This window comes from Bradysia coprophila (assembly GCF_014529535.1).
Source record: "Bradysia coprophila strain Holo2 chromosome IV unlocalized genomic scaffold, BU_Bcop_v1 contig_84, whole genome shotgun sequence".
Classification (NCBI taxonomy): domain Eukaryota; kingdom Metazoa; phylum Arthropoda; class Insecta; order Diptera; family Sciaridae; genus Bradysia; species Bradysia coprophila.
Window position 1 is genome coordinate 99,658 of NW_023503376.1, and position 72,089 is coordinate 171,746.

General features: G+C 35.8%; 3 protein-coding genes across 8 annotated transcripts; 2 read left to right on the plus strand and 1 right to left on the minus strand.

Moving 5' to 3' along the window:
• Positions 1 to 11,340: 11,340 nt before the first annotated feature.
• LOC119072812 (battenin) lies at positions 11,341 to 21,703 on the plus strand. 3 transcript variants are annotated; one of them, XM_037178107.1, is made up of 6 exons: positions 11,341 to 11,422; positions 16,606 to 16,818; positions 20,037 to 20,176; positions 20,482 to 20,640; positions 20,706 to 21,117; positions 21,184 to 21,703. In XM_037178107.1, the coding sequence occupies exons 2-6, from the start codon at positions 16,621 to 16,623 to the stop codon at positions 21,601 to 21,603; spliced, it is 1,329 nt and encodes a 442-aa protein (XP_037034002.1). In that variant the 5' UTR covers positions 11,341 to 11,422; positions 16,606 to 16,620; the 3' UTR covers positions 21,604 to 21,703. The 3 variants fall into 3 exon arrangements, with proteins under 3 accessions (XP_037034002.1, XP_037034001.1, XP_037034003.1); XM_037178106.1 differs by lacking the exon at positions 11,341 to 11,422 and adding an exon at positions 11,526 to 11,723; XM_037178108.1 differs by lacking the exon at positions 11,341 to 11,422 and having other exon boundaries at positions 16,690 to 16,822.
• Positions 21,704 to 32,734: 11,031 nt separating this feature from the next.
• On the plus strand, positions 32,735 to 55,227 carry LOC119072876 (fibulin-1). Of its 3 annotated transcripts, XM_037178182.1 has the most exons (18): positions 32,735 to 33,514; positions 42,178 to 42,490; positions 42,578 to 42,669; positions 42,727 to 42,895; positions 42,962 to 43,080; positions 43,193 to 43,279; positions 43,345 to 43,494; positions 43,563 to 43,662; positions 43,734 to 43,807; positions 48,259 to 48,387; positions 48,462 to 48,602; positions 48,669 to 48,998; positions 53,447 to 53,584; positions 53,730 to 53,890; positions 53,954 to 54,308; positions 54,398 to 54,527; positions 54,597 to 54,827; positions 54,887 to 55,227. In XM_037178182.1, exons 1-18 carry the CDS (start codon positions 33,397 to 33,399, stop codon positions 55,047 to 55,049), a joined length of 3,000 nt encoding a protein of 999 aa, XP_037034077.1. In that variant the 5' UTR covers positions 32,735 to 33,396; the 3' UTR covers positions 55,050 to 55,227. The 3 variants fall into 3 exon arrangements, with proteins under 3 accessions (XP_037034077.1, XP_037034078.1, XP_037034079.1); XM_037178183.1 differs by lacking the exon at positions 43,734 to 43,807 and having other exon boundaries at positions 43,563 to 43,673; XM_037178184.1 differs by lacking the exon at positions 53,447 to 53,584.
• Positions 55,228 to 70,812: 15,585 nt separating this feature from the next.
• Positions 70,813 to 71,859, minus strand: LOC119072849. Of its 2 annotated transcripts, none has more exons than XM_037178161.1 (3): positions 71,672 to 71,859; positions 71,371 to 71,605; positions 70,813 to 71,304 (listed from the first exon to the last, which is right to left on the minus strand). In XM_037178161.1, exons 1-3 carry the CDS (start codon positions 71,678 to 71,680, stop codon positions 70,973 to 70,975), a joined length of 576 nt encoding a protein of 191 aa, XP_037034056.1. In that variant the 5' UTR covers positions 71,681 to 71,859; the 3' UTR covers positions 70,813 to 70,972. The 2 variants fall into 2 exon arrangements, with proteins under 2 accessions (XP_037034056.1, XP_037034055.1); XM_037178160.1 differs by having other exon boundaries at positions 70,813 to 71,307; positions 71,672 to 71,857.
• Between the last annotated feature and the right edge of the window lie 230 nt (positions 71,860 to 72,089).

A 72,089-nucleotide genomic window follows, 5' to 3' on the forward strand; every position in this document is an offset into this window, starting at 1 on the left:
ACACATTTTTATGTGAAAAACGAAATTCCGACAGCGAATAATAATCATATAGCCCAAACAATGAGCTTTAATGGCTGCAATCATCACCGCCAAACGCGGATAACTGAATGATAAAAAAAATAATCGAGAAATGAAATAGAATCTCTCTGCGTTAAATCCGTTGAATTTAAATTGAAGTTAAAATGTAAATGTAAAATGATGAAAAATAAAAGATGCACGTTCTCTCGTTGGTGTATTTCGGGGAAAAAAAAACGGCGAATAAAAGCTCGAAAAACGGATGATGAAACATCCGCCGTTGTGGCTTAACTTTATACAATCCTCATTTATGCAGGCACACAAATAAATATATAAAATTTTTATACTTTTTTCTCTGTCGCAATTTTCGTTTAAGGTTTATTTTTCTATATTGTTTTTTTGTATTTAAAAATGAACCGATGTGATGGATGAATGTGTATACGAAGACAAAACGTTGAAAAAATTCCGGAATACAAAAGTGAATTAACATTTTTACGTTGACATTTATGTGGATTTGTGCAGTAGCAATTTATGCCACGGAAGACTGACTTTGATGGGTGATTAGGGAAAATAGGATTCATAAAATAGTAAACGAAAATCACGGAATTTACTTTCCAATTTTGTCGGATCAAGATTAAGACTTAAAAAGCGCTTCATTCCACTTCTGATAAATATACACACTGGCGCCTGTCAGCAACGCGTTCATATACTTTCATTTGGATTGAATAATTCTTCTTTGACGTCAAATTGAGGTCTATGCATTTAAACGAGCCGTCAGAGCAGTCGGAGCGTTTGCTGCGACTGAGTCCCGTACGAACCCGTACATCTATTGCGCACGTGACCCTAGTTCGTCCGTCGCCCTACTCTTAACGTAAGTCTACTGCGCCCGTAAACGTCGGTAAAGTAAAATTCTTATGAAATTTGTACGTCTTAAAAATTGCGCATAGCGCAATTACGAAGCCCCGTACGATGTTCCTTCCAAACGTAACACAAATTTCAAATTGACCTACAATTTCCTCAGTCCTATATTAACCTATATTTACCTATAAATAAACAATTTACTGATAAATAGTATATAGCTCAAAATAACTATCTATACCGTTATATAGCTCAATATAGCTCAATATAGAGGAAATGCAGCGTGTATACTGGGTACCTTTGGTAAAAAATTGTCGGATGATTTCATTTTATAATAACTGTACACAAGTTTCCATAAATAAATCAAAACATCATTAAAAAAAAAAAAAAAAAAAAAAGCTCAATATAGCTCAATATAGCTATATATATTTATATATAGATATCCATATTTGGGATCCTTGAAACACCACACACACACATAACCAATCACTTCCCACTGATCAATAACTTTGTAAGAAATATTTTCACCGATTTATATTGTTTTTACAAAAATCCAAAATGGCGGCCGACGGCCATTTTGTTAGGAGACCTGAAATTGTACTGACGATTCACATTTATTAATACCTTTCAAACAAAAAAAAAATGAAATTCGGTCAAATTTTACTCGAGATATTAACAAAAAACATAGCTAACGCCGACCCGTACGAAACACCTATTCGTATCAAAAGCCTTACTGTGGAATTCTTCATTTCTCTTACTTCATTTTCTTCTCTGCTGAAAAACTATTCTCCCTTTAAAATCACTTACATTATCCACTCTTTGCCTTGTTATCATATACAATTGAATTGCCGGAGGCAATATAGACAGCCCCGTACGAAGTCAAATTTCATAAATTCCTATTTAAACAGCTATATACCGCTATATTTACCTATATTTCACTGTAAATGCCTGTATATAGCTCAATATAGCTGTATATAGGTATATATAGATGTCCATATATGTCCATATATGGAATCCCTGAAACCCCTCACACTTAACACATTATTTCCATGTGAACAGAAACTCTCTAAGCATCATTTTTTCCACTTTATATCACTTTTAATAAAATCCAATATGGCCACCGGCAGCCATTTTGTTAGGAGACCGGAAATTTTACCGACGCTTTACATTCGTTAATACCTTTAAAACAAAAAAAAATTCATGAAATTCGGTCAAAATTTACTCGAGATATTGTCAAAATACACCACGTTCACTGTACGGCCGAGTAGCCAGATAAGAGCTCACTCCAAGAGACCTAGCTCACGCTCCGGAGAATATAATTTCAAAAACTTTTTTCCCTGATTGATACGGTCAATACCTATCTAATAAAGCTAAAACAGACGAAATATGTTGAAATATGGCCGACCTACAAGCAAAAACTGCTTGCCGCCCTGTGCCTGTTCCACACCAAGGGGTCTAACTCACGAGTCGGTCATCCGATTTCCATAAACTTTTTTTTTGTCGATCGGTATTGTAAATACCTTTTATTTGACGTATCAGTTACAAGTGTAACATTTGAATGTCCGGAGATATCTTCGAAAAACCGTAAAGCACTTATTGGGCCACAGCTCGGGAAGGGTCGATCCAAAATCATTCATCTTCGAACTTAGCCTGTCTTTTGACATCACCAAACGGGAAAAAAAAGAATTTTCAAAATCGGATGCGTTATACTCAAGTTATCGTGCAGACGGACAGACGGACATTTTTTTTTCACTGATTTGGCATCTCTAGACAACCACAATAGGTTTCCCCTTACTCAGGAAGTCCAATTCGACGTGTTACGGACGTATGCGTAAACGCATAAGACCCCAGTACTTCGTACGGGTCTAATAACAAAATGTTTTCGCCATCGGATAGCCAGACAGATTGTACAAATTCAATGACTAAACAACTGCCATCGCCAACGACGAGGAAAATAGAGTATAAGCTCTGGCTAGATTTCTATTGAACAATAAAAAATGTTTAGAAGAATCAATGGGGCAAAGCATTTTCGGTTAATAGGCAATGCATTAACCGAAAGAAGTACTAGATACATCGATCTTAAACTAAACAGTGAGTCTGAATGTGAATTTAAACGATTTTTTTTGTAGAGATTTTTCTGACAGTCAGGCTTGTATGAAAATCCAACATAAAGACGAAAAAATGGTTGGATTTTCCAAACACTACACCTAGTTTCGGGTGAATATAAATTGTATATTTTTATATTGCCACAAGTCAAATTGAATTTGTTAGATTACAACACATGCCTAAACTCAATTACCAATCATGGCAGTTCCAACAACATTAATACGCCGAACGTCACGGATGCAACAGATGCAAAATAACAAATCTTATATTCATCCTACAAATTTTGGCATTGTAAAAAAATCTTGAAAATTTTTTCATATAAAATAGTACTCTATTTGACAGCTGTCACTCGAAGCTCTTTTGCTTGAAGTGCGTTGATTCCTTAAAGTTTGTAATCCGCTGAGCGTTTGCTTTACCGTCAGTGTTTATATAGTTTGGATTTTCGTACATACAGTCAGAAATATCTTTATTACAAAAATTCAGCTGTATACAACAGTTTCCGTCAAGTTCGCTTTATTTTCCGATTTTTTTTTTTAATTTTTGAGAGGAAAATTGTCGAGAAATGAGAAAGACGGCGCACTGTTTGAAGTTCAGTACATCGAATATTCCAGGAAGTTGTGGGAAGCCTGAGTGAGCATACTGAGATAAATTGAACTATTCAAAGTTTGCGACTAGACGCAACGATTGAATACTTGAATACTTGCTCAAACATTAGCTTGTCAACATTATTTCTGTTAAGTTTTGCCGCACTTCGTTATCCATATTCGGTTTCACGTTGCAGAAACATCAATTTCAGCATAATAATGAGAGCATACATAGTTGCAAATTGATATACTCGTTGGGTGTACAGTGTACACATGCACATGTTGTCAAAGAATAATGAATTACTTAAGTTAATATTCTCCTTATACACAGCTAAATGGATGCTTAATTCTATTGATTACCTTAATGGAGCTGAGCTTTTGCAAAATTTAATTTTCGTACAATGTTTTAAATCGAAGTACTGTAAATAGGTATTGGTATTACGTATAGTAGCGTAACATGAACATCGTCGAAAATGCTCTTTTATGTAAAGTTTGTTGTGCAAAGATTATTTTGTTTTTACAATGGTGTTCGTCGTCTTTTTTTTGCGAATGAAATTTTATATGTGGAAGAGGCGTAATATCCTTAAAAGTAACTTTTAACAAAGTATTGTTTCGTACACATGAACATTACGAGCGTAATTTCCTTTTTACAGCTTACTTCAGAACCGATTATGTTTTCGTATAAAATAACAGGCACAATGTTCAATAACAACTTTAATCGGAAAATGGGAAGCACTCGAAGTCGAAAGCTTACGAGAGAACATATTCATTTTATATCTGGCATGTTCTTTTGTAACATTTTCGTGCATGGTATTTTTTCAATACAAAATAAAGATATTTTAAACATTGGAAATGATTTAAAAACTATTTCTAATTGATAAATAAAGATGAATCTTCATATTGAGACAAAAAAAAATGTAAAGTATTATGAAAAAACTGCCAAGTACAACGAAATCAAGCGTCGTTCCGAACGTTTCTAAAATGAGAAAAATTGTATGCAGGCATCGACGGCAAAGGTGTTTTCTTATGGTATCATAATAAAATGTGAACCATTACTTAATTTAAAAATTAAAAGAAGGGCAAAACTTCATTTTCATCACGTATTAAGTTAAATTTGATTGTGAAATAATTAAAAAATAATTAAAAATATCACCGTTCCGAACGTTTCATTAGTAAAAAATTTTAAAATGTCATACCGATAGTCAACAAGCTTTCGCACAAAACGCTCCTAAAGTGCATTAAATTGGTATACAAATATCGCTTTGTGCGCTATGTTACATTAAAAACAAAGGATTTATGACACCAAATACCGGTATCAACCAAAAATCCGCTACAAATTTCTGTAAAATACCGGTAACAAACAAAAATGTGGTGCGGATACATTTTAGTAAGTTCTCACTGAGCGTGGAAACTGCCATCTATAAGAACGATGACAGTATGTAATCTAGAAAGTCGCGAGAGAATGCAAATATAATTTGGGACTGTTCGAAATAATAGACACACATGGTCTGTCGTGCAGAAGGAGTGCAGGCAGATTACCGAGGCATGTTGTTTTCAACAAAACTGTTTCTAATGTGCTTTCGAAAGTCGATTTTCCGGCGCTATTGGAACCACCAGGTTTAAGTAGATCAGATGGCAAACGAGTTGATGGCGTCATAATCGTTCCATGGCGGCGTGGCAAATCTTTAATTTGGGATGCTACAATATGTGACACTGTTGACCTGTCATACGTGGCCCAATCAGCAAGAGTAGTTGGCTTAGTAAGCAGGAAAACCAATAAAAGTTGACTGAAAACAACAAAAATTTTACCAACAAAATCTGCGTAGCATGTGGCAGATAAATTTTCTTGTAGGTCTGTTACTGAACATCTGCCACTTTGCGACGCAGATTTTTTTGGTAAAATTTTTGTTGTTTCCAGTCAAATTTTTTTTTGGTAAAAATTATTTGGCAGATGATGAGAAAAACTAAGCCAGCTTGTTTGAACTAAGATTGGGTGTAAAATTTAATTTTTGCGTAACGAAGCTGAAAGCGTCAACTCTAGCGATATCATTCATTTTAGAAATTGTACTTCAAAGACTGCGTCACACTCTTCTCGAAGAGATTTTTGTTGGGATATCAATCGTTTTAGAAGTTTAGTCAACACTGCTTTTTGAAAATTTTCGAAAATTTGACGAAATCCGTAAATTTGACGAAATTCGAAAATTTGACGAAATTCAATAATTTGACGAAATTCAAAAATTTGACGAAATTCAAAAATTTGACGAAATTAAAAAATTTGACGAGAATCGAAAATTTGTCGAGATTTGGAAAGACTACAGTTTGTTCATGTCATTTTTACACAGTTTTAGATATGTCAGAGTTGTAAATGTACCCAGTCAATTAAGGTCTTCCCAAATTATGAATTTTTGACGCCAAATTTAAAATTTCTATCGCGAATTCAAATATTGCGCAATTCGGTAAGAACTTAATTGACTGGGTACATTAAAAACTCTGACATATCGACAATCTTTAGAAACTGTGTAAAAATGAAATGAACAAACTGTAGATTCGGAAATTTGACGAAATTCTAAAATTTGATGAAAATCGAAAATTTGACGAAACTCCAAAATACCCTGAAAGTGACCAAATTTGGATTTTGATTGTTTGGCGAATGTCATTTTTCATTTATTTTTACTGAAAATGACGACTTGGAAAACGCAATATCTCCGGTTCCCGAGCACATTGGTAAGCGCGTGCTCATTTTCTTTGTATTTCCAATGAGAATATTTTAAAAATAATTTGGTTGCGATATTGGGCATTTTGGCGAAAGTAGAAATCTCGCCTATACATAGTTGCCGCGTCTCAAAAAAATTTTCTTCGTTCTTTTTTTGGAAGTTAGACTGCGTCAAGTCCTCCGCTATCGCTCCGGACATGATTTCTGAATTCCTTTCGTCATTTGAAATGACTCATTTCACTCCACTAATTTTATTTTGATCCAAAATTTTGATTTTATACTGTATGCGGTTGTCTTTTAACGATAATCTTTTAAACGCTAACATTGTTCTAGCCCTACTAGCGCTAATACCGTTCTATCCCTTCTAGGGCTAGCACCGTTCTATCCCTTCTAGGGCTAGCACTGTTAAAGCTCTTCTAGGCTAGAAAAAGAGTCAGAGAACAAACGTTTTTCGTATCGCTTAGTGTAAAAATTTGGCACAGTTTCGAATCATGCCACGATTATCCTGGCCTTACAAGGCACTCAAAGTGGCGTGGGCACTTGTTCATACACATGACTCATTATTAGGATCGTCTTTCAAAGATCGTCTTTGGAATCCATAGAGCAATATTTGGAGTACCGGTGCTTCGGTTAGAAAAAATTACCTTTCCGACGTTGAGGGTGGCCCATAGCGAGAAAATAAAACATCGAAATCCCCATTCAATCATCAATTGTCTCATGTTTTTCCAAATAAAGTTCCTACTTCTCACACACAAACAATTAACTTAACCGACCTATAATGCCACATCATTCAAAAAAATTACTAGTTAACCCCAAATCGTTCGCTCGACCATAACCTTTGTTTCGTGATGAAGACACCATGCTGAACAGTGTTTCGTATGCAACATCATGCTTCCATCGAAAAAGAAAAATGGTACACTCACCCAGCAACCCAGCAACGTATCAAGTATACAATTTATATTCTTTGTAACACTCTTACAGTCTTGCTAATAAATAAGTTTATTGAAAGTGGAAAGCATATAACACCGAACACGGACACATCGTGAGAAACAATGTCATGCATTGAAATCCAATCCTTTCTCGTTTTCGAACTGATTTATTTATTTTGCCAGAATTATAGCTAATTTCCGAAGAGCACAATACGAGCGCTATCACATCCGAGAATCCGATATCATAAAAACTGACTTATTTTCAAACAAAAGCATAAAAAGTGCCATACGAAGTACAAATAATGAATAATTCATCAAATCTTGCATTATAACACACTCGAACCCCGTTTCCATCAGCAGCAAATAGTACGGTTACAAGGAAGATGATCCCTGCAAACGTGATTCGTAAAACAAAAGCGTTGTGCCACATAAATAAATTTATAAAAATGTGAGAATGCTATACACCAATTTCATTTTCATTTTGTGTATCAGATTGTATACAATTGAAAAATATAGAGGAATATGGAGAGGAAATTCACATTATGGGAGACACACACAAGCTACTTCAATATGTCTAATTCATGCAGGTTGAAGGCTGATGTGGGAATAAAAGTTAAATGGAAGAAGACGGGGAAAGGAATGTCGATGACGGTAATGAAGATAAAGGATATTTTCAATGCCATAATGTGTCATGACCAATTAATAACGTCTTTTTCTTGCGTCCCTACTTGCCGATTGAACAAATGATGGAGTAGATGCTTGTATGCTTACCGACCTCGGCTTCGTCTCGCATAGGTAAACATTCCACAAGAAGTACCATCTTCTTTTCCATTATATGTTCCATTGGTAATCGATATTTTAATTTTTAGTTGGACAGATCATTATCGATGTGGATGATTTCATTGACATATTCATACAGTGTTCTAGTTGTTAATGGATATGTAGAGATAAGTGTCTTTGTGACGATGCTACTTTGCTACTTGCGCTTTGTGACAAAGAGAGCAGAGACTATTAGAGGCGAAGAAAAAAAAACGGTCACATTAGCAATCTAATTTTCTTCTGAGCAATGGACCCTTTGCAAATTTGTAGCCTACATTTAGGCGGAAAAATATTAGTTTTTTGATGATTTCTCTGAATCAAAATCCTATTTTGAAAAATTAAAACCATTTAAGCTCAGAAAAATGTGTTACTTTCAACGGAAAAATAGGTTTGTCGTTTGTCAGTCATAACTTAACCCACTTGAAGAGACCTGTGTAGATTACTTAAATCCACACAGTTTGCAAAAATTTCTCCAAGTGGAAATCTAGGCTACAAATTTATAAAAGGTCCATTACTCTTAAGAGGCGTGGATGTTACCTGAAATTACAGTCTAAATTTAGGCGTTTCGTATTATATTTTCTCTAATATCTTCACAAAATTACCTTTTTGAGAGAGGTATGACATCAGTAATCACCACAAATGTGTTATGGTTCAAACAGTTTCAATTAAAGATAATTCGTCAAATTGCTTTTAGATATTAACCTGTCACAAACGGAAAGCATTTGACCACTATTATTATCGGGTCCATTACTTCCATCGATCAAAGTATTTTTAATCAGTTGATTTCAAATCTTGTACTTCAATTTGTTTGAGCTCGTCAGAGCTCGTCATTATTTTTGTCGTCGTTATCGATAACAGATGAATATCGCAGGAGCGAGTTTAAGGCCCGTCATTGGGAAATGACAGGACAGTTTCCCGAAAATGTATGGAAAATTTTATCACAAAAATTCACCGAAAAGATTCAAAGAAACTCACCCATGATGCTTTCCATTGTATTCGTGCACCGTCTCTTCATGTCCCCAAGGCATATTTAAACACTAAAACACTTTTTACTCGATGCAAAAACAAAATTTTGTTTTTTGTTTTGTCGCGACAAAAACACAGAAAATATTTCGACACAACTGTGACACTCCGCTATTATAAGGACTAGAATGAATGTTTGCTGTGTTCACTTCGGCGGTAAAATATTTTCATTCAAAAAAGTGTCCGACACTTCAACGATGGTAGACTTGTATTAAAATTGTAACCTCTCCCACTTCTTTAGTAAGCTAACAAGACTTCGCTGAGTCTAATTATGCCACCTCTTTGAACAAAAATATCGGCTGAGGTCGAATAATTCTCCGCTGAGCTTTAAAAAACCTCCGCTGAGCTCTAATAATTCTCCGCTAGGCTTCAGTAAGAGTCCGTCAGACCTTAGCACGTTGTAGTAAGGCAATGAAGCTAAGCGAACACTCAATAAGCAATGCTTATTGAGTGTTCGCTTAGCTTCATTGCTTATTAAGCATCAGCGGATACCTAATAATTGTTGCTATGATTTAATAAGACTCCACTTAGCTTTGGCAGATCTCCACTGAGTGTCCGATTCGCTCCATTAAGCCTTCCTGAAACTTCCTTAGGCCTAACGGACACTTCCTGAAGCCTAGCGGAGAATTATTAGAGCTCAGCGGACAATTATCCGACCTCATCCGATATTTTTGTTCAAAGAGGTGGCATAATTAGACTTCGCAAAGTCTTCTTAGCTTACTACAGAGGAACGAACATTTATTTACGCTCAGTGCAGTCTTACGAGAGGCTAAATTTTTAATAAATGCTCTCCCATCGTTGAGAGAATGTCCGCTGAGCTCTCGTAAAGCTTTATAAAATGGTCGATGAGCACTATTAAATGTATACGCTACCCTTTGTCAACCGTTTGATGATTGTTTTTAAATGTCCGACACTTTTTTGAATGAAAATATTTTACCGCCGAAGTGAACACAGCAAACATTAATTCTAGTACTTATAGTAGCGGAGTGTCACAGTTGTGTCGAAATATTTTCTGTGTTTTTGTCGCGACAAAACAAAAAAAAACTTTTTGTTTTTGCATCGAGTAAAAAGGGTTTTAGTGTTCAAATATGCCTTGGGGACATAAAGAGACGGTGCACGAATACAATGGAAAGCATCATGGGTGAGTTTCTTTGAATTTTTTCGGTGAATTTTTCTGATAAAATTTTACATACATTTTCGGGAAACTGTCCTGTCATTTCCCAATGACGGGCCTTAGCTGAGGATTTCTCTTTTGTTACTATATTCACTAAAGCATCTCAATCAACAAGCAACAATTGAATGCAAATATTGAATTTATCAAATTTTATGATGATGAATTGATGGAAATAAATGAATTTTTTAAGGAAAGAATATTCCATCTCTTGTGTATGTTCTGCAACTCAATCGCTGTGACGGCAAAGGTAAACGAACAAGTGAATAGGCATGTTCGATAATTCATTCGATTGATAAAATATCGATTATTTCCCTGGAATCGATTATCGATATTTTCAGAAAATCAATATCAATCGAATGTTTTATCGATAATCGATAAATATCGACTGAAAATCGATAAATATCGCCGTAACGTACATAACGACTGATAATCGGCAAATATAGACTGATAATTCGATTTTCAGTGGATATTTGTTGATTATCAGTCGATATTTATCGATTATCGATAAAACATTCGATTGATATAGTATCGATTATTTGAAAATTTTATCATCGATTGATGATATTTTTCAGTGAACATGTCTACAAGTGAATCATTTTATGCAACTCAGCATCATAGATCGCTGTATGAATCTCGGTGCAAATTACTTTCCTAGGCTCACGATGTGTGACACATGGCCTGCGACCTGCTGGTAACAAAAAGTAACATCACTGCACAACTGGGAACAAAAAATGACGTCACTGGAAACGAAAAGTGAAAGGAATCGCGAGAGAAAATGTTGTTGTTTTGACTCTCTATCTGGTGAAAAATTTGTGGGGTTTTTCGGTCGGTCTGAATGAAAATTATTATTCATTGTGCAATCCAATCCATATCACAGGAAGTATAACTTCGATGCAATCTTCTGCAATAAATACAAACTTGTAAGTGCACGTCTTTGCATCTTTTTCACGAAATGAATTAAATGCGCCGAATGCACACAACTTTAAATCAAAGACACTTGTCGCGTACTTACAACGATTCGCCCGATAAAAATACTAATCACATATTTGCAAAGAAATGTGCAATTGCATACTGCATTACTGCATACTAACAGAGGCATTGCAATGTTGTTTTGTTTGTAAACTGACTCAGTGTTTAGTTTCATTGAATTCGCTCAGTTAATAGTTCAAAACACACAGCGATTGAAGACATATAGTTCGAGGTATGATAATAATCAGAGTCGAGAGACCGAAATTCATAACGACAAATTCGGAAATATTTACAACAACGCATTGTCAATGAGTTGTTTTTATTTCTTGTTTACAAAAAAACCAGTTCGGTTCAGCCAATAGAGAGCTCTGTGAAACAACAACAAGAATTTTTTTTGTTAGTTAAATAGTAACATTAACACATTAATCATTGGGTTAGGTTTCAGTGTTTTAAGTTTTTTCGATTGGGAGAGGTCGATATGTGTGGAATTCAGTGATTTGATTTGAGTTTGAAATTTTTAGTTTTCGTTTTCGGTACGTATACACATGGTACATGTCATAAAGTGGTGAATAACACTTCAAGCACCACCTGTAATCCGTGTTGAAGTATTGACACAATGAATTGTTGTTAATAATTCGGAAAACCGAAAAACTTTAATTTGCATTCATTTTGTGTATAATTTCAATGAACAACTTTGTATACATTTAATGAACTTGACCGATAAATGCGAGCGACAAACACGTTCCAACACTATAGCCATACTGTCTTTGTGATGCACAATAAAAATTCATTCATTATTTCGCTCACGTCGTTGACGTGTGATTGTCATCATAACAATGATTATTTCACCGAAAATATGAAGTAGCAATAGTGGGAAACGGTGCTGTTACCTGGCATAAAATCGTAGCTGAACGATTATTTTAGTATTGATTTACTGTGACAATGATTTTACTCTCCGATCGATTTTCTATTGTGGATTCACAGTATTTTCAGTTGTTAATCAATCTGGTTAATCATTTAAAATGTATTGATGAGAACCTTACTTTCGAGTGCATATTGTTCCACGCATATAAACTTAAACTGAATCATTCAAGTACCAAGTTCTTAGTTCAAATTTTAAAACAAAATTAGCTGTTTCTGCTTGCGTATGATATAACAAAGTATAACTAGAACAATAACGGAATAAATTTAAAAAAATGTCGAAAGTCTAATCGGTTCTTATTGGAATGAAAGGTGAATATTTACGATTTCATTACAGTGAACGATATCTCAAATGTCTCGCTGTCAAATTTTTCTGAGAATTTTATTGTGTCACTGCAAATTCACAATGACATTCTCTGAAAAAAATGACAGTGAGACATTTGAGATGTCGTTCACTGTAGATTTATGCATGGTTTCCACTCAACAAAAAGTATTCAGTGAGAGAGCCGCGAGAGAGAGAGAGAGAGAACTGTCAAGTAAAAAAAGCAAAAATTGAAAAAAATCATTTTTGTCTCAATAGTACATGTGATTACCTTTCTAATTACATTACACACGACCCTGTACGGCTCGTGTAACTGAAGAAATTTTTGTAAGAAAAGTGCAAGTTTTCGGTTTTTGATCACCAGCCAGACAAACTTCGAAGAATTTTTTTTAAAATTGTTGATTTTGACTTCTAGGGTCTAATACCTTTCTAGGCACATATAAAAAATTCCAATAGAAAATGCATCCGATTTCGGCTTTAAGCTGTTTTTCAAAATAATCCCTCTGCTGGCTCAAAAAAGCCCTTAAAAAGTAACGCAAAAATAAACTTGAAACAACAAATTAAACTCATTTCCAGAATAAATTCATGTCAAAATGAAGCTTTTCCATGTTTGGATTTTTAATATTTGTTGGCAACAAAATCCTGTGAAATTGTTTGACAATAGAATATTAAACTAGAAAAATTATAAATAGCATTTTCCAGTAGAAAATAATAATCTTAACATCGCATGTCAAAACGGTCAACTCAACATTCATTATTGGGTAGGTCAACTCTCCATTATTTACCTTACCAACAATCAAGCTGGAATATTTCATAGTGTAAGGTAACTAATGGAGAGTTGACCTACCCAAAATGAATGTTCAGTTGACCTTGTAAATTTGTATGAAGAAAAAATCAACAGGCAACTCACGATATTTTGTTGTTCAAAAATGAAATAAATTTTAAAATTTGTCTTTTTCGTGTGACGTCGATATTGCTTTAAAAAAGAGCGCGGCACGGCAACTCTATTACAAAAAAAAAGTCAGTGTCACATTTGTCAAAATAAGGTGGTATTTTGACTGCGTCAAAACGAAGTTGCTAGAGAGGGTATTGTCTTTATACATCGAATTTCATTCAAAAATGATTTCAAGTAAAAATCAGCTGACAAATGAATGGATATCACCTTGCAAAAATATTTCGTCTTTAAGGCCCGTCATTGGGAAATGACAGGACAGTTTCCCGAAAATGTATGGAAAATTTTATCACAAAAATTCACCGAAAAAATTCAAAGAAACTCACCTCTTATGCTTTCCATTGTATTCGGGCATAGTCTCTTTAGGTCGCCAAGGCATATTTGAACACTAAAACACATTTTACTCGATGCAAAAACAAAAAGTTTTTTTTTTGTTTTGTCGCGACAAAAACACAGAAAATATTTCGACACAACTGTGACACTCCGCTACTATAAGTACTAGAATCAATGTTTGCTGTGTTCACTTCGGCAGTAAAATATTTTCATTCAAAAAAGTGTCGGATATTTAAAAACAATCATCAAACGGTTGACAAAGGGTAGCGTATACATTTAGTAATGCTCATCGACCATTTTTTAAAGCTTTACGAGAGCTCAGCGGACATTCTTTCAACGATGCGTAAATAAATGTTCGTTCCTCTTTAGTAAGCTAAGAAGACTTCGCGAAGTCTAATTATGCCACCTCTTTGAATAAAAATATCGGATGAGTTCTAATAATTCTCCGCTGAGCTTTAACAAACCTCCGCTGAGCTCTTATAATTCTCCGCTAGGCTTCAGGAAGTGTCCGTTAGGCCTAAGCAAGTTACAGGAAGGCTTAATGGAGCTAATCGGACACTCAACGGAGATCTGCCAAAGCTAAGTGGAGTCTTATTAAATCATAGCAACAATTATTAGATATCCGCTGATGCTTATTGAGTGTTCGCTTAGCTTCATTGCCTTACTACAACGTGCTAAGGTCTGACGGACTCTTACTGAAAGCCTAGCGGAGAATTATTAGAACTCATTAGAGGTTTGTCAAAGCTCAGCGGAGAATTATTAGAGCTCAGTGGAGGTTTGTTAAAGCTCAGCGGAGAATTATTCGACCTCAGCCGATATTTTTGTTCAAAGAGGTGGCATAATTAGACTCAGCGAAGTCTTGTTAGCTTACTAAAGAAGTGGGAGAGGTTACAATTTTAATAAATGTCTACCATCGTTGAAGGGTCGGACACTTTTTTGAATGAAAATATTTTACCGCCGAAGTGAACACAGTAAACATTCATTCTAGTCCTTATAATAGCGGAGTGTCACAGTTGTGTCGAAATATTTTCTGTGTCTTTGTCGCGACAAAACAAAAAACAAAATTTTGTTTTTGCATCGAGTAAAAAGTGTTTTAGTGTTTAAATATGCCTTGGGGACCTAAAGAGACAGTGCACGAATACAATGGAAAGCATCATGGGTGAGTTTCTTTGAATCTTTTCGGTGAATTTTTGTGATATTTTCCATACATTTTCGGGAAACTGTCCTGTCATTTCCCAATGACGGGCCATCATGTCTTTGATTCAAAGACTTTGAATTCATGGCATTCTTCAGCGCAATGAATTCATTGATAAATACACTACATTTACATTGAGAAGAAAAACTATAACTCCGCAAAAAAAAAAATCTAAAAAGATTCAACATTCATAGATTACATTAGGTCACCTCATGTTACGTCTGCTCAGAACAAAAAAAAAATCTAATAAAAATATGACTCTAGAAAAACGTTATCAAAACACGATTTACAACAACATATCTTCATCAACACTTTAAAAATAACTAAACTACAAAAAATTCAACGGAAGAACATTTAAAAATCTATTAACTTTAAGTTTGAAACAAACAGAACTTACTCTGCATAAAGCTTTGACGTCCGTTAACTTATTAGAAAGTACGGTGGAAATAATGTCATTGAACATACTCTTAAGCGCAATGAATTCAAATCCAATTCATTGTCGTTCAAAGCAACAAGGAATTTTTCTAATGAAATTCTGGATCGGCTAATACCAAAATCTTTTCCGTCAACAAAGACACGGTATTTTTCTTGCAAGCTAATGAAAGGCTCGACTTAAAATTCATGTACCAAATGTAACGAACACGATGTCTACCAAAAGCGAATCGAATTTAATTATTTCTAATTAATTTTAACGATATGTGTGTTGTTGTAAATCGTATTGCGATAACGAATTTCTATTCATGATTTTATAAGAATTTTGTTCTGAGCAGACGTAACATGCGCTGACCCTATGCTATCTTTTTTACAGACAGAGTTATGTTTTTCTTCTCAATGTAAATTTCGTGTGTACAATACCAACTGTCAGATATGTCGTATGTCGAATGAATTCAAGGCTGTATACTTTGGGGAGGTCACGCAGACCGCCATTTTATTAGATACGCGGAAACACACCACTTCTGATGACTTTACATATACAAAAAATTCACCACATCATCAAGATGACGAGAATCATCAGAGTAGGTGAATTTTTGTATGAAATCGGCCATTTTATCATCAACTGTGGTGTGTAACCCGCGTATCTGTATCTGCGTGACCTCCCCAAGTATACAGCCTTGGAATGAATTGAATCATTTTCAATATGCGATACTCGTCAACGTAACCCCACTACAGTTTTCGTTAAGTTGACATTAAACTCAATCAATTGACATTAACTGTGTGCAAATCGCTGCTCGTTCACTTGACATATCTGACAGCTGAGATCGTGTGTGACGTTTACAAGGTCATGAAAATGATGTATGGAGGGTTGAGTTGTCAAAATTCAATAATTAAACTTAACGAAGACTTACTGTTGGGGATCTTGCTTGCAGTTAACGTTAATCGATTGAGGTTAAATAACGAAAACTTAAGTGGGGTTGACGATTACCGTACAATGAAAATGATGCATTTTCAACGGATTTATGTTGTTACTGCCCTGATAATGTCTTTGAATTAAAACGAAATATTTTGGCAAACTCTAAAATTTCTTTTTATTTGAGCCACTCTGACGACTCTTATATTAGTTAACATGCCGTTACGTAACTGAAGCTTGAAGAATTACATCCTTTTGACGAAGCAATAAAACTGTTTATAGATGGTGTAGATATTAAACTGTAACCACATCCATCATTAAAGTTAATTCTCAATTTATTCCAGTTGTAACCGTTTCATATGGCTACTCAACAGAGACAATCTCAGAATGGACATGACGCTCCGAAAACAAACAGCAACCACGGTAACAACGAATCGAAAGACCAAGGATTATGGCGTGATTTAGTCGCATACTGGATATTAGGCCTATGTAACAATTATGGATATGTTGTAATGTTAAGTGCTGCTTACGATATTATTGCAAGATTTGGAACGAATGTAGGTAATGGTTGTGATTACATTTGAATGCGACGGAAGTACTGTGTGATATGAGCCGAGCTCACCAGCGTGTTTTTAAGGAACTAGTTCACACTAATTATTTTATTGAAACGATACGCCAATTTTGAACCGATCTGTACCAGAAACTGAAGTTATACCATTACCAGGGTTGACAGAACGTTTTGAAGACTATTAATGAGAAAATATCTTACGGCCAGTTTAAGGTGCTTTACGGCAATGAAAGTGTAAAACAGGTATGGTCTATTGTCCGCCCGGAGGACATAAAAATTTGATTTTCGTACTTAAACGCACTCATTTTCATATTATTTTGGCATAAAATGTGAGTGCGTTTAAGACGAATTCGCCGATCGACCATACCTGTTCTAGACTTTCATTGCTTTACGGTTAGCCATGTAAAACGCCTTAACTTGGCCTAACAAACTATTAAATTGTCTAAATATTTTTAGAATTTTTGTGGAATTTTGAGATACTTTTTCTAGAAAATCGGCCATAGTTTCAGGAGTCGTTTGTTCTTTCCCTGATTATGCTTCTATGATCAATGATCATGAAAATTACAAAAACGTATTGAGAAGTTGAGACAGTCAAGGGATCTAGCCATTCCTAATAGGTGGGACCTAGTGCAGTAAAATAACATGAATAATTACACCAGGTACAACTAAAAGCAAACATCTGCACACAAGCATAGACTCTTATCAGCTACGCAGTGTTAGGTTTTCAAAATAAATACAGATTAGAGTGCAATCGTTCATTATGATCTAAAATGCATTTTTTCTGGATTTTTGTTTCTTAGAAATTCCAGTAGCACCATGAAATTGTACTTTCATAAATCTATAAATTAGTCAAAAACCGAAGAGTAAAATGTGACGCAAGTCTCCGTTAATACTTGCAAATTAACTGATATAGTTGTAGGTGGCGCATTCTGCGTCTGCACTTACAGAAAACAATTTTAGAAAGGAAATTTTACCAAAAAAATAATAATTGGAAAACTAATTTGGGAGGTGCGGGAAAACATCTGGATGTTTCCGTTCAAAAATTGTGTGCGATATGTCAAATGAAAGGTATTGACGAAACAAAAAATTGAATTTTTAAGAAAATTAGGTTTGTACATGCAACAGTAGCTATTCGCGAGAAAGCAAGCAAAACTACATTTTTTTCTACTTTTCCTGTTTTCCCGCATCTCTTTGGTCATTTGCTAAGATTCTCTAAAATCGGCAAGATTTTACAAAATTTGCTAAAAAAAATTCCCAAATTTTCCTTTCCTCAACATCCACCATTTTGTGATGTAAATTATTTGACAGCAGAACCTTCTCCAAAACCCAAAAAAAATCTGAAGGAGCGTTTAGCAGAAAATTCTCTAAGTACCTACACAGAAGCTCATACTTAAGTAGGATTATTCGTTTAAAGTACTTAAAAGGTACATTGGGAAATGACAGGACAGTTTCCCGAAAATGTATGGAAAATTTTATCACAAAAATTCACCGAAAAAATTCAAAGAAACTCACCTCTTATGCTTTCCATTGTATTCGGGCATAGTCTCTTTAGGTCGCCAAGGCAAATTTGAACACTAAAACACTTTTTACTCGATGCAAAAACAAAAAGTTTTTTTTTGGTTTTGTCGCGACAAAAACACAGAAAATATTTCGACACAACTGTGACACTCCTCTTTGACTAGAATGAATGTTTGCTGTGTTGACATCGGCGGTAAAATATTTTCATTCAAAAAAGTGTCGGACATTTTTTAAAAACCATCAAACAGTTGACAAAGGGTAGCGTATACATTCAATAATGCTCATCGACCATTTTTTTGCGCTGAGCGTAAATAAATGTTCGTTCCTCTTCAGTAAGCTAAGAAGACTTCGCTAAGTCTAATTATGCCACCTCTTTGAATAAAAATATTGGCTGAGTCCTAATAATTCTTCGCTGAGCTTTAACAAACCTCCGCTGAGCTCTAATAATTCTCCGCTAGGCTTCAGGAAGTGTCCGTTAGGCCTAAGGAAGTTGCAGGAAGGCTTAGTGGAGCGAATCGGACACTCAGCGGAGATCTGTCAAAGCTAAGTGGAGTCTTATTAAATCATAGCAACAATTATTAGGTATCCGCTGATGCTTATTGAGTGTTCGCTTAGCTTCATCGCCTTACTACAACGTGCTAAGGCCTGACGGACTCTTACTGAAGCCTAGCGGAGAATTATTAGAGCTCATTAGAGGTTTGCCAAAGCTCAGCGGAGAATTATTAGAGCTCAGCGGAGGTTTGTTAAAACTCAGCGGAGAATTATTAGAGCTCAGCGGAGGTTTGTTAAAGCTCAGCGGAGGTTTGTTAAAGCTCAGCGGAGGTTTGTTAAAGCTCAGCGGAGGTTTGTTAAAGCTCAGCGGAGGTTTGTTAAAGCTCAGCAGACAATTATTCGACCTCAGCCGATATTTTCATTCAAAGAGTTGGTATAATTAGACTCAGCGAACTCTTGTTAACTTACTAAAGAAGTGGGAGAGGTTACAGTTTTAATACAAGTCTACCATCGTTGAAGTGTCGGACACTTTTTTGAATGAAAATATTTTACCGCTGAAGTGAACACAGCAAACATTCATTCTAGTACTTATAATAGCGGAGTGTCACAGTTGTGTCGAAATATTTTCTGTGTTTTTGTCGCGACAAAACAAAAAAAAAACTTTTTGTTTTTGCATCGAGTAAAAAGTGTTCAAATATGTCTTGGCGACCTAAAGAGAATATGCACGAATACAATGGAAAGCATCATGGGTGAGTTTCTTTGAATTTTTTCGGTGAATTTTTGTGATAACATTTTCCATACATTTTCGGGAAACTGTCCTGTCATTTCCCAATGACGGGCCTTACACGAACAATTTGCATGTAAATTCTCAAAGATTTATATCTCGGCCAAATGATCACTGATTTTTACGTGCGATGCGATAGCTCGTTGAGCTCGTACGGACGCCCAGATTTTTTTGAATAGTTTTAAATAGTCATTCAATTGGAATTGTAACTTTAATTGGGGTAGGGTAATCTCGCACACCACACAAATTCATGGTGTGCGAGATTCACCTCTAAGTGGTGAATCTCGCACAGTCGTGACTTTTCGTTACATGTCGTAAAAGGACGCATACTATGATCGCGTGTGCGAGATTCCCCGACACCCTTTAATTGGATAATTTCAAAACGTGAAGTTGAGCAAATTCATGCATTTTAGGCCAAAACAGTTCAACTGGAACCGTCACCTGAAACGGGCCGAATGTGCAATATTATTTCAACCGGTGCAATACTACTGGCTGATGTTTTACCGTCTTTGACCATCAAAATCATTGTTCCATTTTTGCCGTTTTACATCAAGTGAGTGTGAGAAATGGGATCTCTTCCCCGTACCCCAAACGAATCCATTTCATCTTCATCTTTGAATCGTTTTCCATTTGACTTCTTTTGTTGCACCAGTAACGAGTTTTGTTTGCAATGCATTTTAAAGTATTTTCGTTACACTCGTTTTTTAATTACATCGATAACGAAGACATTTGATACTGATGCCAGACGAGCGAAGAAAAAAAAAGAGAGCTTTAGTTGCACACAATTCATTTTCTCTTTGATGATTTTTCTGGTTCAATGATCACACAAAATCGTTTAATTTTCACGAACCGTTACAGTGTTCGCGTATTCCTTGCAATCGCACTACAGGCGGCCGGTTTTCTTCTAGTTGCATATGCCGATGCAAAATGGATGGCCATTTTGGGCATTGTACTAACATCACTAAGTTCTGGACTGGGTGAGGCCTCATTACTTGCATACACGTCCAGATTCAATAAGTAGATAAATGCGGATTCACTCAAATATCAATTTTACTCAAACATTTTGCCTGCATTTCCCATAGGAATGTTGTCTCGACATGGTCGTCGGGTACTGGTGGTTCTGGCGTTATTGGTGCATTATCCTACGCAGGACTCATATCGTTGGGTGTTAGCCCGGTGGATACAATGTTAATAATGTTATCGGTGCCGGCAATGGAAGCGATTGCGTTTTGGTTGATATTACGAAAACCGACTGGAGCCGCCACAAATTATGGAATCGAAAATACTGAATTCGACGGTCAATCGACCGATACGATAGCAATAGATAATGTCAGGGGAAGCGACGTCGAAACGAATACCAAATTGAATGGCATCGACGCCGACGTCGCATCGTTTGGCATAAAGGAAAAAGTAATGTACCTGCCGTCGTTGATGAAATACATGATACCGATAACAATGGTCTACTTCTTGGAGTATTTCATCAATCAAGGACTGGTAAGATGAACCAGCTGCCACCCCGCCGTCTCTGATTTTCATTTGGGAATAAAATTTCACTTCCAGTTTGAATTGGTATACTTCCCGAACATATGGCTGGACAAAAAATCACAATACCGTTGGCTGCAAGTAGATTACCAACTGGGCGTTTTTGTGTCACGGTCATCCGTCAACTTTGTCACGTTGGAGAAAATCTGGCTGATGTCTGTGTTCCAGTTTTTCAACGTGATCATCATTCTGCTCGAAGTCATTTACTTTTACATGCCATCCATTTGGATTATATTTGCGGTTGTGTTTTGGGAGGGTTTATTGGGAGGCGGTGCGTACGTGAACACGTTCTATCGGATGTCGAAGGAAGTGCCACTGTCGAAACGGAAATTTGCATTGGGCGTTGTTCCGATTGGTGACGCAATCGGTATCGCGCTGGCCGGTGTAGCAGCCATACCAGCACATAATGCTTTGTGTTTTTTGCCAGTCCGAAGGTGAAAGACTGCGTGAAGGTCGTGATAGGTTTTTGTTTACTTTATAATTGCATTTACTGACAGCGAATGTTAAATAAATAGTTTGTACCGTTACACGGCGAGTATACTTGACTCTTCAACATGGCTGTTTTCCCAAATTCTAAATGGAAAATTTTGCGACTTAGGACCAAGACTTTTTGCATAGAAACGACTTCGCCATTTCATTTGGTGAATATTTCCGCACACAAAATGAATTTTCAAGCCAGAAAGTACAGTCGACGTCGGTGAAATTTAGACATGAATTTGCTTCAACTGCTCCACTCTAACTAGCAATTTTGTTAGTATGAGTTGACCACCTGAAAACAGCTGAAGAAAATTCACGTCTAAATTCACCTACGTCGACTGTATTCAGGGCAAAGCTGAGTCTCTAGAACAATTTTTGATGTGAAAATTTTTAAACTGCAACAATACCTTGAAAGCTACGACTACGAAAATTAAGTACGAAAAGTACGACTACGACCGTAGCTGTATTCGGACGTATTAGGACATATTCTTGCCTATTTTAAAAAATTTCTTAACAGTACTTTCCTCAACATCTGCCACTTGTGACGCAAAAATTTTTTGGTAAAATTTTGTTTCTAGAATTTCTTTGGTCAAATTTTTGCTGTTACAGTTTTTGCGTACAAGCGCAGAATGCGTCACATCCAGCGATATCAGTTGTTTTGGAAGTATGCACAGGGACTTGCGTCACCTTTACTCTTTTGAGTGTTTTTGACTGATATCAGTTCTTTTGGAAGAATTAGAAGATTAAAAAAATTTGAAAAATTTAAAAAATTTAAAAAATTTAAAAAATTTAAAAAAATTTAAAAATTTAAAAAAATTTGGAAAATTTGAAAAATTTGAAAAGTTTAAAAAAAATGGAAAATTTGAAAAATTTTGAAAAATTTTGAAAAAATTTAAAAAATTTGAAAAATTTTGAAAAATTTTAAAAATTTTAAAAATTTTAAAAAATTTAAAAACTTGCAAACTTTTGAAAAATAATTGGAAAATTTGAAAAATTTGAAAAATTTAAAAATAATTGGAAAATTTGAAAAGTTTGAAAAAATTTGAAAAACTTTGAAAAATTTTAAAAAAATTTAAAAAATTTGAAAAAGTTTGAAAAATTTTGAAAATTTTAAAAAATTTAAAAAATTTTAAAAAATTTAAAAAATTTTGAAAAATTTAAAAAATTTTGAAAAATTTAAAAAAAATTTAAAAATTTACAGTGAACGACATCTCAAATGTCTCACTGTCAAATTTTTCTGAGAATTTTATTGTGTCATTGCAAATTTACAATGACATTCTCTGAAAAAAATGACAGTGAGACATTTGAGATGTCGTTCACTGTAAAAAGTTTTGAAAAATTTTAAAAATTTTGAAAATTTTTAAAAATTTTCTATGCAAAAAGTCTTGGTCCTAAGTCGCAAAATTTTTTTTAAATTTTTTTCTAGTAAGGGGACATTCACAAATTACGCACGCTCTTAAGGGAGGAGGGGGGTTTGACAAAAGCGTACGCTTCATACATTTTTGAAATTTTCTCCATACATTTTCGCGTGCAAGGGGGGGGGGGGTCTAAAATTTCGAATTTGGTGCGTGCGTAATTTGTGAATGGCCCCTAATAGGACTTGCGTCACGGGCGCTATGCTAACGCGCGCCCATGATTTTCCAACTCCTTGAATGTAAACGTCAACATTCCCGCCGTAAGTGTGCCTAACATATGAATTATATGAATTTCAAGTGAATGAGTCGATGAAGAGATGAATCGAAATAGCTATTTTCCTGACTAGTTAGTAAATGGGGTTGTTTTGCGCAGTAGATGTAAGATGAACACATCGTATGAGCAAAGCCCTTATTTACTAACGTGTTAGCAACAAGATTTGAAGTACAGCATTGGGATCCTCATTTTACAAACGTCACTTTGAGTGAGTTGTGGTGCCCACGAGACACTTCTCATTTATTTTGCTATAAAAGTATTAGTGCCCAGTATCTGTCAAATTTCGAGTAGTGGTGCCCAAGTCTCGCTTAACCTTGGAATCGACGCCTCTGAAATGACGCAACGTTAGAAAAACTTTCGGATTTTCCATTTTGAATTTCGACCACACTGACACGGTGTGAATTGCGTGCCTTTTAGAATACAGAGATAGAAATATGGACCTGGATGGTTACCTCGTCGGGATTAACAGTATGAGACCGAAGCTTTTTTGAAACTAAAATTCAATTCCCTCGGGAATTACTTTTATTTAACCCAAAATCATTAGGTCCTAAAGGGACTACAATTTGATCTTTCGAGACCTTAGTTCAAAGTCCAAAGACTTTTTCGAAGTGGTAATTTTACTGCCATTATTAATAGGGAGAGTGAGCTATTGCGTTCATAATCTCGTCGTTGTTTACTTCGAACCGTTGTTACGGACAAAACAACCCTCGATGGATTAAATGTGACATCTAATTGCCGATCGCATTTTGAAAATCGTGAGCTGCCCAGGTTGGAAATCTAGAAAAATCGGTTCTACGATAAAAGAACAACTTAGATCGTCCGTATGGCAAGGAAAAAATCCGCGATACCTTCAAATTCGAGGAGAATTGGGTACGATTTAATTTCTGGTGAAATGGCCAGTCAATCCACATAATTCAAATTTGTGGAACCTCTAACGGTAAAAAATGCAGGTAAAGGTTTTACTGACGTTAAGCCATGTTTGTCACTATTTTCTCATTTTAGTCCACCAATCCATTAATCATTAATCCACAGAAGATCCAAATTTTCTAAACCCCCAAGTCGGGATTACAATGTAATCCCAGAAAAATTACTTAGTGGAAGTAATCCCTCTTGGGATTAAAATTCTAACTCCCGATTTTTATCTTTGCATCCATGAAAATATTCCTTGACTCATCGAACTTGCCATGAAATCGACATCAGCGTTACATTATTGTATAAGCCATTGATATCACGATGGTTTATTACAATATCGAATGTGTCAGAAGGTGATGATCGTGATGTATTCAAATGAACCCTATTCGAAGTGATAAAAGAGGAAGTGCCGCAGCTGTTAATTTCTTTATCCCATTTGTTATCGATTTTCTTGATAGCTTTAAGATTATGGACCTACAAACCAATGTTGAATGAAAGTTGCAAGTCACCGAAACACTAAACTCTGTATTTCCAACAGTCACCCCAGAAAAAAAGAAAACCGAAAACCAACTGCTTTTAGGCCATTAAATTGTAATTAACTGCAAAATCAATGTTAAATTCCGACTTTTGTAATTTACAGTGTTATAATATTAAACTTCAATTAATTCCTTGTGTAGTACCCGAGAAAGAGTATCCATCTTTCATTAAACCTTTTTCTTTTATCCATTTAACACCCGTTACTTAAAAAGACCGACCAAACTTCAAGACGAGAAATGTCCCTTTCTTGAAAAGGAAGAAGAAACGAAACATGGGGCTTTCGGTTCTGATAAAGTGATAATGTGTAACAACATAATACCCACCACACAGCCAATGCTATAGAAAATAATAAATTTTCGAACAGTCATGCTTATATAGCCGAACGTTTAAACATCAGCTGTGGCGATATTGTTTATTTTAGATAGAGACAAGAACGAGAAAGAAAGAAAAAAATCCTCGCAACGTTCTCCGGAGAATGAATATTATGTCAATGCTCTATTTATTTTAGATAAAACTTTTAAGAGTGCCATCGTCTTGCTTGGATTGAAGAAAATGACATTTTTGTTCGTCTACAATAAGTACATGCAAACACACTTTTTCGATACGGGTGAGACACATATGTTCCAATTTATTTTTTGTGGAGAAGAAAAGACTTCGATTTACAGTTTCGAATTTGTCAATCATACGAAAATAATCGAGACAAAAACAAGAACTGAATTTCGAATCGCTCTGGTTTTAAAGATTGCAATATTCGGATGAAAGTTACGTAATAACCATCAGGGCCAAGTCTTTACGTGTCACAGTAATGTAAATGACGCATTGCTCATATCATGGCCCTACGTTAGTGAAGGGCCGTGACGCAAGTCCGTTCACACTGAAAAATTTGACAAAAATTTTTTTCCACAGGACTGAGGAACATTTATACACGAACTTTTGGACTTTTCCCCCTTCGTTTTCATACATTTTGAAATTGATGAATTTTACCAACCTTTGTTACTTTGTCACTCTGTTACTCTGTCACAAAGAAACTTTTGAATTTACCGGTGAATTTGGCTGAAATTTTTAGGGTATGTTAAGGACGTAATTCTAAGAAACTAATTTGAAGGAATTTTTATAAAAGCTTATAATTTCGGAGCTATAAGCGTTTTAAGTTCAAGCTTTGTCAGCCATAACTCGGAAAATACGGCAGATAGAAACCTCGTGTAAAAGACAAAGTTATAGAGTTTTAGATTCTAGTCGACACGTGTTTCATGGTTTTCCTAAAAAGTCGTCTATTTGGGAGCTACGAGCGTTTTAAGTTCAAGCTTTGTCAGCCATAACTCGGAAAATACGGCAGATAGAAACCTCGTGTAAAAGACAAAGTTATAGAGTTTTAGATTCTAGTCGATACGTGTTTCATTGTTTGCCTAAAAAGTCGCTTATTTGGGAGCTATGAGCGTTTTAAGCGCGTCAATTTTTCGATTTTAGTCAAATTTTCGATTTTTATCAAAGTTTTTATTTTCGTCAAATTTTCAAATTCCGTCAAAATTTTCGAATTTCGTCAAATTTTTTTATTTTCGTCAAATTTTCGATTTTTGTCAAATGAAAGCTGGAAGATTCAGATCAAAGAGAAAGTTATACAGTTTTCTAAGAAGAATATTTTCGTTCAAACTGCACAATATGACTGGTCTATTATCTGCGACCAAATTCTAAAAAATCACAACTTACAAAAGAGCTGATATCGCCCAAAACCACTTACAGTGGAGGTGTGACGCAAGTCCTGTTTTCCACTTACAAAAGAAGTGATATCGGTGTCGGTGACGCTTACAGATTCGACACGCAAAAAGGTATGCGTCACAAATGGCAGCTGATGAAAAAAGTACGCGAAAGTTTTATCAACAAAAATCTTACCAGAAAAACTTTAGGAAGAAAATTACAATAAAAAAGTTTGCGTCAAAAAGTGGCAGATGTTGAGGAAGGAAAATTTTTAAAATTGTGAAATATATTCCTTTAAAAAATGGAATTCAAACGGAAGAAAGCCGAATCATCTGCCACTTTTTGACGCAAACATTTTTATTGTAATTTTCTTCCTAAAATTTTTCTGGTAAGATTTTTGTTGATAAAACTTACGCGTACTTTCCTCATCAGCTGCCATTTGTGACGCATACCTTTTTGCGTGTCGAATCTGTAAGCGTCACCGACACCGATATCAGTTCTTTTGCAAGTGGATAACAGGACTTGCGTCACACCTCCACTGTAAGTGGTTTTGGGCGATGAAATATGCACAGAATTACGTAAAGAACATCCTAGTTCTGCGAGCTCAAGTTGTGAAGTGAGTTAGAATCGGAGGCGGGATACGTCAAATATTTATGTTGTATTCATGTAGAAGCTCTCAAACCACTGCTCTTTCAATTCGTTTTACAGTCTAATAAAAGAGGATTTCATTAGGTTTTCTGATTTAAGAGTTGTTTGATTTTTTTAATAAATGAAGGACTAGATTTCTGTTTCTTTATTACATGACTTATCGGCAAGCGACTCAGAAATCTAGATTTTTTTCTGCCTAAAGTCACCAGCAACAATAAAAATAAGCGATGAGTTCTGTCTAGTGATTTCTGTGAATGAAGTCTTTTATCAAGCAAATTAAGGTGTACTGCTCTCTTATTCCCTTGACTGATGAGTTCACTATATTATGTAACGAGATGTTATGAAAAACATTAAATGTTTGTAACAACTTTTCGTTGCGAGCAAGATAACTAAGGTAACTTTTTTGAACTTTAACCGATTTTGGAAACAATTTAATCGATGCGGAGGAAGTTCGAAGATGAGCTATGTGGTAGTATGGCTTAAGTTATCCCAGAAAAACAGGATTTTAAACTTTTGATAACAATTATCTGAAAGTTAGGGCTTTGTGTCTGAAAATACCAAACAAAGTCTATGGAAAATCTAGTACACTATTTCTAATTGATTGCATAAAAAGTTGTGAAAAAAACTTGTCGGAATTTTTCGTTGTCGACAAGATAATTTGAGTAATTTCAAAACAGAAGAAAGACTATCAAGTCGATAGTTGGAATACGGAAAATACTATATATGACGTTATTGGTCGATAATAAACAAATGTGTCAGTACAAAAAAAAGGTAAACAAACCACATATAAGTCAATCCCAACGAGTGTGAACGAGTCAAGACATTTCATTAGATTACTAGACAACTCCGACGATTGTGAAGTTTGCGGTCAGAGCAAGTCGAGGATGGTCTAAATGAATTACAACTCAATGTGTCACATCTTTTGTAAAGTGTTTAAATACCGAATCTTGTACTTCTTTAGTTATATGTTTTGATATAAAAGAAAACACTAGCCAGAGGTCATCGATTATTTTCGTTGAAGTTTAACGAAGAAAAAGAAGAAGATCAACTTGAAATCATTACTTAAAACAATCAAAATTATATCGGGAAAACTATCAGTTAAGGGACCTGACCTAGTAGAAAGGTTCTAACAAACACAGCATAGCAATAAATTACAAAATTTAGTCTACATCAACCGAGTGAAGCGAATCGAAATAGCGGAATCATATGATAAACATATTGAAGTGATAGATTTTGTATCAAACATTGGCAGATGCTTTACGGCCATACACATTTAAAAGTACGAAAAAATAAGAAATTCTGATAATGACGGTACTTTTAAATGTGCATGCAGCTCTAATGAGCTCTAATCAATTGCCGTATCAAATTTAATGATTTTTTTGTCAATACGCTTGACGCATCTAAAAGGTCGGTCCACGTTTGTTTTGTCAAGTTTGGGTGACCTCAATAGACTATGCCAATCATATTTAACCAATGATGCCATTTTAAAGGTCATCAATAGTGGTGACTTTATCACTATTTTATTTTACCGGAATCATGCACACATTCAAATAAAAACATTTCCGCCAAAAAATCATTTTTTAAATTAACGGACAAAAAAATTTCAGTTTTGTGGTGTCACTTACGACTATCTTCACAACAGACATGTCAAGAATTTTGTTTACCTGAATGGCAACATATTTTTGTAGGTTTTCTTCACATTTTACCGACTGAATCAGCACGAAATGTATTGCAGGCAATTTCTTGGCACATAAAATTAAGGAATTGAACACTGAATGGCACAATTCACACCAAATTTCTTTTAAAAATGAGATTTTCACAACACCCACAATGTTTGACCAAATTAATTTGTCTTTAAAAGTATTTCGGAGAATTTGTCCTAAATTCTGTTTAAGACACTAGCATGAGCACACTCGGAACTATTTTCTGAGCGAAATTTAAACTGAATCACTTTGTTTTACGCGAAATACTACAAATTTTCGACACAAACTTGTTTGAGATTTAAAATTTACTGCCCCGATTTGACATTTCATCAAAACAAAATTCAGTGAATCAGTCAAAACTGGATAAACTGAATGAACAATACTACTCATACTACTGTGATTGCAAAGTGGCAAACTTAAGACCTTATGTGGAATTTGGGTGGAAAATGGCGCAAATCAGATATTTCAGGAATTTATAAAATGAAAAATCTTTTCGGTTTCAAGTTTTTTCGTCAAAAGACGAGATATGGGTATCTTTATTTTCAATTTTTAGCTGCTTTATGTAAAAAAATTGAGAAAAAAAATCATTTTGGCGTAGTCTATACTCTCTCTAGCAACCAAACTTCTTTACACAGATAAAAATCTGGGATTACAATTTTTAGCTCCAAGGGGATTTCTTTCAAAAAGTAATTCTTTCGGGATTAGATTTCTAATCTTCGCTAGAAATTGAAAAAATGTAATTCCTTCAGGGATTAAAAGTAGGACGAAACAATAATATTGGGGATTGAACGATGATACTATTGCTAAGTATTTTCCAACAGTCTTGAAATCACACTTTTGTGTTAATTTGGTTTGAACACACGTACAAGAAGATACGGTTTTATATGAGAAAATTTAATTGAAACATACATACAATTTGGTCTTAAAATGTTTCAATGGGACTCGGACTACCGATGCTTTGTTCTGCCTTGCGTTACCAGGCTAAAAATAAAAATTTTAATTCGGTTTATAAAGATACTGCCAGTTTGAATAAATCATTAAATCAATGTAGACACTACAAAGATAGTTTAGATATAGAAATTGAAAGAAATTGCAGGAAGGTCACTTTTAGCCGTGAACTATTCCACATTACTATGGGAAAACAGACATTTTTGAATTTAAATGGTTAAATACTTCATAAAAAATGGTAAGAAAACTACAGAAGGAAATAAAATTGAAAATCTAGAAAAAATATTGAGGCTTGAAGTGACGATCTTGCCATCTGGCAATTTGGATTTTAATCCCAATTTTAATCCCACGAGGAATTAGGGGAATGACACCCCACACGACCATGTTCGTTTCGTGCATCTCGAGAAATTTCTGTAAGAAAAGTGTAAGTTTTCCTCGAAGTTTTCAGTCTTTTTTCGGTTGAAATCGTCAACTGTGCATATCTCAGTGTGGATGAATTTTAAACCTAATAAGACCCTATTTGCCCCGGAAGTACATGCAATTACCTTTCTAATGCCACTCCACATGACCCTGTACGGCTCGTGTAACTGGAGAATTTTTTGTAAGAAAAGTGCAAGTTTTCGGTTTTTGATCACCTTTCACCAGCCAGACAAACTTCGAAGAATTTTTTTGAAAGTGGTTTTGGCATCTGGGGTCGAATACCTTACTGGGCACATATAAAAAATCCAATAGAAAATGCGTCCGATTTCGGTAGGCTGTTTTTCAAAAGAATCCCTCTGACCTTTACACATCCTCTTCCGCTTTAAATTTCCACTGTTTCTAAATCAACTTATCAAACGACTCTAGAGACAAATCCATTGGGACCATTCATAACTGACGTCCTGCACGTTCGTTCATACCTTTACCTATTAGTCATTGATATACAAATTTCGTTTAAGATGTGATGCTTACCACTAACTGCTTCCAGAATGTTACAAAACAACCTTCAAAGTAACCTAAACTCATAATAAATTCGATAGAAAGTATCTTGCCGCTTGTGTCCCTTCTTGTTCCGTACGATAAATATTATATTCAGTTTCTATACTTATGCATACATCCCAACAAAAATCTCTTCGAGAAAAGTGTGACGCAGTCTTTGAAATACAATTTCTAAAATGAATGATATCGCTAGAGTTGACGCTTCCAGCTTCGTTACGCAAAAATTAAATTTTACACCCAATTAGTTCAAACAAGCTGGCTTAGGTTTTCTCATCATCTGCCAAATAATTTTTACAAAAAAAAAAAATTAGACTGGAAACAACCAAAATTTTACCAAAAAAATCTGCGTCGCAAAGTGGCGAAATGGCGAAATATGACGAAATTCGAAAATTCGACGAAATTCGAAAATTTGACGAAATTTGAAAATTTGACGAAATTCGAAAATTTGACGAAATTTGAAAATTTGACGAAATTCGAAAATTTAACGAAATTTGAAAATTTGACGAAATTCGAAAATTTGACAAAATTTGAAAATTTGACGAAATTCGAAAATTTGACAAAATTTGACTAAATTTGACAAAATTCGAAAATTTGACAAAATTTGAAAATTTGACGAAATTTGAAAATTTGAAAATTTGATGAAATTCGAAAATTTGACGAAATTCCAAAATCTGACGAAATTAAGAAAATTTGACGAAAATCGAAAATTTGACGAAAGTAATTCTCTATCTGCCACCATTCAAGAAATATCTCCAAAACCCCAATTGACCCACCCATTTCCAACTTTCGACATTTTTCACATATACCCCTCTGTTCTACTCGTAAAACTCTGAGACTTTGCCGAAGAAAGTAACTCTCTATCTGTCACCATTCAAGAAATACCTCTAAAAACATAATTGACCTACCCATTTCCAACTTTCGACATTTTTCACATATGCCCCCTGTTCTACTCGTAAAACTCTGAGACTTTGCCAAAGAAAGTAATTCTCTATCTCTCATAGCCCAAAAAAATATTAGTCCTTTCATCCTACGCTCGAGTAGCTCAAAATTTGGTCACTCTAATCACTCTAGCTCAAACGAATCTGCCCCGACTTTTTTAATTATTTTTTGTTCGAATCGTGTTACGAATACCTTTCGTTTGATGGGTCGCACGCCTCTGTAGGTTTCAATACAGCTAAGCTACAGCCGAAAACGCGTTCCCGACCCTCGAAAACCACACTCAGAAACCACTTCGATGCCAATAAAACAAAATTCTGGTTTTTCCTGGGGTAATGGCGTATCACATTTTCATTTTTATGCCCACCCTGAGGTTCCTGCAAAATTTCATGGAGATTCGCTGACTAGTTTCCGAGATCGACCGTCGATAGATAGACAGATAGACAGATAGATAGAAACATACAGAGTAAGTTGAAAGATTTTGATTGTTTGGAAAACGTTAATTTGGTGCATTTTCTATCAAAATGACCAACTTCAAAACGATGTATCTCCGGCAATTTTAAAGTTACATAGTCGAGTGATAGCTCGTTTTGCTCGTATTTGAAGCGCGAATAAGATAGAATAGGGTTTGTGGTGATACAGGCCAAAGGAAAGAAACTTAAATTTTCGCCTATATATAGTTACCGCGTCTCAAAAAAAATTCTTCGTTCTTTTTCTGGAAGTTAGACTGCGTCAAGTCCTCCGCTAACGCTCCGGACATGATGCCGCGTCTCAAAAAAATTTCTTCGTTCTTTTTTTGGAAGTTAGACTGCGTCAAGTCCTCCGCTATCGCTCCGGACATGATATATCGAATGAATGTGTGCGCTTCTCTGTCCACAAAACCTCAACCGAGCCAGTAATTTTCATTTACAAACATTGTCAACTCATATCTTATATAAATATGTAAATATGCACAAATAAATAATGGATGAGGTAATTTCAAAATAAGGCATTTCACTATACACCAGTGTGATATCATATTCGTTGAATGTAGAAAAAATAAATAATCAGTCTAATCAAATCCATCCAACTGAACGAATCATAATACAGAGGACCGAGACATCGAGATATTATTCTAAGAATCATATTTTCGTGTGTTATATACTCGAGCGCATCATTAATATACACTTTTTTTTATTCACTCGGTTCCAACATAGATTGGCACGTGTTGTATACTCTAAAAAAAACAAACATCATAAACACAATAGCAACACAACCTTTCGAAGGGTTCAGTCAAGACTCTCAGTCGGTTTTTGTATATTTAATTTTTCCACTTAATTTGAATTTGAATTTGCATAAACGTTTGCTGTATGCCCATTTTGTAATTCCACGGTACATCACGGTATATATACCTACCCTAACATATTTCATATATACTCATATATATACGTACACAGTATACGTCTAGTACTACTTTACCCAACAGCAAAAAAAAAATTCGATATTTGCTTTTTGTGCTGCTCCCGCCTTGGCCTAATTCGTAGACATGCATTACCCCAATTTATTCATATGAGAAAATAATCGGCCAGTGATTTTGAATCGTATCGGTGTGTGCTTGTGAAAAGCTTTGATTTAAGTTAAAAATTACCAGAGCCAGAGAGAAAACAGTTCAAGTGCGGTGGTGAATATTTGTCATGTGAAAGTGTGATGTGATTTTTGCCGAAGGAAAATGAAAATTGGTGGAGATTTTGTAGATTTAAGTAAAACATTGACGTACACAATGAGATTTTGGATATTGTTGGGATTATTACTAGCTTGCTGTAATGGATTTAATGGCGAAGAAAATGGTAAGGCTAACAAAAGGCTAAAATTGAAACGTGTGATGAACGGACTTGAATTTTAAATCTGATTATTTTGACGGAACAAATGTGCAGTGTAGATCCTGATATTCATAATAATAAAATGAATTTGGCTGGAAGCACTGCATTTGGAATATTAAATTTTCTCGGGATATTTCCGTGTGTGTTTTGCAGGGAAAAATATGTTTTTAGAAAATAAATTGAATTAAAATGTTCCATTTTGGAATCGTCGTCTTCGTGCCCAAGTCCACATGAACATCCCAACGAATTACTTATGTAATTGCAGTAATAATAGAGTGGGTCAAACGATTCTCGTGCTTGGGAAGATTTTCCGCTAACGAGTTTTTAATACGGAATGTAATGCATAAAACCCTCTGTAAAGTATGTCACTCCGGGAGAAATTTTTGTAAAATGAACCGAGAGTTTTGGCTCGCTTTTATTACTTTGATTTTTCGAATTTAAATTGGATTCAAATTCGAAATAAATCGGTTTTTCGCCACATATCTTGTGCAACATCGCATCTTTCTCATTCCGTAATGTTTCCAATCAGAGATTTTTGTATGCAACCATCTAGTCACGGTGTTTGTTGAAAATAAATTTAATTTTCTAAGCGAACGATTTTGGTAGATTAGTATATCGATTGGGGTTTCCGGTATTAGTGCGTCTCTAATTTGCAATTGCATATTGGTTTCTCAAAGGAAAACGACACGACGATAAAAATGAGAGAAGTGCTCTTGCCTAGTGTTCTATTATAAATCTAAACTGAATTAGTTTAACTTATACTAAAACTAAAGAAGTAAAAGACTTTCCATCAAGCACTGCACATTTTGAATCGTAATGTCGTTGAGGGTGTGGCAGGGAATTATTTGGAATTTTTATAATTTTCGAGAATTTTTAGGAATTAAATTTACAATTTAAGAATTATACGGAATTTTAAGAATCTTTGTCTCAAATTTTGTTATTTTCGACGGGGTAAACAATTCCTTCTATTTTATCTTTTGATTTTTCTTGATTTGGTTTTGATTTTTTCTTATTTTTTTTTATTTATTTTTTTATTTTTTTGACCTTCTGATATTTTTAAATGGTTCTGCTTTTTGTTATCCTAAGGATAGCATTTTACTTACAATATTTCGAATATTTCGAAGATGTAGGAGGTTCTATGACTTAGCATTTTATGTCATATTTAGCATGAATGAATAAGCACGGTGAGCTTGAAATTTTTTTCTAGTTGAAAGTGGCTGCTGTGCCCAAAATGTTCTTGCTGTTTATGGTAGAGGACTATCCCCTGATCATTTGCCAATAAAAATTTCACCAGCAAAACAAAGATTTATCGAAGAGATTTGACAGAAAATTGATAGTATCCGATAGCCTGAGTCTTAAGTGTCCATTCCACTCAACAAAAAGTACTCCGTGAGAGAGCCGTGAGAGAGCGAACTGTCAAATAAACAAAGAAAAAATTGAAAAAATTCAATTTTGACTCTCACACGGAGTACTTTTTTGGTAAGAGGAAACTAAGCAATAACCTTTCTATTGATACCACATAAACATATTCCTTACGAGTACAATATGTTTCGAATGGTATGGAGCAGGCATGAGCGCCGACGGAGAAACCTCGGCGGCGGCTAGCCGAAAAAAATTTCTCGGCGGCGGCGAAAAAATCGGCTTGAGCCGGCTTAAAACGGCTCGGCTGGAGGTTCCTTTTAACTTTTTTTCAAAATAAAAACGTTTCGATAAATTCATGGAAAATGAACTAGTAAGCATGAAAATGAAATTGTACGGAAAGCGAAAATGTAGGTAGATTAGGTTGTTCAAAGTGCAAGTGGAACTGGTCTTGTTACAAGCAAGTCTCTAAGTCTAAGGTTCACTAACACGTCAAGTTTTATTGCCTCAAAACTTGAACTAAATGGAAAATCATGCTCCAGTACACTCATTTAACTCATTAAGAAAATGGTTTTCGAGAAGAAATCGAAAGCTCACGAAAATCAAGTAAAAATTGAAAAGAAAAAAAAAATCGAGAAAATTCGCAAAGATCGATAAAGTTTTCTCAAATTTGTGAATTAACTGATTGTGCGCCTTCGGCGCGTTCCGCAAAGGTCATACTTGCCGAAACAACAAACTTAGAAGCGAGGACGTAATATACCATTCTGGAAAATTCATGAAAATTCAAGAAAATTTTCAAAATTTTCTTAATTTTGTAAAAAAAATTCAAAAAGTACTTGAGCTGCTTAGGATCAACAGGAATCTCGGTTTTCAAAATTATTTCACCCATTCACCTTTCGAAATGTTTATTTCATTTTCCAGCCGTTTCAAGCTTGAGCCGTGTTTTTGGCACCGGCCAATCTGCCAATCTGCAAATTTAACCCGTACAAAGCATTTAAAGTTGGTTCGATTTCAACTTAAGAACAACTGAGATTCAAGCCACATCCGATCCCAATGATCGATGGCTCTATAGAATCGTCAGTCCCCCTGACACTTTTGTGGATTTTTTTTTTCTGGTTATCTTTTTATTTTTGGCAGTAGAGTTATAAAAGTGAGCTGTGTCGCATGTTGAATAATATTTATTTGTGAACTAAAAGTTGAATTATTTAGCCAATAAACAGACGATTTATTTGGAAGTGTTCAGGTCTGTAGTGCTTAGTTCACCGGGAGTTCAACGAAACTACGGATGCGTTTTCCGTCGCTGTCCAAGGTTGTGACAGGAAATTGTGAAAAGTTGACTACGTCGGAGAACTTCTAAGGGAGAACTTCCGCTTCCATAAAGCCACTTAAAAACGAAAAACCTATCAGACCTCGTTACTACGGGTCTCTACTTTCCAACGATACCAAACACTCGTGGGTAGAGACTCGACGACTGTATTTTTGATTAGTAAATGTGACACAGAAGAATAATTGTGGAGGAAAAAAAGGCCACAAAAATTCATTCCAACAGTCTCAATCCTCTTTCTTCGCATTGAACGTGATAATATCAATCTAAAATAGTAAATTACTCTTCAAATTGAGCCCTGAAACTGTTTTTACTTGCAACACTAACGAATCTTCGTAGCCAATGCAAACAGTAGATTGCTAAAAATTAGTTCCAAAGCTCAATTTTCCAAAAAAATTGTCAGTGGAGACTAACGATTCTATAGAGCCATCGATCATTCGGATCGGATGTGGCTTGAATTTCATTTTCATATAAGCTGGATGAAGTTTCATCGAAAAACATCATCTACCATTAACACGAGAAGGTTTCCCAACATTGGTACATTTTCTGATCATTCTTCTTTGCTTCTATTTCTTAGTTTTTCTTAATTTTTCTTTCTGATTTTTCTTTTTTTCTTGATTTTAGTGAAAACAATTCGTAAGTAAGTTCATCGGGTGTAGGAATTTTCAGAATTTGTAAGAATTTAAGGTCGATCTGATATATGTGCAATTAAGTGGGATCTTATATTATGGGTAACTTTCTAACAAAAATTCACCCAAAAAAATTAAGGAAACTCTTCATACTTTCCAAACTGAACACTAAGACACTTATCGGTGGCGGGACATTTCCACACCGTCAATATCGTCAGGAACGATATTATCGTTTTTTTGGACGATACTATCGTCAAAAAAACGATAATATCGTTTTTAGACGATAGTATCGTCCAAAAAAACGATAATATCGTTTTTTGGACGATAGTATCGTCTCAAAATCGATATTATCGTTTTGTAGACGATACTATCGTCCAAAAAAAACGATATTATCGCCCAAAAAATTTTCATCCAGGACGATAATATCGTCTAAATTGAAAAATTCTAAAATATTGTCTGTACGATAGTATCGTTTTCTTGTCGATATTATCGTTCAAAAAACGATATTATCGTTTTCTGGACGATATTACCGTTCTAGAAAATCTAATGGATATTTTCGTTTTCTGTACGATAATATCGTCCAGGACGATACTATCGTTTAAAAAAACGATAATATCGCCCAGGACGATATTATCGTTTAGTTTTGGGTGGTAATATTGTCCAGGACTCCATTTTACTCAGAGGTGCAGCACGAACCGAATTCTCTTCCAAAATATCGAAAAACAATTGTCAGAGGAAATCACCTACACATCAGTGTTTAAAAAAGGCGTTCAGTTCGTCCCTAAATAATTCATCTTTTTACGAAATGAATACCAACTTTGATTGTACATAAAAAGCGTTTTAACACGCCGAGCGATCCGGCCCATTGCCCCGGAGCGAAGCGGAGAGCCGCAATGCGAGCCGGGCGCCGGAACGGTGTCGGAACTTAGGAGTTAATTCTTTTTTCTTGCATCGTCTCATAATTAGTCTGTGTAATTTTTCTATATAAAATTTAAATTTACGGAACCAAATGAACCAATTTTTAATATATATTTGCCGTCTATAAAAAGGCGTTTATCTACAAGATTTTGTGTTTCGTCTTCAACAACCATCCAGAACGATAATCGTGTCTAGAATTTTTATTTTAAATAAATTAAAAACGATATTATCGTCCCAAAAATTATCGCACAGGATGATAATATCGTCCAAAATAACGATAAATTTGTTCAGAAAAAGAAAATAACGATAATATCGTCCAGCGGATATTTTCATCCAGGACGATATTATCGTCAAAAAAACGATATTATCGTTTTTTGAACGATAATATCGTTTTTTAGACGATAGTATCATCAAAAAAACGATACTACCGTCCAAAAAAACCATATTATCGTTTGAAAACGATATTATCGTTTTTTTAAACGATAATATCGTCAAGAAAACTATAATATCGTCCTGAAAATATTTTAAAATTTTTTTGGACGATAATATCGTTTTTTAGACGATGCTATCGTCTAAAAAACGATAATATCGTTCCTGACGATATTGACCGTGTAGTTATGTCGCCTCATCCACTTATCACTCGATGCAATAAAAAAAAGTTGGCGAACTGAAGGGAGAATGTGGTATGCGCCAACAGATTGGAATGCAATAAATGTGATTTTCGTTAATTTTTTTGGGTTAATTTTTGTTAGAAAATTTCCAATACATTTTCGGGAAATGGTCGTAACAGATCCCCCTATCCTTAAGACATGAAATCCCAAATAAATAGTGCTGACGTGTGGTTTTAGTATATGATTGTTTCGATTGTAATCCCTTAGCAACATTTAAAGTGACAAAGTTAACGTTTGTTTGACATACAACTTTACTCTTTACTCATCTTTGTAATCGATCAGGCTAACTTTAGAAATAAATTTGTTGACCGATGCATCGGGTCAAAATCCAATACCCCGAAACGGTAAAAAATCATTCAAAGGAAAATTCTTGGATACGAAAATTCGGTGACTCGGTGCGGTGTTATTGGTCGGAATTGAAAATTGTCAAAATGTAACAACTGACATGATTCAGCTAAATAACGTTTTCAATGTAACAATATCGTCCACTGATTACCATAGTCAATTGAGTTCAAGCTGTTACAGTCCGAAGATTCGATTTCATTCTACTTGATCATCTGTGTTCATCAGCAGCTCCATATTTCAACACATTTTGTATTCGTTCGACAATGTATTTTGTACTCATTGTTAATCAATCAATTTTTAATTCGATTAAATTTAGGTAATTCCCGATTCATTTCCATTCAATCAACGAAAAATTTATTTCATTGTTCTACTTAATTCAATTCAAATTCATTTCACGGTCAATAGATGTAATTAATTTACGAATTCGGTTACAAGTTCAAGTTAAATTCTTTTTTTTTGCAGTTGAATTGCTTAAAATGTTTAATTTGTCATTAATGCTGGTGAGATCGACAGTGGAAAGTTTTTGATTTAGTGGATTGATAGACAACTAATTTTAAACTTTTACAACCAAATATGCATTCAATCTATTACACGTTTTGTTGAAAATATGGCCCAGCATTTTGGTACAAAATCTTTTACTTCATTTGATAAATTCATTTTTCTTTATAAAATAGTACCATATTTCCAACATATTTTCAGAAAAAAGTGCCTTCTCGATTCATACAGTCAATAATACCTGCTCAATCTACAATTTCAATTAAGTTTTAGAGAAAAGAAATTTAAATAAAAAAGTATTTTAGTTGTGCCCTTCGCCTTCTTCATACACAAACAAAATGATATAAAAAAAAGTTGTGTCCATAAGCGACTATTAATGCTCGGCCAAACTTTTTACAGAATATTGGCGTTTAGAAGATTTTAGCCGTTTTCTTCTGTATTAAGGCCCGTCATTGGGAAATGACAGGACAGTTTCCCGAAAATGTATGGAAAATTTTATCACAAAAATTCACCGAAAAGATTCAAAGAAACTCACCCATGATGCTTTTCATTGTATTCGTGCACCGTCTCTTTATGTCCCCAAGGCATATTTGAACACTAAAACACTTTTTACTCGATGCAAAAACAAAAATTTTTTTTTTTGCTTTGTCGCGATAAAACACAGAAAATATTTCGACACAACTGTGACACTCCGCTATTATAAGGACTAGAATGAATGTTTGCTGTGTTCACTTCGGCGGTAAAATATTTTCATTCAAAAAAGTGTCCGACCCTTCAACGATGGTAGACTTGTATTAAAACTGTAACCTCTCCCACTTCTTTAGTAAGTTAACAAGAGTTCGCTGAGTCTAATTATGCCACCTCTTTGAATAAAAATATCGGCTGAGGTCGAATAATTCTCCGCTGAGCTTTAACAAACCTCCGCTGAGCTCTAATAATTCTCCGCTGAGCTTTGGCAAACCTCTAATGAGTTCTAATAATTCTCCGCTAGGCTTCAGTAAGAGCCCGTCAGACCTTAGCATGTTGTAGTAAGGCAATGAAGCTAAGCGAACACTCAATAAGCATCAGCGGATACCTAGTAAGTGTTCGCTATGATTTAATATGACTCCACTTAGCTTTGGCAGATCTCCGCTGAGTGTCCGATTCGCTCCATTGAGCCTTCCTGTAACTTGCTTAGGCCTAACGGACACTTCCTGAAGCCTAGCGGAGAATTATTAGAGCTCAGCGAAGAATTATTAGAGCTCAGCGGACAATTATTAGAGCTCAGCGGAGGATTATTCGACCTCAGCCGATATTTTTATTCAAAGAGGTGGCATAATTAGACTTAGCGAAGTCTTCTTAGCTTACTAAAGATGAACGAACATTTAATTACGCTCAGCGCAGTCTTACGAGAGGCTAAATTTTAATAAATGCTCTCCCATCGTTGAGAGAATGTCCGCTGAGCTCTCGTAAAGCTTTAAAAAATGGTCGATGAGCATTATTGAATGTATACGCTACCCTTTGTCAACTGTTTGATGGTTTTTATAATATGTCCGACACTTTTTTGAATGAAAATATTTTATCGCCGAAGTGAACACAGCAAACATTCATTCTAGTACTTATAGTAGCGGAGTGTCACAGTTGTGTCGAAATATTTTCTGTGTTTTTGTCGCGACAAAACAAAAAAAACTTTTTGTTTTTGCATCGAGTAAAAAGGGTTTAGCGTTCAAATATGCCTTGGCGACTTAGAATACAATGGAAAGCATAAGAGGTGAGTTTCTTTGAATTTTTTCGGTGAATTTTTGTGATAAAATTTTACATACATTTTCGGGAAACTGTCCTGTCATTTCCCAATGACGGGCCTTCTGCAGAACATAGTTGAAAAGTTGGGCGTGTGAGTTCTAGAGGATTCCTCACACGAGTTTTATGCTTTGAAAGAATCTGATGTGTTGGGAAGTGGTGGTTTAAGTGGTGGCTTCGATGATCAATCGTAAATTGAACGAAAATTTATTAAAAATAGATTTTTTCAGTTCTTTCATGGAATTCGAAGAAAGGCTAAATGCAAATCTTATTTCTTGAGATGTTTTTCTATTCCATTATTTAATGCATGTTTCATAAGCACTACGTTAAATAACTCGTCAAAAGAAAGTGTAAAACCCTTGTCGAAATTATCAGTTAATGAATGCCAGGCTGTGGAAGTCAAGCACACACTTGATATTCCTTACCTATATTTTTAGAAATTCACTGAAATCGGCTGTGGGCGATAACGGCATAAGAGAGTATATTTTACATTTCACGTATCTTCGGAAAAATTGAGAGAAAAATAATTGATTTTCTAAAAGTAGAAAAGTTGCAAAAATATACTTTTCATGTGTGCGATGTGATTAACCTCATTTTCTCCTCTCAAAAGTGTCATGAGAAATGCTGTTTTGTTGAAGCTTGATCTGATGACAGTTTGATGAAGAAAATGTTTATTTTCTCCCTTCTAGTTTTGACAGGGATAAAGACATTTTTTATCCGAACTGTCAACAGAAAGTGTCAACAAAACTCGATTTTCTCATGAGTAAAGAAAATTGTTGGGCGGAGAAAATAAGGTTAATCACACCTTGTATTATGAAAAACGTTATGTTTACATCTGCAAGGTTATAGGAGATTCCAAGTCGAGCGAGTCGCATCTTTTGCCTCCGCTCTGGTCTTTCTCGGTAAACAAATTACTATTTTATGACTTCGGTGTGATTAACCTTATTTTATCCACTTAGTAGGTATATGGGAAAATTGTTTTTTTTTTTGTTGGAATTTCCTATTTTCTCCGCTCGGTAAACAAATAATTATCACCGAAGCGCCTTTATAACCGTCCAGTTTAATACGAAAATCAATTTCAGATTATTTTCCGAATTCTATTTATTGCAGAGCCTCCACTAAATCCAATCGCCGAAGTTCTTTCTCAATGCTGCGTTTCCGGCGAGGATCTAGCACTCAAAGGTGATGCATGCGCAAACATAAAGCCACCGTTAGATATTGTGCCCGAGGATCTGATAAGCTCCTGCTTTTTCTCGTCGGAAATTTGCTGTGCATCCAAAGTACGCATCGAACAATGTAAGCACGGAGTACTGGCAGCCAAAGATGGTTTGGATTGCCATGAAAATGGAACGGACTACTACACGGGATGTTGTGAATCGTGTAAAATTGGACTGGTTATCGGTGACAGAGGCGGTGATTGCAGGTTCGTTTCAAACAAAATAGAAATCGTGCACCATGCATCATCAAAAGCTGCCACTGAAGTAAACCAAACAAACATTCTGTGTTACAGCTTGAAACCGTTCGGATGGGGTATACCATTTGATGATTCGTTCCATTATTGTTGCACCATGGGTACGTTTGTGTTGGATGAAAATAAAGAAAGTGAGTCGTGACTATCTTGTTCGTCAAGCATTACACTGAAACGTTCACCATTTGTAGGGGATTTATGCAATTCCTTTGATAGATTATGTTCGCAAATATGTGAAAATACGGACGACTCTTATGTTTGTAAATGTAATCCGGGGTATGAGCTGCTGGAAGATCGCATAACGTGCATTCCAACAACAAACGAACTAACTAACAACGAAGTGTACACCAACAGCACCGAGTACGGCACATAATTTATTTGTAAAAATATTTTCTTTTTCTTTGAAATTTATGAGTTTCGTTAAAGTGACTGCAACGCTGGTTACATTAAAAACGAACAATCTGGTGAATGTGAAGACATAGACGAATGCGAGAGCGGGGATGCTACTTGCGACATGACTAGTCAAGTGTGTTATAATACATTAGGTAATCATTTCATTCATTAGGGTTCGATTATTCATTGTTGCGACGTTGTGCTTGCTCCCGCTCATCTTTTAAACGTTACGGTTTATCGTGAACCTTATGTGTTCCCCCCCAGGTAATTACAAATGTTTGGACATTATTCAGTCACCATCGGTATGTTCAGATGGATTTAGATATATTGCTCAGACGGAATCATGTGACGGTAAGTCACTTCACGCGAAGAATTTAGTTCCCTTCGCAGCAAGTAATTCGACTATTTGTTCTCAGACATAAACGAATGTCTGGAAGAGACTGACAACTGTAACCGAAACACACAAATCTGCTTAAACACTAGGGGCACGTTTGTATGCCAGAACAAGGTGTCCGAGGAATGCTTGCCAGGATTTAAATATGACAAAAATAAGAAGACTTGCCAGGGTAACCATTTCACCCAATAAACCGATATGCGCACCGGATAATGTCGTCATCAAAACTTTTCGTTTCAGATGTTAATGAATGTGAAATAGAGAAACCGTGTGCCAAGGGCATGGACTGCATAAACACGGCTGGTGGCTTCGATTGTAAGCCGGCAAGAACTCCGAAAAAGTATGATAAAAGTAAGATTTGTAACTGTTTGTGGTTGTTTTTAATGTTGTGGTATGTTGTGTTGCATTTAGAGCGCCCCTATATGAAAGTAATAAGAAAATTACGTGCTCAGCAGGATTCAAACAATATTTTGATAAATGTGTGGGTAAGTTGGACGTTGATTGTCAGTTTATCGGCCGGTTGTTTTGGTGGCTTATCGGGAACGATATAATTTATCGCTTTTCATACACTTCGCCGTTATTTTTTGCTTCCACTTTTTTTTTCTTCTTCGCCACATTATTCAAATTTGTTAATTTTTCTCGGCTGCTACACGCAAGGCCTAAACAATGTTGCCTCTTCAGACATCGTTTGGTCGCGATAAGTTCAATGAGTAACGAATATCTCGATATGTTGGTTCTGTTACACGACGAAGGGGAGTGTGCTTACTCATCTCATCCGTTAAAGTCTTTCGGAATTTAAATCATGTTGTTAGAGGAACAGTTCACAATAAAATCCTTAAAAATTCCTGAAATTCTTGAAAATAGACTCTTGTTCAATGCATTGATAACTAGCAAGCAAATGTTCATATCTCATATGGAATGCGCAGTCTTTAACGTGCAAGACTTTTACTGATTATAATGGAAAGTTTCGATTTTTTAAAATAGGTTCGGTTTTCTTTCGTTTAAATTCTTTCAGTACATTTTTCAACCATTTTCCTAACAATACGTTCCTCAACATCTGCCACTTGTGATAAAACTTTTGCGTACGACGCACAATGCGTCACCCTCAGCGATATCAGTTATTTTGTAAGTAAGATAAAGGACTTGCGTCACATTTACCCTTTAAGGGTTTTTTTTTGACTGATATCAACACTTTTGTAAGTGTGTCATTTCGACAATATCAAAAAATCTTACGGAAATTAAAAAATGCTAGAGAATTAATCCCAAAATCTAGAAACTAATCTTGGAACACCTCACTAATGTCGAAAATAACCCAAATCCATCAAAAAATCCGATGGAAGTTAGGAAGTGCCAGAGGAATCATCTGTCATCCCAAAATTTAGGAACCAACATTGGAACATCTCACTCATGTCGAAAATAACCCAAATTCATCAAAAAATCCGGTGAAAGTTAGGAAGTGCCAGAGGAATCATCTGTCATCCCAAAATTTAGGAACCAACCTTGGAACACCTTACTCATGTCGAAAATAACCCAAATCCATCAAAAAATCCGATGGAAGTTAGGAAGTGCCAGAGGAATCATCTGTCATCCCAAAATTTAGGAACCAACATTGGAACATCTCACTCATGTCGAAAATAACCCAAATTCATCAAAAAATCCGATGGAAGTTAGGAAGTGCCAGAGGAATCACCTGTCATCCCAAAATTTAGGAACCAACATTGGAACATCTCACTCATGTCGAAAATAACCCAAATTCATCAAAAAATCCGGTGGAAGTTAGGAAGTGCCAGAGGAATCATCTGTCATATCAAAATATAGGAACCAACATTGGTACACCTCACTAATGTCGAAAATTACCCAAATCCATCGAAAAATCCGATGGAAGTTAGGAAGTGCCAGAGGAATCATCTGTCATCCCAAAATTTAGGAACCAACTTTGGAACACCTCACTAATGTCGAAAATAACCTAAATTCATCAAAAAATCCGATGGAAGTTAGGAAGTGCCAGAGGAATCATCTGTCATCCCAAAATTTAGGAACCAACATTGGAACATCTCACTCATGTCCAAAATAACCCAAATTCATCAAAAAATCCGATGGAAGTTAGGAAGTGCCAGAGGAATCATCTGTCATCCCAAAATTTAAGAACCAACCTTGGAACACCTTACTCATGTCGAAAATAACCCAAATCCATCAAAAAATCCGATGGAAGTTAGGAAGTGCCAGAGAAATCATCTGTCATATCAAAATTTAGGAACCAACATTGGTACACCTCACTAATGTCGAAAATAACCCAAATTCACCAAAAAATCCGATGGAAGTTAGGAAGTGCCAGAGGAATCATCTGTCATCCCAAAATTTAGGAACCAACATTGGAACATCTCACTCATGTCGAAAATAACCCAAATTCATCAAAAAATCCGATGGAAGTTAGGAAGTGCCAGAGGAATCATCTGTCATCCCAAAATTTAGGAACCAACTTTGAAACACCTCACTAATGTCGAAAATTACCCAAATCCATCGAAAAATCCGATGGAAGTTAGGAAGTGCCAGAGGAATCATCTGTCATCCCAAAATTTAGGAACCAACTTTGGAACACCTCACTAATGTCGAAAATAACCCAAATTCATCAAAAAATCCGATGGAAGTTAGGAAGTGCCAGAGAAATCATCTGTCATATCAAAATTTAGGAACCAACATTGGTACACCTCACTAATGTCGAAAATAACCCAAATTCACCAAAAAATCCGATGGAAGTTAGGAAGTGCCAGAGGAATCATCTGTCATCCCAAAATTTAGGAACCAACATTGGAACATCTCACTCATGTCGAAAATAACCCAAATCCATCGAAAAATCCGATGGAAGTTAGGTTGTGCCAGAGGAATCATCTGTCATCCCAAAATTTAGGAACCAGTCTTGGAACATCTCACTCATGTCGAAAATAACCCAAATTCATCAAAAAATCCGATGGAAGTTAGGTTGTGCCAGAGGAATCATCTGTCATCCCAAAATTTAGGAACCAACCTTGGAACACCTTACTCATGTCGAAAATAACCCAAATCCATCAAAAAATCCGATGGAAGTTAGGAAGTGCCAGAGGAATCATCTGTCATCCCAAAATTTAGGAACCAACCTTGGAACACCTTACTCATGTCGAAAATAACCCAAATCCATCAAAAAATCCGATGGAAGTTAGGAAGTGCCAGAGGAATCATCTGTCATCCCAAAATTTAGGAACCAACATTGGAACATCTCACTCATGTCGAAAATAACCCAAATCCATCGAAAAATCCGATGGAAGTTAGGTTGTGCCAGAGGAATCATCTGTCATCCCAAAATTTAGGAACCAACATTGGAACACCTTACTCATGTCGAAAATAACGCAAATCCATCAAAAAATCCGATGGAAGTTAGGTTGTGCCAGAGGAATCACCTGTCATCCCAAAATTTAGGAACCGACCTAGTGGAAGTTAATACTGAATGATCCCAACAATTCCCTACAAGATATACATCCCAAAACAACACACACCATTTACCACATTACCATCCATATCATGCAACAAAATATACAACTCACACACACACAAATTGGCTTTTATATGGCATTTGTATGGAGACTTTGGGGAGCTCCAGATTCCAAGATACGGGTTTTTTTTTCAACTTTTGAAAATTCCATTCTTATTTTTGGGCCAATATTAGCCTATAACCAAAATTTCAGGAAAATCTGTAGAAACGTTTAGGAGTTGCTGGATTCACTTTTCCATAGGAACTAACTAACTATCTAACTGACGTAGGCGATTTGCATTATCTGAAAATTCGAAATTTTGCTTATTTTCATACAAACATAAATATTTCGAAGTTCAATATCTCGGCCAATTTTGAAGCTGCAGTAACGTGTGATAGCTCGTTGCACTCGTATAAATTCCTAGATTCCATAGATATATTAGTTTAGGGGTCGTTGGAGTTAAGGGAGAGAAGTCAAAAAGTTGCTGTAAATATGCTCCGCCGTCCTCAAAAAATTTTTGTTAAAACATTTTTGGTAGTGGACTTGCGTCACGCCCGCTTACTAACGTGCGGGCATGATGCGCGATAAAAATATTGAAGTAATAGATTTTGTAACAAAATGAAGTAACAGATTTAGTAATTGATTTCAATGGTGTACTTACCAAGCTAAATCGTAGATAAATTTGCAGGTCACAAAAATTTTCTTTTTTCTGGTGTAGTTCCATATCAATTATGACGGACGAGTTCGCCATCACCATCCGATTTTAATCATGAAAACACAAATCTTATTTAGTGTACCACTTTGTCACTCCACTCTCAATTCAATTATTATCTCAGCGAAATCACTGTTACCAATTATTTTTCTCCGCTAAAAATTCAAATCCACCCAAGCATTCCAAGCATCACCTGAATAATTCAGTGGCCAATAAAATCATTGACATAATCCGTTAAGAAGAGTATTTCACTTTTGAATTTCAAATTATCGTAATGTATTCACACCAGTTTCATCACTTCAACCCTTTCAAGCCATGCCTCTTCGCTATATCTTCAAATAAACTAAATCTCATTTTCCAGCCTTCTCAGCTCGCGCATTTATTGTCATTCGATGTGACAAACACTTCACAAATCATTTGCAAACAGCACAAGCTTTTATCAAACTCTAATGGCACGCATATTACATTTTAAGCCCGCCGCCACCCCACATTCACACCTCTATCCAGCTCACATTTAAACAAATTTTTCTGGTGACATTGAAAATCCTCCCAGAACCATTTTTGCCGAATGACTTAAACAACACCAGTCATATTTTCGTCTAGTCATCTCTCGCATTGGAAATTAAATACATTTCTCTGGCTCTGTAACCGGTTTATCTCGAACCGAAGTGCTTTTTACCCCCAAAAAATCGCTAATAAATTCAATTTGTATTTCAAGACATTGACGAATGTACATTGGATCGTAATGCATGTGACAAGCATCAAGTATGTACCAATTTGGCTGGAGGATTTCAATGTGATTGCAAAATTGGATTTACTTTGGATAAAGTAACGAACGCGTGCGTTGGTAAAATATTTTCCATTCTTTTTGTTGAGAATGAAAAAATCGGATTAAATTTCGCGCGAACTTTTGTCGTTTAGACGTCAATGAGTGCCAGATCAATAATCATGATTGTTTGGAATCACAAAGATGTGACAACACAATCGGATCGTACACATGCATTCGGCTACAAAGTTGCGGTACGGGTTACACACTAAATGCTGGTACAGGCTATTGTGATGGTAATGTGTATCCCGAACCGAATCAATCACATCTGCGTTCATTCTAAAAAATGTAACCATTTTTAGATGATGACGAGTGTGCCCTCGGTCGCCATAATTGCGTCGCTCCGTACGAGTGCCGCAACACAAAAGGCTCGTTTAGATGTGACCGGCCCCGATACACAACGTCCGTGCCAATAACGGCAACAGCAACGAGCGCAACACCAACTTTTACGGCAACAGCTACCACGTTACGTCGCCCCGTATCACCACAACAGGTGTATGTTCCTCCTCAGGTGTATCGATACAATACACCAAATCCCTATGAGTCCACTCAGTATCGGAGTAGCGAATATGACAGATATTCTGCACCGTGTGATGTTGGCTTTGTAAGAAACGTGCAGGGTGCTTGTGTGGGTAAGTTGACAATTTTTAAGTGGTTTATGTTTCACGCGTTGCGTGTGACGACTCTTCTCAGATGAAAATTATGCGGATAGCTGTGTCATCTGCTATCCACTGCGACGACAAGAATAAGCAATGACTTTCGGATGATGTGATCTAATATCGACACAAATCATAAATCAACCTTGAAACTAATGAAGTAAAGGATTGACTATCAATATGTTAAAAGTGCTTCAATAGAAAGAAGTAATCGATTCGGCAGTTGTACTAGTAATCGACAATTTTTTTTTTTTTTTAATTTTGAGAATCTTTTTGGAAATAAATTCCAAAAACTTTCGAAAGTCTTTGAAAAAAATCCAAAAAAAAAATTCAAAGAAAGGTGCGGGAAAACCGGAAAAGTAGGAAAATATGTTATTTTGCTTGCTATCTCCCCAATGGCTACTGATCGACAAACGCGATTTTTCTAACTTAGACAATAAAAGATTCACCTCGTCAATACCTTTCATTTGATGTATCGCATACGATTTTTGAGCGAAAACATCCAGAGATATTGCTTTGAAAACTAGTGAAAAACTGACAAGCAAAACATATTTTCTTGTTTTCCCGCGCCTCCCTTTGCTAAAATTTTTTGATTTTTTTAAAAGACTTTTGAGAATTTCTGTATCGAACCGGTCGAACCTGAAGAAATCGGCATGACGTTCGAATAGTGTTCAAGAAAATACGATTCCTTTGTTTTGTTCCAAGTTGAATCATCGATTCTGGAAAAGACGTTATGGCCCAATACTTCAAATCTTCAAAAGTATTGAGCAGATAGCATCAGCGTGTGTGACATAAGCGAAAAAGCTTTGGAAAGATATAGAATCAGAGATTCCATCGCTCCTATTTCTACCGAATAGTATTTTTTGTGAATCAAAAGCTGAGGAATAATACTGTCGTTTGAAAGAAAATTAAAAATTGAAAGTTTCAATTTGAAACTGGTAACGACACTGTACCTGTACAGTATGAAATGAAAAAGTACTTTGACTTCAACAGGTGATCGCGAACATTCAAATTTCTTGCCATCGACAATCTTGTTTAAACATTTGAAAAACCTGTGGGTTCCAGTTCAGGTTTTGGGTCAACCTAATTCCATTTTTCAGGATTAAAGTCAATTCAGGTATTAACTTGAATCTCACAATCAGGCTCTCTGAATCTCACAAACGGGGTCAGTTCAGGTCAATATTAAGTCATGGCCTGACCTGAACATGATCCAGGATCACCTGACCTGAACCTGATCCAGGATCACCTGACCTGAACCTGATCCAGAATCACCTGACCTGTTCCGAAAATCCTAAAAAAATCCTAAAATTCTACTAATTCTTAAAATGTAATCTTTTTGGGGTCTTGACAATTTTAAGAAGTTTAAGGAAATTGTCTAAAAATCCTTAAAAAATCTTACAAAATTCCTAAAAAAATTCTTGAACAAAAAATTGCCAAAAATATGCAATTAGTCTAGCAATTAGTTTACTAATTCTCTAACTTTGTTCGTTTGAAGTATCAATTCGTGTAGAATACTCAATCTGGTACTTCTTTCGTCTCACTGTACATTTCATTATATAAATGAACAGCGGCCAGATGTCATCGTTTATTTTTGTCGTTTTCGATAACAGATGATTAGCTGTTTTTAAAAGGTTAAAGGTCCAATGGGTCAGACTTTGGATAGTAAATTTTAAGAGTGCTCACCCTATGGCAATTTTCTAGCCTACATTTGTGCGCAAAAATATTCGTTTTTTGATGATTTCTCTGAACCAAAATCTTCTTTTGAAAAAGTAAAACCATTACAGCATGCAAAAATGCGTTACTTCTAAGGAAAATATTGATTTGTGGCGGATAACTTAACCCACTTGTAAGGGCAATAAGTTATCATCCACAAACCAATTTTTCTCTTCAAAGTAACACATTTTTGCATGCTTTAATAGTTTTACTTTTTCAAAAAAACTTTTTGGTTCAGAGAAATCACCAAAAAACGAATATTTTTGCGCACAAATGTAGGCTAGAAAATTGCCAAGTGGTGAGCGCTCTTAACATAAAATGCCATTCCTAAATGAACACCAATGCTAAGGGAAGGTTTTTCGGCGAAATCGGACTACTTATCAAGATAAGCAGAGAAGTGTCAAAAATCATTAAAAAAAAACTAGCTGACATCATTTATGAATGACATCTAAATTGTAGTCACACTGAAAATCTATCTTTACTACTTTTCACACATATAGCCTACAATCAGGAGGACAAAAGTTGAATTATGACACCGTGGCAAGTTGTAATGCTTCGTAGAATTATTGTGCATACTATTCCTATAAACATAAGAATTTTGGTGGTGCAATACCCTCTCCAGCAAACAAACTTTGTTTTGACGCTGTCAAAGTACCACTTTACTTCGCCAATTTGACACTGACTTTTTTTGTGATGGAGTTGCCGTGCCGTGTTTATTTTTAGCGATATCAACATGCACAAATTTTAAACTTTATTTCATTTTTCCACAACAAAATGGCGGAGCAAAACACAAAAAAGACAAAAGACATCACAATCACAAATTATTCACTTTCGAACACCGAAGTGGTGACAAGAGACATAATATTTTCGACACCACGCAAAAAAGGACAGCACACACTGTACAGTTTTACCACCCTAATTACTCTCGTTTGTTTGCTAGAGAGGGTATTGGGTGACGCTATTTATACACACACAAAGTGCTTAAGGCCCGTAATTGGGAAATGACAGGACAGTTTCCCGAAAATGTATGGAAAATTTTATCACAAAAATTCACCGAAAATATTCAAAGAAACTCACCCATGATGCTTTCCATTGTATTCGTGCACCGTCTCTTTATGTCCCCAAGGCATATTTGAACACTAAAACACTTTTTACTCGATGCAAAGACAAAAATTTTTTTTTGTTTTGTCGCGACAAAAACACAGAAAATATTTCGACACAACTGTGACACTCCGCTATTATAAGGACTAGAATGAATGTTTGCTGTGTTCACTTCGGCGGTAAAATATTTTCATTCAAAAAAGTGTCCGACCCTTCAACGATGGCAGACATTTATTAAAATTGTAACCTCTCCCACTTCTTTATTCAGCTAACAAGACTTCGCTGAGTCTAATTGTGCCACTTCTTCGAACAAAAATATCGGCTGAGGCCGAATAATTCTCCGCTGAGCTTTAACAAACCTCCGCTGAGCTCTAATAGTTCTCCGCTAGGCTTTCAGTAAGAGTCCGGCAGACCTTAGCACGTTGTAGTAAGGCAATGAAGCTAAGCGAACACTCAATAAGCATCAGCGGATACCTATTAATTGTTGCTATGATTTAATATGACTCCACTTAGCTTTGACAGATCTCCGCTGAGTGTCCGATTCGCTCCATTCGCTCCTTCCTGCAACTTGCTTAGGCCTAACGGACACTTCCTGAAGCCTAGCGGAGAATTATTAGAACTCAGCGGAGGTTTGTTAAAGCTCAGCGGAGAATTATTAGAACTCAGCCGATATTTTTATTCAAAGACGTGGCATAATTAGACTTCGCGAAGTCTTCTTAGCTTACTAAAGAGGAACGAACATTTATTTACGCTCAGCGCAGTCCTACGAACGAGAGGCTAAATTTTTAATAAATGCTCTCCCATCGTTGAGAGAATGTCCGCTGAGCTCTCGTAAAGCTTTCAAAAATGGTCGATGAACATTATTAAATGTACACGCTACCCTTTGTCAACCGTTTGATGATTGTTTTTAAATGTCCGACACTTTTTTGAATGAAAATATTTTACCGCCGAAGTGAACACAGCAAACATTGATTCTAGTACTTATAGGTAGCGGAGTGTCACAGTTGTGTCGAAATATTTTCTGTGTTTTTGTCGCGACAAAACAAAAAAAAATTTTGTTTTTGCATCGAGTAAAAAGTGTTTAGTGTTCAAATATGCCTTGGCGACCTAAAGAGACCATGCCCGAATACAATGGAAAGCATAAGAGGTGAGTTTCTTTGAATTTTTTCGGTGAATTTTTCTGATAAAATTTTCCATACATTTTCGGGAAACTGTCCTGTCATTTTCCAATGACGGGCCTTAACTTGAAAACTTTAAAAAGATTGAGTTATTGTTTCATCGAGAGCAATCACACATCTCAGCGGTGTATACTTGCTTTTATATGAAATAATGACAAAAGTCTACACTGGGCTGAATGTTCAATTGAATTTTTAAAAACAATATCTTTCTCTGTTCATTGATATAATGTTCGAATTCAATAAATTCAATTTGAGTAAATCGTACTGACTATTCCATCATTCCGAGATGTTATTCAATTTTCTTCATGAAATGTTTTTTCTTTATCTTTTTGGCTCTTTCCAATCTCAATTCTTTTTTGTATTCCTTTCCTTTCTATTTTTTGTTTATTTGATTTTTATTTTTCATTATTTCTATATTTACCTTATCGGAAGATATTGACGAATGTTATATTGGCAATCCTTGTAAAAGGAATCAACGATGCTATAATACAAACGGTTCTTATAAATGCCAAAGTCTCTTGACATGTTCTGGTGGCTATACTTCGAATGATGAAGGAACTCAATGCATTGGTATGACTTTCGAATAGAAATAATAAAATATTTTTCTATTTTTTGATTGCACTGGATGCTTGTTGTTGTTTCCGTTTATAAAGCGGTTACAATGTTTGCTCATCTGATTTCTTTCTTCTTCCTTTCGCATTTCGATTTTGCTTAGACATTGACGAGTGTGCAACGAACGAGAATTCTTGTGCACCGGATCAGACTTGCAGAAATAAGCAGGGAGGTTATACCTGCTTCTGTCAACCCGGACACGAATTCAATAAGAACAGCCAACGGTGTGAGGACGTAAATGAATGCGAACAGTTCAAAGGACAGGTGAGAAGATCATTTTCGCATACGTTTCAAGTGGATGAAAATTCATTTTCTCTTCCGGGACAGGTGTGTCCGGCAAACACCGAATGCCATAACACAATCGGTTCGTATAACTGTGAATGCTTGAATGGTTTCAAGAAAATCAATCACGATGACAAGGTGTGCATTGATGTCGATGAATGCAAAGACATTCCCGGTCTGTGCCACCAGCGATGCAACAACTACTGGGGATCGTATCGGTGTTCGTGTGATTCGGGATTCCGTTTGAACGAAAATAACCGAACCTGTGACGATGTAAATGAGTGCGAAGTTCACAAGACGTACAATCTGTGCATGGGCATCTGCGAGAATACTCAGGGTTCATATAAATGTACTTGTCCGCCGGGATATAAATTGGGTGTGGATGGAAGAACTTGCCAAGGTAATTACTATTGAAAATGAACCAGTCACCGGCAGTGCCAATCCGGTACGAAAATTGTGTAACACAAAATTTCCACTTTCGGTTAACAGACATCGACGAATGTCTAACCCTGCACGCATGTAACAGTCAAAACGAGATCTGTACAAATACCAGAGGAAGCTACCGATGCACACAAATCCATTGTCCACCTGATTTTATGATCGATCCCGAAAAGAGAAAGTAAATAGAAAAACCTTCCAAACGCCTAACGTACCTCCGCATCGAATTTTCCATATTTTTTTTTTCAAGTCGCTGCAAACGTATCTCACTATATTGCGATCAACAGGACACGGAGTGCTTCCAGAGACCGTCGTCCTATTCATACAATTTCATTACATTAGTAGCAAATTTAGCCCTACCACCTCAGGGTCGGACATTTTTCAATTTGAAGGGGCCGCATTGGTACGAAAACATCGATTTCGAGCTTAAGGTCATCCGAACTCAGCCCCATGTACAAAATGTTAATGAGAGATTCTTCAGGTTGGGAATTGATCTTTGTATTTTAGTCTCAAATGGTAATTACGTTTTTGATCTTTCAGCATGCACAAAATGAACACCGAAGTGCTGTTGAGTTTAATGGAGGTGTTGAAAGGTCCGCAAGACATTGAATTGGAGCTGAAAATGACCGTTTTCAGGGATGGTCAACCTGCTGGAACTAATGTTGCCAAAATATTTATTTTCGTCTCAGAATATTCGTACTAAGTCAGTGCCAGTGTTCATATGCAAAGAAGAATTTTTCTTTCAAAATAAATTTTATCGAACATTTAGTGGCATGTAGATTTGTAGGAATTGCAAAATTATCTTTTTTATTTGCTTATCGAATAATAGGTGCAAACAATGAAACTGGATAAGATTTCAAAATAAAAAATTTATTATTTTTCACCTTTCTTTCATTAAACCAATTTTCATCCGGACGTGACGTTCACAATACTTCTGTCCATCGCATACAGATCATTTTCATGGCCTTGTAAACGTCAGAGACGATCCCAGCTGTCAGACATGTAAAAACCAGTAAATTGAACGCAGTCAACGTCAACTAATTGAGGTTAAGGATTACTCGACGAAACATTTAGTGGGGTTACGTTGACAAGTACCGTATAATGAAAATGATCTACAGAGCAATGATAAGCGCGGCCACTCATGGCTGGGATAGAACACGTCTGACGATGACAGATTGATTACATGTAACCGATGGGAGAAAAACTCCATAAAAATCCAACGAAAACGTCAAAAATATATGTGAAATTGAGAGAGAAAATTGTTGAAAAAAATATGCCTCAGGCGTGTTCTATCCCAGCCATGAGTGGCCGCTCTTATCATTTGTCTGATCGCATAAAAACCTTAGAGAAGCGAATTTGTGAGAGTATTTCATATATTTTCCCGTACAAATTTGCCTCTCTAAGGTTTTTATGCATTGTACGGTAGAATACGGGAGGGACTAATCGATTTTTTTCGAGATTTTTTTGTCAAATATCAGTAGAAATACGAAAAATAAGAAACTCGTATGCCCTATGTTCCAAAATAATGGCAATAATTGAAAAGATTTTACAAAAAGAAAATCTATGAAAACTGGATACATTCTCGATCCTACAATTAGATGGGAAAAAACATTATCAAAAACAGAGGAAATAAATGAAGAAAAGCGTGAGCATTACCTTAATACGATACCGAAATACAAAGAACGGTTCCCGAATGTCAAACATTGGGACGTGATTGGATTATTTTTTGGTGCGAGAGGAATGATCCCGAAATTTACATCAAACATTCTAAAATCAAAATTCAAATGGTATTAAGATACATAAAGCAAGTTGTAAGCAGTCCTTTATAAATCATGAAAACGACTCTAGCATGGACAATTTTTTGCGTTTGTTATGTAAATATAAAATGGAAACAAAGATCGTAAAGCGTATTCCGAACGGTGCAAGGCATTGCGTTGCTGATAAACTGAACTCGCTGTTGCAAAGATGTTTAGATCAAAATTCAGTGGAGGCATGGCAGGATCTATTCCTTTTTCCATACAGGATTTTGAGTGTAACAGACAAGAGAAAGAAAAACGAAAAAATTTCCTTAACGTCGAAAATCAAGAAGAATGTACAGACCAACAACTTAGAACCAGTTTTGTCTAGAACGCAGATACAATTCAGTCAAACGTCAGCCAAATATATTGAATCTAAGGTGTTCGATGGAGACATTCGGGGAGCAATTAGAATATTGTCGAGTGATGATAATCTTCTTAAATATGACGTTGCAATTTTTGAACAATTAAAAGAAAAACACGGCTTCGAGGCTCCTGTTGATGACCCGTCATTGCTACCGGACCCAAACGAAGGAACAATAGACATGACCTCTGAAGACACTAGCAAATCTATAAACTCATTCCGAAATGGTTCAGCAGGTGGCATTGACAGCTTAAGTCCACAACATCTAAAGGACCTCCTGTCAATTAATAACGGTTCTACTGAAGGTAGTCTTTTACAAACCTTCACTAAGATGGTCAATTTCATGGTGTCAGGAAAAGTGAATAATAAATTTCTGCCAGTTATTTATGGTGCTTCGTTGATAGCATTATCAAAAAAAGATGGTGGAATCCGACCGATAGCAATTGGATGTACGTTTCGCCGTTTAGCATCAAAATTAGTTTGTAAGAGCATTGCGGACAAGCTATCTAATATGGTGAAACCCACACAGCTAGGATTTTCAGTGAAAGGTGGATGTGAAGCCGCTGTCCATGCCGCCAGAATTTTCCTTGATTGCAACGATGGAGCTGAGATTTTAATTAAAATCGATGTAAGAAATGCCTTCAATAGTGTCTTCCGGAAGAAAATGTTACAGATAGTCAAAGAGAAATTTCCGAGTATTTACCCGTATGTATATCAATGCTATGCACATCATTCCAGTTTGTTTTTCGGAGATTGGACAATTGATTCAGCAACTGGATGCCAACAAGGAGATCCACTCGGTCCCCCACTGTTTTGCCTAGTAATCAACGAATGTATAAAGGAACTTTCATCAGACTTGAACGTGTGGTATTTGGACGACGGAACGTTGGGTGGTCGTGGAGATCATGTGATCGAGGATTTAACAAATATTAAACAAAAATTTAGTCTTCTCGGGCTTGAGTTGAATCCTTCAAAATGTGAAATTTACTTTCTGCCAAATGTTCTCGGAAATCGACGAAATGCTATCATGGAAAACATTGAAAAGATTCTTCCAGGAGTTAAAACAGTATCGGCTAGTGAATTGACTTTACTCGGAGCTCCACTGACAAATGAAGCTATAAATTCAGTTGTCGAACAAAAAATGCAAATGCTTTCGAAATTCTTCAAGAAAATAGTGGTTTTACATCCACATGTTGCATTGTATTTGCTACAACATTGTTTATGGGTTCCGAAACTGACACACCTTTTACGATGCTGCCCTTTGTTTGGTCAAATGGAGGTTTTAAAAAGAATGGACACAGAAATTAAGGCCACATTGGAAAGTATTCTCAACATACAACTTACTGCAAATGATTTTCTACAATGTTTCCTGCCTATAAAATTCAGTGGACTTGGTATTCGACTGTTATCAGATGTTGCTTTGCCAGCATTTTTATCATCTTTCAATAGTTCGTTTGAACTGATCAACGAAATTTTGCCACCTTCAAAAATTGACATAAGATGGGATGAATATAACATTGCATTGAACATGTGGAAAGCTTTTTGTCCAAACGAAGACATACCAACCAATGCTAACATGCAAGAATCATGGGACCTGCCTTTTATCAAAGAAAAAGTAACCATGATTTCAAATTCAAACAGTTCCACGAAAGCAAGAATTCTAGCATTGTCCGAGCTAGAATCTGGTGGTTGGCTAAGAGTTCTTCCGTCACCACATTTGGGTACATTGGTAGATCTCGATGTATTACGCATTGCTACCGGAATTCGTCTTGGATTAGAAATATGCGAACCGTACACATGCATATGTGGATATCCGGTCGATAAATTTGGTTTACATGGATTGTCTTGTATCAAGAAAAAGGGAACGTTCTGTCGTCATGTCAGCTTGAATGATTTAATTTTGAGGGCCTTGTCATTGGCTGGTTTCCCATCGATTTTAGAGCCGCCAGGATTAATCCGTAGTGATGGCAGACATCCAGATGGCATGACTTTAACACCTTGGATGAACGGAAAAAGTCTTGTATGGGATGCCACTTGCGTAGACACGGTGGCCAGCAGCTACTTACATTTAACATCAAAGAAAGCTGGCGCAGCAGCAAATCAAGCATGTGTGAGAAAAGGAAAATTGTACGAGGGAATCGCTGTAGAAACTTTTGGATCATTCAGTGATGAAGCAAAATTATTCGTGAACCGATTAGGACCAATTTTAAATTCAAAGTCAGGAAATAAATACGCGAAAACTTTTTTTATTAATAAAATTAGTTTGGCGATTCAAAGAGGAAATGTAGCTGCAATTTTAGGAACGATACCTCCAACAGCAAAGATGCAAGAGATTTTTTATTTAAATGATTAGATTGTATAAAAATCCGATTTCACCGATTGTAAAAATTTTATCAGAAAATAAATAAAATAAAATTCAAAATTCAAAAACAAACTTTGGACGAAATTTTAATTTCAATTTTAAAAGATTCATTGCGAATTTTACATCACCACCTTTACAACTAATGAAGTGATTGGAGAACAAAAAACATCAAACGAAATATTTTCAATAAGTTTTGAATGATGTAGTATTCTGTGTTAATAGCAACCCCAATAGGAGCAGAACGTCTTTTAAATAAAGATTTTATCTATCACTCAATCACCCAAATCACATCCACCTTGAACTTTGTCGAATATGGTTTAACGAAGAAAATCGTCGTCAAAGTCGTTAATCATAACAGTAGTTTTTGAAGCGTTAAATCACCAAAACAAAACTTTAGTGTCGCGTGTGAAAAATGCAATGATTTCGGTGATTTCGATGTGATTTAATTCAGATTCTGTGCCTAAATGTGCTTCTTGTGTAGTTAGAACAGCGGTTGACTTAACATATTTGTCAAAGCCACCCAAATGATGAAGAATTGATTATGGCCAATCATGTAAACAAACAACAATATAGGTTTGTTCCAAGGTCATTTTGTAATGTCAAATTTCATCCACAGAAGGCAACTAAACGTCAACTTTCAGATTGACGAAAATTTTAACGAAAAATTTACAGAGAAATTGGTTGACGTTTAGGTTATGATCATCTCTGTTGTCAACGTTCGGCTTTACAGTTATTTAGAACAAAAGAGCGTAAAAGAGAGAAAAATGACCAGTTGCTCAACTGGTTTCGATGGGTGATACGTCAGAATTTGTATGTAAAAGTCCAGTTAGCTAGGAACAAACCAGTTAATTTAACTGAGCTCGATGGGTGAACGAACACTCTTTTTGACATTCTCTTTTAACACTATATTGTCGCTTGTTGTGATGGGAGTTGCAGAAGAGATGACCCAGTAGAAATAAAATGACGGCGGTAATCTTAAAAATTGCGTTTTAGTTTAAATGTGTGTACGTTTCCGGTGAAATAAATTAGTGCAAAAGCAAACACTTTCGAAGAACTTTGCGATAGTTAGGGGCGGGTCACATTCCTTATAGAACTTTCCTTTTTATCCTACTTTTTCAGTGTCTCTCTTTTTCTATATGTCCGAGACAAGAGGGAGGAAGAGGATGTAAGGGACAAGTATAATAGCTTCGCGCTGTGGGATAGTGCTAATGTTAGAAATAGTCCGTTGCGCAATTGTAACGTTAAAAAGCACTTCGCATATGTCAGAGTCACGGATGTTTGCAAAAATTTATGCAATCAACCTTAATATGGTGAATCTGTTCATGATGTGTCTGAAATATTCTTGAAAATTTATGCAATCAACCTTAATATGGTGAATCTGTTCATGATGTGTCTGAAATATTTTTAAAAGAATATTTCAGACACATCATGAACAGATTCACCATATTAAGGTTGATTGCATAAATTTTCAAGAATATTTCAGACACATCATGAACAGATTCACCATATTAAGGTTGATTGCATAAATTTTTGCAAACATCCGTGACTCTGACATATGCGAAGTGCTTTTTAACGTTACAATTGCGCAACGGACTATTTCTAACATTAGCACTATCCCACAGCGCGAAGCTATTATACTAATCGCGAGCCATTCGTCTGACGTATTTCGACAAATCAGAAAACAACGCAAATAACTTCAATCAATTTTGACCTGTCCTGATTTTAACTGAAAACTGTTTATAGTGATCAGGTGTGATCTGCCTGGAATCGTGACAGGTTGACCTGTAAATCTGTATCCGGAACCTAATATGACAGATCAGGCGAAAATTCGCGGGTAGTCATACTTTCCCCAATCCTAAGCTGACTAAGACTTGAATTCACATTTGACAAGGTCTACTACAGGTCTGTTACAAGGTTATAGACCCACAAGACCCAAGAAAAAAACTGAAAAGTTATTGCTAAAATTGAAGAGAGATGAAATTTCATTTATTTACGAAATTGCTTAGTTTTATGTAATATTCAGTGGTTCACTAATTGAACTTGATTGATATTGAAGCTGCAGCGTATATATCTGATATGAAGTAATTAATGTCCGTTTCATTGAATTTTATTTTGTTGTTTTAATTTGTATTCCAAGAGTATAAAGCTTTTCATAAAAGTTTTTTTTTTCTCATTTAGATACTGCCCGAAATACATCAAAGAGAATTTTTTTCACATAATTCTAAATTAAAAAAAAAATTCTAAGTAATGAAATGCATACCACGTAACCGTATCGATATTTTTTTTGGTTTCAGAGAAGAAAAAGGAAAAATCAATTGAAAACTGAAATTGATTTCAGGTTTGAAGGGCTACTTCAATTTTATTTTTCATGTTCTCCTTATGGAACGGAATCATTACATTTTCTTTTATGCTATGTAGATTGCAGCCGTCAACAGACCATAGCCGGTTGATTTCAAAACCACTACTTGATATTAATTAAAAAACATAGCTAACGCCGACCCGTACGAAACACCTATTCGTATCAAAAGCCTTTAATGTGAAACTCTTCATTTCTCTTACTTCATTTTCTTCTCTGCTGAAAAACTATTCTCCCTTTAAAATCACTTACATTATCCACTCTTTGCCTTGTTATCATATACAACTAAATTGCCGGAGGCAATATAGACAGCCCCGTACGAAAACAAATTTCATAAATTCCTATTTAAACAGCTATATACCGCTATATTTACCTATATTTCACTATAAATAAACATTTCACAGATAAATATATGCTATTATATCGCTCTATATGCCTGTATATAGCTCAATATAGCTGTATATAGGTATATATAGATGTCCGTATATGGAATCCCTGAAACCCCACACACATAACAAATTATTTCCATGTTAACAGAAACTCTCTAAGTATCATTTTTCCCAAGATATTTCTATTTTACTAAAATCCAATATGGCCGCCGGCAGCCATTTTGTTAGGAGACCGGAAATAGTACCGACGCTTTACATTCGTTAATACCTTTCAAACAAAAAAAAATTCATGAAATTCGGTCAAAATTTACTCGAGATATTGTCAAAATACACCACGTTCACTGTACGGCCGAGTAGCCAGATAAGAGCTCACTCCAAGAGACCTAGCTCACGCTCCGGAGAACATAATTTCATAAAAAATTTTTCCCTGATTGGTACGGTCAATACCTATCTAATAAAGCTAAAACAGACGAAATATGTTCAAATGTGGCCGACCTACAAGCAAAAACTGCTTGCCGCCCTGTGCCTGTTCCACACCAAGGGGTCTAACTCACGAGTCGGTCATCCGATTTCCATAAACTTTTTTTTTTGTCGATCGGTATTGTAAATACCTTTTATTTGACATATCACTTACAAGTTTAACGTTTAAATGTCCGGAGATATCTTCGAAAAACCGTAAAGCACTTATTGGGCCACAGCTCGGGAGGGGTCGATCCAAAATCACTGATCTTCGAACTTAGCCTGTCTTTTGACATTACCAAACGGGAAAAAAAAGAATTTTCAAAATCGGATGCGTTTTACTCAAGTTATCGTGCAGACAGACGGACAGACGGACAGACGGACAGACGGACATTTTTTTTTCGCGGATTTGGCATCTCTAGACAACCACAATAGGTTTCCCCTTACTCAGGGAGTCCAATTCGACGTGTTACAAACGTATGCGTAAACCCATAAGACCCCAGTACTTCGTACGGGTCTAAAAACCTCTTCTTTTATTCAACCCACAACACAAAGCAGACAGAAATATTGCAATGAATGCGATAATGAAACGGGCCGTTCAAACGGCGCTCACAAAGACAAAGTTGATTGAATAGATAATATTTTCCAGTATTTGTTGTCTTGAATAGAGTTTAAAATGAAAATACTTCGCTAGTTGATGAAATCTTAATTGGCCTGTAGAGGCGCCACAATTTTTTTTCAGTACTTCATCATTTGCTATGAAGTTTATGACTAAATGTACTAGAAATGTAATAGAATTACACAAAAAATCTATTACATTTGAGCTTCTAATTTAGCTATGTGAAATTTTCAGTATTTTCACGCGTCAAAAATAAATTTTTCCCAACAAATATTTTCACGCAGTACGTCAAGTTTCAAGTCACTAGACAGAGTCAAAACAACCAAGCCAATAAACAATAGTAGATTATTCAACTCCGTGCAAAATGGTTACTTGGACGATTTGGAAGTTGTATATCGAGTCGCAGGCGTGTGACATAATCCAGGTAGTCAAAATAGACATTTTGGACGGAGAGATGTATTCGCTATTTTATCCAAGGTTCTGAAAGAACCAGGTTAAGACAACTCTGAGTTGATCACGAAGGCGGTGACACACAAATTGAGTTCAGCGGATACAAAGTTTATATGAGAAAGGCAACGTAGCAAAACCAGAATTCCGAATTTTCCTAAAAAACATTTTCTTCAAGTTGATTTCACATACAATCTGTACTAAGAGCGTTTATCGATTTCGGTGTCACCCGCCTTCGTAGGTGTCTTAAACCTGTTCTTTCAGAACCTTGATTTTATCTGCAATATTATAGACAATCATTAAACGTTGTATTATTTCACATAGATCTCGATCTCGATGAAGCATTTGAGTTGATCACGAAGGCGGCGGCATCAAAATTTCTCCATCCGTGTAGGGATGTGAGACGTTCAAAATTATCGATAATATCAATCGAAAGAAATTATCGATAATTGATTAATCATATCGTTATCGATAATTTAATAATTATCGATAATTATCAAAATATCGAAATTCGATAATTATCAAAATATCGAAATTCGATAATTATCAAAATATCGATATTTTGATATTTATCTGAAAATTCATGATAATATCCCGATATATCGGAATATATCGATAAATATCGGATTTTCGGACCGAAATATCGATATATCGAATTATCGATATCTTGATAATTATCAAAATATCAATAATTATCGATTATCGATATTTTTAGACCCGTACGAAGTACTGGGGTCTTATAGGTTTACGCATACGTTTGTAACACGTCGAATTGGACTACCTGAGTAAGGGGAAACCGATTGTGATTGTCTAGAGATGTCAAATCCGCGAAAAAAAAATGTCCGTCTGTCCGTCTGTCTGTCTGCACGATAACTTGAGTAAAACGCATCCGATTTTGAAAATTCTTTTTTTTTCCGTTTGGTAATGTCAAAAGACAGGCTAAGTTCGAAGATGAGTGATTTTGGATCGACCCCTCCCGAGCTGTGGCCCAATAAGTGCGTTAAACTTGTAAGTGATACGTCAAATAAAAGGTATTTACAATACCGATCGACAAAAAAAAAGTTTATGGAAATCGGATGTCCGACTCGTGAGTTAGACCCCTTGGTGTGAAACAGGCACAGGGCGGGAAGCAGTTTTTGCTTGTAGGTCGGCCAAATTTGAACATATTTCGTCTGTTTTCACTTTATTAGATAGGTATTGACCGTACCAATCAGGGAAAAAAAAGTTTATGAAATTATGTTCTCCGGAGCGTGAGCTAGGTCTCTTGGAGTGAGCTCTTATCTGGCTACTCGGAAGTACAGTGAACGTGGTGTATTTTGACAATATCTCGAGTAAATTTTGACCGAATTTCATGAATTTTTTTTTGTTTGAAAGGTATTAACGAATGTAAAGCGTCGGTACTATTTCCGGTCTCCTAACAAAATGGCTGCCATATTGGATTTTAGTAAAATAGAAATATCTTGGGAAAAATGATACTTAGAGAGTTTCTGTTAAGGGATTCCATATATGGACATCTATATATACCTATATACAGCTATATTGAGCTATATACAGGCATATAGAGCTATATAATAGCATATATTTATCTGTGAAATGTTTATTTATAGTGAAATATAGTTAAATATAGCGGTACATAGCTGTTTAAATAGGAATTTTTGAAATTTGACTTCGTACGGGGCTGTCTATATTGCCTCCGGCAATTTAGTTGTATATGATAACAAGGCAAAGAGTGGATAATGTAACTGATTTTAAAGGGAGAATAGTTTTTCAGCAGAGAAGAAAATGAAGTAAGAGAAATGAAGAGTTTCACATTAAAGGCTCTTGATACGAATAGGTGTTTCGTACGGGTCGGCGTTAGCTATGTTTTTGATAATTTTCGATAAAAAAAAGTCGATAATTATCGATTATCGATAATCATTTTCATTATCGCCCATGCCTACTCATGACACACGATATAATTAGGAAATTGAATTTTCTAATTATAAATAGTAGAAGGTCCGCGCTTTTTGCTATATGAAATTTTTATAAGCAAAAAACAATTATTCTCCATCGAAAGTTCGCTTATTATACTGAAACGCAACGATGAAGTATGACGCGTTCTATTACATTTTGATCGATTTTGACTAAAACCAGTCAAATGATGTTTAGAAACTAAGAAGAAATGTAATTGAATTTTTCCATATTTTAGTACATTCTGTCATAAAATCACTGCTGTCACTGCGTCATTTTCATGTGAATCAACTTCATAAGGTAACATTTGTTCTGTAATGACAAATGTGAGCGACTTTGCTCGATTTGTATGTTATATAACGTAAGCGACGTTGTTGTGGATGAAATTGTCGTTGTTTGGATTGTCAAAGTTCGTGTTTACAGTTACTTGGAACAAACCTATACGTGAACCACCTTGAACAGCAAATGTTCATCTGGTGTAGAGGAGCGTTAAGCCCAATTCAGAGTCGTCCGGTTAGTTCATCCATGTACTTTACGGATGTGTTCAAACAATAGAACGTAGGCGGATGAATTTTTTTTTAGACTGAAAGCACCTTTACTGGCCATTTTGAGTGCGACGTATGGACAATGTATAGTGTCAAAATTGACATTAAAACAAAAGAATTTTGACACTATACGTCGCCCATAAGTTGCTCTCTAAATGATCAGTTCGTGTTATTTTTACCCTGTAAGATGCGAAAACAAATCCGGAGATATTGTTTTGTGCCACTATTAACCACCAGGATACGCCATACGTAACGCATCTGTGTTGAACAAAATGCGACTTCATGTAACGTTTTCTATCCATCTGAACATTTTAATATATAAAATAATTTAACTTCGTTCATGTGTTCTTCAAAGGCACTCACACACTCCACATTACTTTTCATTTAACAATCTTTCCACGCTGTCAAATATAAACACTTAAATTTGAGTTATTGGGATGTAAATGAAGATAAATGATGCGAGTGAAATGTCGTAATAAAATAATAAATTCAAAATGATTCTATTATAAACACGGCAAGAATTTATTCATATTTTACGTCAAAGATCAAAATATAATTTCGCCTGAATATGGTGGAAAATATGCGTCCAAAAATGGGATGTAATTAAATGCACGCCTATGACGTAACATCTATATTTGGAGAAAGAGAACAGTCCGAACGAAATTCAAAACGGTCCGAACGAAATTCAAAACGGTTCACATCGAGAAAATATGTGCTCTCGTATATAGTCATAACATCCATCCATATGTTTGAATATATTGAATATATTGATTGTCTAATATTTATAGGAACATATTTCGTTATGATAACAGGGCAAAACGAAATCGGTATGTGTGCGTAATGCCATGGATATATAGACCGTCTATGCCGTCTATATACCATAGACAACCATCGGAAGGAAAATTTTATGGCAGATTGTTTTGAAATTTAGATTGATTGATAGATTCTAAAATTTTTGGAAAATTCATTTATTTAAATTGAATAGAAAATTTGTAATTAATCACTGGGTGCCATTCATATATTGAATATGAGCGATATTTTCGAAAACATTATAATAACTAATCTGTAAATATTTAACGAACTGTAATTTAATTGACATGACTGAAAGATAGGCGTCGTCGTTGTGACGCAATAATTGCATATTGATACATCATCGGCATCAAACAGTGGTATCGGGGAATCTGGCACACGGTGCAAAAAGAATGCATTTTTAAACTACGTAAAAGGTGAACTCGCACACGCAAGTTTATTGCTGCAAATGCTTTTTAGCCATGTCATCGACTTAATGACACGAATTTTAGTATTTTAGTATCGAAATTTTGTGTGCGAGTTCACCTATTGCGTAGTTGAAAAATGCGTTGTTTTAGCACCGTGTGCCAAATTACCCCTCGCCCAAACAGTATATTCAGTGGTCTTACGTGTTAAAAGACAAGCGGGGGGGATTCGAAACAAAAATTCAGGACCAAAACCTGTTAATCCGACCTCTTCTTTTTCAGACGGTTTCTATCTACTGCTGGACGTAGTCCTCCCCAATTATCTTCCATTCCGAATGAAGGCACCATCTCTCTGGTGGTCTACCTCTAGGTCGTGTTTTAGGTGGTCTCCAGTTCATGATCTTTTTGTCCTACGTTCGTTCGTCCGTCCTTCATGCAATAAGTCATGCCCAGCTACACTTTTAACATGCTATTCTTTCCATGACATCAACGACTTTTGTTTGCTGTCGAATCCATTGATCTGTCATTCTCCGTGCCAATCTTAATTAATTTTCGGAAGCTTTTGTTAACGTTGTTAACATTAACGTTTCCGCTCCATATGTGATCACGGGAACACGTATCGAACACTTTGGGTTTCAGACTATTGTTCATTTTGCTTTTGAAAGTTAGCCAAGGCCAGTGGATGGTGTTTACTATCGCAAAATTTGTAAACAAATTCACCTGGCCTTAAAACTACTTTTGCGCACGGCGCACAATGCGTCACTCTCAGCGATATCAGTTATTTTGTAAGTAAGATAAAGGACTTGCGTCACATTAACCCTTTATGGGTTTTCTGACTGATTCAAATCCACTGTTAAGTAGACCAAATCGTCAGCGATGGTCGTTTCGACAGGATAAATTTTCATCAGAAAAACAGAGTTTTTTTGAGTAGACTCACCCAAAAGATTTTGAATTTGCACGCAAATTACCCTTTATGATTTACTACTGAAATTTCACTAGTTCACGAACTTTAAAAAAAAGGTATTCAGCGCCACCGTACGAGGAGAATCTCGCTCGAAAATCAATTGGACATTAAAGTTCAAAGTTGTATGTATAATGGTAAGGCGGAGATGCATTTTCACATCCATATTTACACACTAGTGTGTGAAAGTGACCTTTGCACCCCTAGTACATAAAAAGTAGTTCGTATTTTGTACCTAAACTAAAATTTTCCGTATACAATCTTTTGTCAACCTCGGCTTCGCCTTGGATTGACAATTTTCATATTACGTGCATGTTATATGAAAATGGATGTTTGATTTGTTAAAATGAACGCAAAATAAAATGAGCGAGTCTAGATTCTGACAATGGAATTTCAATTGTCAAAAACCAGACTCGATCGTTTTATTTTGCTTTTACCTTATGTTGGAAATTCGGTCATTTGTCCAATAAAGATTTGTTTAAATAATAAATTGATGCAACCGTCGCGTTACGCCTTCGTAGGATATATTTCACAATAAAACTAATTATGTTATACTCAACTATCTCATATTCAGCATCTCACATCAAATTATGCAATTCCATAATGCATAACATGAAGTAATTTCGAGTACGAAAAGAAAATTCGTCTGATTTTCCGTAAGACTTTTCGGAAAATATTTTACATTGTACGAAAATGAGTTTTTCTTATGTGGAACTGTGAACACACAATATATATATATATATATATATATATATATATATATATATATATATACGTTTTGGATACATTATGTTCATGATCCAAAGTTATTGCAAGTTTCGCTTTGCTAAAATAAATATATTTTCCCGGAATATTTTCGTCTTTAAATTGAACATGAATGAAAAAATGATATTGAACTCTTCGCAGGAGAGTAAGTTCATGTAGAATCTGCAATTTGTCGATCTACCTTACCGCATTATTTATGACGTCAAAAAAACTTTTCTGCAAAACAAACCCCGATTCAAATGGATTTCATATATGTGAACACTCGATCTCCCTTTCTATTGCATAACCAAACTAAAATGTAAACTTCAAAACAATAACAATGAAAATGTATTACACTACACCACATTGTGTGTCTACATTTGAAGATTATGATACACGAAAAAAAATGAACAGATAAAAATACCTTCCCCGACTCATTTATATACAAACGAAAACCCATACTTCGATATTCATAAGATGGGAGCGCAGAAAAAAAAAACGAGCTTGAACAATGTAAATTATGTTGAGGAATTCAATTTTCTTGTTGTTATAAACTGTTTGAGCTGTGAAAATATGTTTCATTTTCTCCCATTCCTTGCGAACACCTGCCATCAACCGTAAATCTTATTGTACTTTTGTTTTTCATGGGACGAGCAACACTTTTCTCATCTCAGTAAACAAATTTTTTTTTTCTTCCGTGCTTTAGTGGAGTGGATCTTCTGATAAGAAATGACGACATTTTAAATTAGTTTTCGTTGTTTATAGGAAGTACATTTTTCCGAATGAAAAAATCATTCTACCGCCTCTACTTAGGCTATAGAATAATCGTGTGCTTTATATTTATCTAGTCATCGAATACGGACGGTTAATCGAACGGAAATGTTTATCTGTCCAATTATGCGGAATTTTCTGAATTTATTCGATAATGGAGTTAAGGGCAATTGTAAATCAAGAAAGTATTTGGTAGCTGCTTCTACAAGAGGTTTGGTCGAATATTGTACAATCAGGTGGGGTGAAAATTGCAGTGGTCGTCATTGAAAAATTACACAGGAATTTGCTTCAGCTGTTTGCTGACAGGTTCGCTCATACAAACAAACATGTTTATACGGGAGGAAAAGTTACGCCAACGCATGTGGAAAAACTTTACCTTTTTAAAAAGTGTCGTATGACTGGATCAGCTGAAGGAAGTTCCAAGGGGTCATGCAATATTGACATCCACATTTTTCATTGTTGCACTCACGGGCCTGACACTATTCACGCTATTCTTCATTTTTTAAATGCTGCTATTCATAGAGTGTCCAGCCCGTGGTTGCACTTCTTAAAATTTTGGGAGAATAGTACATTACATTGGGTGCTGCGAAGGTCATTCGTTACATGAGGGAACAATTTGTGATACGAGCCGAGCTCACAAGTGTGTTTTAAGCGCCAAGGTTTAAAAACTGTTATTTTGTCTAGGGTAGAGTTTACATATCAGAGCGAAGCGATATCATCGTTATTTAACCCTTAGTTTATGAAAAGTTCAAGAATCGTAAACAATTGTTCGAAATTTCATTTTCTCGGGTCAACAGTGGCCCTCGCTACGCTCTGGTCACAAACAACACCATAGAAATGCAATTTTTACCTTTTCATTCCTCGTTGAGTAAATAACTATTTCAGCATTTAATGGCAGTTTGCCATTTACCACTTGCTCTACTTGCGTCCTATTACTAAGCTTAGGAATAATGAAAAGCAGGGCCTTTTATTTGTGAAATTGAATTTCACAAATTTCACAAATAATTGGTCCTGATGGAAAGAACTAAGTACCGCGAACCGACAAATAAAAAAGTTGCGGTCGCTCCAATGCCTAATTCTTACGATAAATCCATCAATAGTGCATTACTGTCAGCGTGTGGGATGCATTCCTCGCCTTCGGCTCGAAATGCAAACTTCCAACGCGCCTCAACGAAAAATGTCCCATCGAGACAGTACTTGTCTTGCGGCCAGCAGATGCAAAAACCTGGTTTTTATTAACACGGTTTCCTGGCCGCAAGACTTGTGAAGGCCGTCTCTTCTCGGACATATAAATCTTTGCGGATCCTTTGAAAGGTACTGACGATTTAGTATGATTTGGTCCAACAAGTGCGACACCCCTTTGACTAACCCAACATCATTTCGAAAAATTTCTGTGAATTTTCAAGGCGTTATCGCAACAGTTTTGTTGTCACAAGAACACGTACCGAAAGTGAAATAAAATGGTCCAAAGAGCATAATGAAAGAGGTTATGCGTCATGCAATTCATTTATTTTGAATTTCTTACGTTAAGCGGCTCCAATTTACAAAACATTTTGATCACATCGAAGCGTACAAACGATCGACCGATAGGCATTCGAAATTCAATTTACGTCCTACATTTATACGTAATTCGAATTTAAAACGAAAATCTATTTAGGCGTACGATCATGTTCTTTCGGCATGATCGGCAATGGTTTTTTAATCGAAGACAAGCGTTGCGCTTCTCTCTTTTGTTTTCGCTTTTCCTCTTTTTTGGTTGTACGACGAACATTTTCCCGAATCAGAAAATCCAATTGGCTTAAGATGAAATCGTTTTTTAACACTTCCATCTCTTCGTCGGTAAAAAGGCTGCATCTGGGTAGAGTGGTTTTAATCTTCCTGGAATTAGCGCCTAAAAGCTCCATGTAGATTGGTATCCGAAGATGTTCCTCCAGATCGAATTTCGGGATCGACATTAAGTACGCTTCAACCGTCGGATACACTGCTGTGACAATACAGTTCGTTTAAATGTTACGATCCAAGCAACGATTTCAATTGAGAAGCAAACCTGTAGGACTTGTTTCGACTGACGACTCTGACGAATCACTTGAGTCACTGGATACATCCCAGAGATATCGGCTACTACCAATCAATCTACTTTGACTTGGGCTTCCCTGACCTCGATGGCTTCCAGCTTGGCTATTCGGCATTAATTTTGTTCGTTTACTTGTCGATGGACCGGCGTCTCCGTCGGAACTCAATATCATTGCGACTTCTTCATCAGGTGACATTATTGAATTTTGCTTTTGTTGGAAAAAATGAGTTCATTTTCAGAATGGAAACAGTTCTCGATTCGGCGAAATAGTTACCTCGTCCATGTTTACAAATCGACACAAAAACTTTAATCTGAGCAGGGAAAAGTGAGCAGTATAATTACGACGAGAACTGACAAAAATTTCGGTTTGCGATCGAATTTGATTTCAATAAAATGAAAATTGAGACCGGTGAATGATTTGATTGGCTGTTTGATTGCGCTCGGTTTGACAAATAAGTTTACACGTCATCCTACAGAGGGGTGCTTCAAGGAGACAAATATTAGACTGATCGAATTTTAACCAGAGAGCGATAAAGCGCGGTAATTTAAAGACAGCATATTGTCGCTAAGTTAGCTTTGCTGTTATTCGTACTCACAATACAAGGTATAGAGCTGAATTGAACAGGGCCGATTATTGGTAAATTTATTAACGGAATTTACCAAAAATTACTGAATTTATCAAAACACAAATT

Coding starts and splice junctions, on each gene's coding strand:
- LOC119072812 (XM_037178107.1), top strand. CDS start 16,621: ATGGCTACTCAACAGAGACAATCTCAGAATGGACATGACGCTCCGAAA. Junction 20,641..20,705: donor TACACGTCCAGATTCAATAA/GTAGATAAATGC, acceptor CATTTCCCATAG/GAATGTTGTCTCGACATGGT. Junction 21,118..21,183: donor ATTTCATCAATCAAGGACTG/GTAAGATGAACC, acceptor TTTCACTTCCAG/TTTGAATTGGTATACTTCCC.
- LOC119072849 (XM_037178160.1), bottom strand. Junction 71,308..71,370: donor AGTCGAAACAAGTCCTACAG/GTTTGCTTCTCA, acceptor GTATTGTCACAG/CAGTGTATCCGACGGTTGAA.
- LOC119072876 (XM_037178182.1), top strand. CDS start 33,397: ATGAAAATTGGTGGAGATTTTGTAGATTTAAGTAAAACATTGACGTAC. Junction 48,603..48,668: donor TGGTACAGGCTATTGTGATG/GTAATGTGTATC, acceptor AACCATTTTTAG/ATGATGACGAGTGTGCCCTC. Junction 53,891..53,953: donor GCGAACAGTTCAAAGGACAG/GTGAGAAGATCA, acceptor CTTCCGGGACAG/GTGTGTCCGGCAAACACCGA.